A 64,704-nucleotide genomic window follows, 5' to 3' on the forward strand; every position below is an offset into this window, starting at 1 on the left:
AACCGATTACATGTATGATATGAAATGTGTCAAGGAAGGGAGTTTTGAATCTGGACATCTTCGTCGATACGGCAACATTGAGCTCAGTCCTTCCGCGGGAGTTCTAAATTACGGACAGGTAACGCAAATTATCTACCATCCGTAATCAATCGGGAATCGGACATCAATATTATAATTTTGAATGATTTTTTTTATATAATAAAAAATGTTTTTTTTGACACATTTATTACCAAACTTGTCACAAAATACTGGATTTTGTGACAAATTTGTAATAGAAAACATGATTTTGTGACAGGTTTAGTAATAGATGGAAAAAAACAATTTTGGTAGAAAACATCAAATTAGAGTAATATTCATGTCCAATTTCCGTGATTAATCCGGTTCAAATAAATGAGGATTTCACTAGAGAATTGTTGTGACAGGGATTGTTTGAAGGAATGAAAGCTTATAGGAAAAAAGAGGGAGGCCTAATTATGTTCCGTCCCGAAATGAATGCGAAACGAATGAAGATAGGGGCCGATAGAATGTGTATGCCCTCACCTTCTGTGTCTCAATTCGTCGATGCTGTGAAGCAAACCGTCCTCGCCAACAAGCGTTGGGTAATATCCGCTCATCGTTACTATTTTATTTGTTCACGAATCGATGAGAAGGTCTTGATCTCAAGACCAATCACGATGAGCACTTGCAAACAAGTTGCTCAAGAACATAAACTAGGGACATAAAGTTTTTTCCTGGTTCGATCAAATTTTCTACATCTAGATCGAGGAAGCATATTCTTTCGCTATCGCACGTGACAATTAGCATCGCACAAGTGTTTGCAAGAGAATGAAATTCCATTTACATTTTATCTTAATAATTCTCACTCTAATCTTATTGTCACTCTAATCTGATTAATCCTCACTCTAGTTCATATTACAACAATACAAGCGACATACTATAACCTAGCCGTTTGGCTTCAAAGAACCTAGTTCTTTAATAACTTGAATTACACGTCAACACTCCAATGCTTACTTCTTGATCAACTTTTTACATAAATTAATAGTGATTTAATGTAACTATTATTGATTTGTTTATAGGTTCCACCAGCGGGGAAAGGGTCTCTATACGTCAGGCCTCTATTGATCGGAAGCGGTCCCATATTGGGTTTAGCCCCGGCTCCTGAGTATACTTTTCTAGTCTATGCTTCTCCTGTAGGCAACTATTTCAAGGTGTGATTTTATATTTTATTTATATATTTTATTTTTTCAAAATAAATAAATATGAGACTGAAAGGGTAAGTATAATATCAGGAGGGTTTGGCACCATTGAAATTATTTGTGGAGTGCGAATTCGACCGAGCGTCTCCTGGTGGGGCCGGGGGAGTGAAGAGCATATCTAACTACGCCCCGGTTGGTTGCAATAAAATCTAACTTTTTCTTCTATTTTGTTTTTGGCGAAAATTTCTTGCAAATATTTATTTGAAAGAATTAATTGATGTTAATTAATCAGGTGTTAAAAGCGATGGGTAGAGCGAAGAGCAATGGATTTTCGGATGTGATATACTTGGACTCTGTGAACAAAAAATACATAGAGGAAGTATCTTCTTGTAATATCTTCATTGTCAAGGTACATTTATTCATATTAGAATTTTTACAAACGTTATTATTACTTTTGAACTCAACTTATTTTCCGATCAATCCCTTTCTTAATTTTTTTAGGGAAATTTAATTTCTACACCGCCTACAAACGGAACAATATTGGCAGGAGTTACTAGAGCAAGCATTATTGAGATTGCCCGAGACCATGGTTTTGAGGTGATCAATTTTATTCATATTTTGTTTTCGCGTCAATCTTTTTTTTATTAGTACTAAAACAGATCATTATCATAAATTTATAAATTACTCAAATATTATTTAGGTTGAGGAACGTAGTATTCCAGTGGATGAATTAATGGAAGCCGACGAAGTATTTTGCTCCGGAACAGCCGTTGTAGTGGCTCCCGTAGGGTCTGTTACGTATCAGCACAAAAGGTAATTTTTTTCATTGCTAATATATAATGTAAGCATCTTTAATGATCAATATGCCTTCTCTGATAATATATATTTGTGTGATGATCAGAGTTGAATTCAGGACGGGTTCTGATTCGGTGTGTCCGAAACTGTACTCGACTCTCGTGGGGATTCAAACCGGTGTTATTAAAGACACCAAGGGCTGGATTGTTGAGATTGACTGATCTAGTTCTAGTCGTGAATTATTATAATTTAATATTGGGAATTCAGAGTGTATATAAGGGAAAAAAATAAAAATTGTGATTGTTTCTTTTGTTTTGGTTTACGGCCTGGAAAACGACACCAATGTCTATAAACGACAATCGTGTTTCACTGTATTATCCAGATGAAAATAAACGGGCATAATAAAAAGTCACGTCGATGGCAAAATGTGGTATCTTGTTGTTGTCGTTTTCACAAGATTTAAACGACGTTATTTCTGTGTTTTTGTATGTCGTTTGCGGGAAACTTCCTGGGTAGGACGTGGCAAAATTTGGGGAAAGTGCCTTGTTAATCAAGGCATCTGGACATGCGGTTTGAGAAACACGTTAGATAATGCATTCATTACGTGTAATTTGATTTTGCATTCGTATCATAACAGAGCAAGAAAGGATTGAAAATTGACAGCAATACTTGCACCACCAAATGAAAAAGATTAGTGGAATTTACAAATGATCCAAAACGACGAGAACATTTACAATCATGTAATATTTTATAGTTTGGGGGACCGTTTCGAAAATTTATAAAACGATTTGGACCATATTGATAAATACATGTAATATCAACGTCCTTTCAATAGATTTGATGATCTCTGCCCCTGCACTCTTTCTCTCTGATTCACTTTCATCTCATAGAGCTTCTCTTTCTTCATTTCAATCAAATATTAAATATATATATGAACCGCCCAAAAAAAAAAAAAAAAACACAGAGCTAAAAAAGTGAATCAAAGAAAAGAATTAGTCGCTGATTATGGCATTGTCCGTTTCGAACACAGCCACTGAATCAGCAGCTAAGCTGCATGTAGAACAAATCAGGTCTCGAAAGTTCTCAATCGGCAAAAAGGAGTCAAACCCGTTGACCCAAGATCTCCATCACGCCGTCACTAGTCTCTCGGCGGAGCTCTACACCAAAGATATTCACTTTCTCATGGAACTCATTCAGGTTTCGTTTTCTTACAACTTCTTTTCAACTCTTTGAATTCTATCAGTGACTTGAGAGCTTGTTTGAAGTTGGGGGGTTTTTTTTTTTTTGGGTTGCGTAGAATGCTGAAGATAACGATTACGAAGAAAGTGTTGAACCGACTTTGGAGTTTGTGCTGACCAAGGAAGACATAACTGGGACTGGTTCTCCGGCAACGCTGTTGATATTTAACAATGAAGTTGGGTTTCTAAAGAACAACATGGAATCTATTTGCAGTGTTGGTCTTTCCACTAAGAAGGGCAAAAGAAAACAAGGATATATTGGTGAAAAAGGTGAGCTCATATTACTCTCTCTCTCTCTCTCTCTTTTAAATTACTTGTTTGAGAAAGTTGCATGCTTTTAATTCGGTCATTTTTACCTTTAAAGTTCAGTTTTTACATCTGCATGTCATGCTTTTTTCCCCATTCCCAATAGCCATTTTACGAATTGATGTTCAAGCTTTGTAGTAATCAATTTTTTGTGATAAGATGCTATTATTATTCTTTTCGAACTAGTTGAAAAAAAAAAAGTTTCAGAAGTCAAGTAAGATGTTTAGAAAGCTATTGCATTGAAATTTGTTTGCTTCTTAGAAGTTTGGTTTTACTCTTTCATGCCTTGTTTTTGTCACTATATAGATCTCGATCAATTAAATAAGCTTTTCTTTAGTTGAGATTAATGAGAACTTTCTGTCTCATAAATTTGTTCATTTTCATGTAATATCAAGCCGGAGCTAAAAGTTGGGTTATTTTGTAACTGAATATCCCGTCACTATATTGCAGGAATCGGATTCAAGAGTGTATTTCTTGTGAGTCCTCAACCTCACATATTTAGCAATGGATATCGAGTGCGATTCAACGAAGAACCAGACCCACATTGTGGCATTGGATACATTGTGCCTGAATGGGTCTGCGAAAAGCCCCATCTCTCAGATATACGCCGTTTATACGGACCTAACAAAGCGCTTCCAACAACAACTCTCATTCTTCCTTTGAAGCCCGAAAAGGTAGAAGCAGTGAAAGCCCAGTTGTCGGAGCTTCATCCCGAGATTCTCCTATTTTTGTCTCGGGTGAAACGGTTACACGTCAACGGGGACGGCTTTGATTCTCAAGAAAATGTGTCGATAATCTCGATATCCAACGAGACTAACCAGGTGAGCCTGAGCAGCGAAGGAGGGGATTATTCGCGTGTGGTTCAACTATCGGTTGAAGAAAGGAGTTCGGATATCGGTGAGGAGACTTGCGAGTACTTCATGTGGAGGCAGGCTTTTCCGGTGAAACCTGGGAACCGGGTCGGTGCTAGGGCTGACGTGGACGAGTGGGTCGTGACCCTCGCTTTCCCGTTCGGGAAGAGGCTGAAGAGAGGCACTTCTTCGGTCGGGATTTTTGCCTACTTGCCTACCGCGATGGTCACGAATTTCCCGTTTGTGATTCAAGCCGATTTCATACTCACTTCCTCTAGAGAGTCCATTTCGTTGAACAACCCGTGGAACTCGGGGATCATGGAATGTGTCCCTTCGGCGTTTGTGGATGCCTTCACAGATTGCCTGAAAAATGACTCTCTCTTTTCTACAGTGTCCCAAGTGTGCGATTTTTTGCCGGTTCAAGCTTCCCCGTACGCGAAGCTGAACGGTGTTATTAGAGACGGGATCAGAAAGCTGTTGAAAGCAGTCGAAATTGTGCCGTATGAGGTGTTTGATGGTGAGATTTATTTCATCAGGCCTTGCTGGGTTGTGAGAATCTTTCCAGAGTTCCGTGCCATTTTGTCTGAATTCAAGAAGAGTGGAGGTTCCTTGCTTGGATTAGAGACATTAGATGCGATTTCGTACCTCGACCATGATAATCACGGTTCGATTTTGGACTTTTTGGGTGTGAGGTCTTTGAAGAAGAGCCTTGGATGGTACGCACAATGCACACAAGCTTGTAATCTCGTCGATCTAACCCCTTCGCCGATTTACATCGATCTGCTATGTTTCCTCTATCAGAAAGGTCTCACTAAAGATTATTTTCTTGACATTCCGCTTCTCAAGTACACCAACCGGGAAGGAAACACTGAATTGTGCTCTATTTCTAAAATTTCGCAAGGAGAGCTTTCTGTTATGTTTGCTTTGAATGTGGATTTGCATTTGTGGCTCAGTGAGTGCAATGAACAGTTTGGTTGCCCTTCTAACATATATTTTCTGCCTCCCGACATACTAAAATCTCTTCTTGAGCATCGTAAGAGCTACGCTGCTCGCAATTGGCTAATGTTCTCTGCTGGAGTTAGAACATCGACAGCGTCCGATTACTTTCGGGATATTTTCCAATTTGTATCGCAAAAATCAGATCTCACAGTTCTATTTCTGCATTTTGTGTATCAAGCGCACAGCCAAAATTTCATCAATGATGGAGAGTGTTATGAACTCTGTGCCAAGATTCCGGTCGTTGATGGTTCCGGGAGCGTCAAAACTAGCAGAAGTGTAACTCTTGTCTCGAGTAATGGAAGCAACTGGGGCAAATTATTTGGGCCTAGCAATCCGTATCTGGATCAAGATTATGTTGATATCGGGGGTGTTTATGCAAACGGTGGTATTTTTCTTGGCGAAGATACCCCTGACAATGCCGTTCTAGAATTCATTCACAAGTATGGTAAAGCCATGGACTTGCCCGAGCTATCTCCCCCGAATGTGGAGCTACGAATTGCTTCTTCTCGGCTGTCAAAGGAGCAAACTTTTTTGCTGCTGGACTGGATTAGGTTTCTTCGAACCAAGGGCTCGATCATCCCCGAAAAGTTCATTGAAAGCATTAGAAACGGGAAGTGGATGAAGACTAGCACCGGGATAAGTTCTCCGAGTCAGTGCATTCTTCCAGATGAAACTGGGAAAGTTATTTATGATATGTGGAATCATTTTAAGAATGATATCTCTGTAATAGATCTGGGGTTCTATGGATATAGAATAAATATGTATCAAGATGAGCTGATATTCATTGGTGTGTCGATTGGGAAAGATGACGTGCATGAATTGATTACCACCCGGTTTCTCTCCACCGATGCTTCTCAGATCACCAAAGACTGGACATTCTCTCTCTTGGAGTTCATTCGTTTGTCCTGCGAGAGGAAGACAATCGATGAGCAATGGATGCAAGGCATGAAGACGAAGAAATGGTTGAAGACTCGACGAGGCTATAATTCTCCCATGGGTTCCGTTCTCTTATTGGGAAAAGTAAATCAGATTCCCTACGTGAAACTCACAAATCTTCCTATTGTTGATGAAGCGCATTATGGAATGAAATTAGGTTCTTTCTCATCTGAATTATGTCGGCTCGGAGTTGCAATGGATTTGGGTGAGTTGTATAAATTGCTTGAGGAAAAGGCCATGTTTAACACTGATTGCCATACATATGATTGTGGTTTATTGATACTACAATGCATCAGATATTTGGGGTCTACAGAGTCCAGTGGATTAATCGATAGGATCAAGGACCAAGCCTGGTTAAAAACAACTTGTGGATTTAGATGTGCCTCTGAAATTACCCTTCCTAATTCAACACTAGGATCTTTGGTGACAGTTTTAGGAATCCCTGCCATTGATGAGGTCTATTACTTGAATCTCATTACCAGGTATGTTACTGAACTCAAGGCAGTTGGAGTGGCTGTTGATACCGCGAGTATAACCGACATGATTTCTACCAAGTTTAAGTCTCTTTTGCTTTCATCTCAATTGTCTCCTGACGCTGTGCTTTCAATGCTCGGTTCCTTCAAAGAGCTGAGCAAAACTCTGCCCTTGGGTAGTGATGAACTGAGGTGGCTCTCATCTGAAAAATGGTTGAAAACGCGTCACGGTTTCAAAACTCCGACCGAGTCGATCCTTTCTGGTTCAAAGTGGGGAACAATCTCATGCTTCGTTGATCTTCCTCTCATCGATGATGGGTACTATGGCATCGGCTTGTACAAGTTGATGGATGAATTGAAAATGTTGGGTGTCATAACAGATTTCGGAAGTGGCGCCGAACTTGTTCTTAACGGTCTGAATAGCCCGATCGGAGTCGAATTCATCAGCGCCGAAGGCACAATGGTTTTGTTGGAGTGCATGAAGTCTGTGATTCAAAAATCTATTCCGGAAAAGTTTTTGAAGAATATTGCAAAAAGCAGGCTCTTGAAGACTACTAAGCAGAGTTACGATGTTCCCGAAAGATGTGCTCTTTTTGATGCTTCTTGGGAAACAGTTCTGAGTCGTACTGACCTGCCAAGCATCGACGTAAAGTTTTATAATCCTGACATATCTCAATACAAAGAAGAACTGAGAGCTATCGGAGTGAAGATTGAGCCGACGGAGGTCTGTACTCTTATATCGCAATTCCTATTTTCTCAAACGGAGACACCTTTGATCAAAAGGTTGTATAGCTTTCTTCATCGATTCAAGTGGAGACCAGATAAGCTAGACAAAAGTAATTTCCGGGTTTGGATTCCTGACAATAATGGTGGTGGTACTTCGGGAATCTGGGTGAATTCTGACAGATGTGTACTTCACGACTCAGACGATCTATTTGGCTCTCGCTTATTCTCGCTTTTCAGTTATTACGAACAAGAATCACTTCCACTTTTCTCTTCGGCTTTTGGAGTTCGAGAATCTCCATCCATGACGGAGTATTTGGAGCTGTGGAACGAATGGGGCTCAAGCACTACCCACCAAGTCAGTTCCATAGAATGCTACTATTTTTGGGAATTCGTATCGAAGTGTTGGAAGCCTGACACCGAGGAAACTCTGAAGCGTAGTCTAATCAGAGTTTCGGCCACGACAAGCATTGATGAGGGAATCCATTTGGTGAACAAGGAAGACGTTTTCATTCCCGATGACTTGCGCTTGAAGAAACTATTTTCGAACATTCCTGTTCCACTATTTGCGTGGTTCCCAACCCATGGAGGCTCGGGAAATACTCTGGCGCCAAAGTTGAAGGAGATTTACGAGGCTTTGGGCGTGAAAAGGATGTCTGATCTCGTCGATTGCAAGCCAAGGAGTGATTTCCTATCCTCCGCCGGCCATGAAATGAACGTCGTGCCGAGAACCGATCTGATAAAGAAGGGTCTCATCAAACTCATACTGAGTTTTCTTTCCGGTCCTCGATTCAACATGTCGGCAACAGAAAGGCGAAAAATTGTCGCTCCGCTCCTCAGCCTCGTAGTGTACCAGAGTGATACACCCATCGAATTCACGTACAGTCTTGCACGATCTCCAACTTCGAAACTCGAAGTTCAGACCAAGAAGATGGTGTTTTGGGACAAAATCTCCGGGCGGTTGTTTGTCGACAAGTCCGGGTACGAAGATCGGAAGACCGACGTAGAGTTTGGATCGTTTTTCGCACAGGAAATAGCGGATGGAATAGTTCCGGAGGGAATCAGAGGAGGTTCCGAAGTGAAGAGTCTTCGCAAAATCATACACCTGGGTTTCGCCTACGAGTTCAACGGCGTGGACCACTTGCTCGCGTGGGAAAATTTGGAGCTTTTGGCCGAAGATAACGATTTCATCGCCACTGCATTTTCTCCTTCTGGTCTCGGAAGGTCTCGTTTTCGTGTTTATTGTAAGCGTGGCAGTAATTCGCTGGTACTTACTCCTTCATCCCCGCTTAAGAAGCAGTGCAAACCAGAGCTCTGACCCTCTTTAGTTTCAGAGGTATGTCTTTATTTTTGTGCATTTGAAACTGGCTTTTCTTCTGAGTGACTTGAATTTATGTGTTTGTCTGTTCATCAGGGAAATATGGTTGAAGTGCAAAGTATAATATCAAGGCTAAAGAAAGGACGATCTTTTTTTTTTTTTGGGTCCTATACAAGGGATTAAAAGTTATGTAAGTGTATCAGAAATGCATAAGGATTGTCCCTTGCTTTTGAACATTTTCTTTTAACTAGTGGAATGCACTTGAATATTGCCTACTTATATTTACCTGATGCTTTGTAAATACTAAATACACACTAAAGCAAAGTTCTTTGTGCATTAGGGAAAGGGAAGTTTTGAAATGAAGCCTATATGGAGAAGGATGTGTTTGATATTATATGAATTTTGTAAAAATACCTATATCCACCTAAAAATCAAACATGGTAATAAAAATAAATTATAATTTTTTAAAACGGAAAAAAAACACCTTTAGCCTATGAGTCCTAAGAGTGGCCCTGATCAAACTAATCTTGGTGACTTTTTTTTAAGAGTAGGATAATAAGAGAAAGGAACAAACTCGCTACAGCAATGGTCGATAATTTTCTTAAAATAAATCGAAGTTTTTTGTGAGAAAGATGAACCTTAAATTTGCCACAATATATTCAAGCAAATCCCAGTGAAAATCCGGATTTTCACTGGGCGTGCTTGTAAGAGCATTATTCGGGCCTCGGGTAATCTTACCCGCAAGCATCATGAAAAAAATAACCAATAAAAAGAATTCAAAGATATCTTCTTCGGGAATGAAGTAACTCTGAACCATCGCGATGTTGGAATGACCAGATAAAAGCATTCATGGAAATCGAAAACTCAGATTTTCTCGAGTCTTCTATCTGAGGTGTGGCACTTATAATGGATGACTTCTCGACGAACATACAAATCGGAAGCTGAGGAAAACCACATCCTTGGGGAGCGAGGAGCTGAAGTGGCTCTCAGATGATAAATGGTTGAAAACACGTCATGGTTTCAGAACCCTGACCGAGTCAATTCTTTCCGGTTCAAAGTGGGGAACGATCACATACTTCGTTGATCTTCCTATTATCGATGATGGGTACTACGGCATCGGCTTGTACAAGTTGAGGGATGAATTGAATATGTTGGTTGCCACAACAGATTTCGAAAGCGGCGCCGAGCTTGTTCTTAAGGGTCTGAACAGCCCGATTGAACTCGAATTTATTCTTTAGTTTGCTAGAGTGCATGAAATCTGTTGTGTCAAAACCTGTCCCGAAGAACTTTTTGGAGAATGTTGCACACAGCAGGTTCTTTAAGGCTACTAACAATATTCACGCTGTTCCCGAAAGAATGTGTTCTTTTCAATGCTTCTTGGGAAACAATTCTGAGTCGGACTGATCTGCCAAGCATCGACGCGAAATTTTATAATCCCGATATATCTCAATACAAGGATGAGCTGAGATATCGGAGTGAAGAACGAGCCCATGTATCGCAGTTCCTATTTTCTCAAACGGACAGCATTGATCAAAAGGTTATATACCTTTCTTCACCGATTCAAGTGGAGGCCAGAGAAGCTAGACAAAAGTAGCTCCCGGGTTTGGATTACTGACGATAATGGCGGTGGTAGTACGGGAATATGGGTGAATTCTGACAAATGTGTTCTTCTTGACTCGGACGGTCTATTTGACTCTCGCTTATATTCTCTTAATTATTACAAACCAGAATCGCTTGCACTTTTCTCTTCGGCTTTTGGAGTTCGAGAATCTCCTTCCACGGGGGATTAGTTGGAGCTGTGGAACAGTTGGGGCTCAAGCCCAACCACTAGCCGCCAAGTCACTTCCTTAGAGTGCTACTCTTTCTGCGAATTCGTATCAAAGTGTTGGAAATCAGATACTGAGGAAACTCTGAAGCAAAGTCTAACCAAAGTTTCAGCTACAACAGGCTTTGACGAGAGAATCCATTTGGTGAACAAGGAAGAAGTTTTCATTCCCAATGACTTGCGCTTGAAGAAAATCTTTTCGAACGTTCCAGTCCTGTTGTTTGTATGGTTCCCAATGCACGGTGGCTCGGGAAGTACTCTGACGCCAAGGTTGAAGGAGATTTACGAGGCTCTGGGTGTGAAACAGATTTCCAAGCTCGGCGATTGCAAGCGAGGGAATGATTTCCTATCCGCCGTTGGATATGAAACGAACCTCATGCCGAGAAACGATGTGATAAAGAAGGGTCTGATCAAAATCATACTGAGTTTTCTATCGGGTCCTCGATTCTACATGTCGGCAACAGAGAGACGTGAAAAGGTGGTTCCGCTCCTCAGCCTCGAAGTGTACCAGAGCGACTCACCCATCGAATTCACGTACAGTATCGCACAATCTCCGACTTCGAGACTCGAAGTTCAGACCAAGAAGATGGTCTTTTGGGACAAGAACTCTGGGCGGTTGTTAGTCGATAAGACCGGGTACGAAGATCGGAAGACTAATGCGGAATTTGGGTCCGGCTTGGCACAGGAAATCACACTGGGAATGGTTCCGGAAGGAATCAGTGGAGGCTCGGAGGTGGAGAGCCTATGTAAAGATCATACACTTGGGTTTCGCATCGTTGACCACTTGCTTGTGACCCAAACTTGGAGTTTTTGGGCGAAGACAGCGATTTTCTCGCGGCTTCGTTTTCGCGTTCTGAGCCAAACGGCTTCTCGTTTATATTGGCAAGCGTGGAGGCAAGTCGCTGTAACTAACTCCTTCAAAGAAGCAGTACAAGTTAGAGCTCTGAGCATGGCTTCTTGTGATGATCTTTCTACTGTGTTTTGTTTTGGTTAGGAGGTATGCCTTTTTTTTTCCTGTTATTATTTAAAACTGGTTGTTCTTGGATTGTTTTTTTTTTTCGTAGTGTGTTGTTTGTGCATCAGGGAATACCAAGGGCTAGACTCGAGAAGAGACGATCTGATCTCCTTTTTATTCCTCTATTTTGGGCTTAATAGTGATGTATGTAAATGTATACATTAAACACTTTAACCAGTGGAATATCACCTACTTATATTTACGTGGTGTTTTGTAAAGACAGGCTAAACCAAAGTTCTTTGTGCATATGGTATCATCACCTACGTAAGTGTGTTTGTAATCTACAAATACAGTTTATCATATAGAGAGACTTGAATGCATATAATTTATTTTAAAGCATAATAAAAGAATATGACTGAAGATTGATATTATGGACTAAAAATGAAAAGAATATTAGGGTTACTTCGGCTAAAATATTAATTTTTTAGTTTTAAAACCCAAATCAACCGATTGAAAAGTAAAACCAAACCAAACTAACCAAAAAATAGTCAGATTGGTTTGAGTTGGTTTTTTCGGATTATAATTCTTGACAAATGACTTTATAACTCGAATGAAAATCATATTTGTATACTATATCTAATACGTTATATCAAATAAAATCAAAAATTTCTTATCTTTAAAAAATTTACATATTAAAAAAAAAATTACACATATTTTTAATTATCAAATTTTCATGTATTCTCAAATAATAAAGTATAATTAATACTGAGTATTTTTTTATTTAATTATAATATAATTAAAAATGATATTTTTTTAACAATAGTACATATAAAATATTTGCAATCTTAAAAAAATTAAAAGATTAACACCATCGAGTTGGTTTGGTTTAACCCAATCTCACGACTATTAAAATCAAACCAACCCGAAACAATTGCGGTTTGGGTTGGTTACAACCCAAACTTCATCGAGTTTAAATGGGGCGGTTTAAAAATGAGTGCGATTTGATTTGGATGATTGAGTTGTTTGATTTGGCGGTTTTCATGAACACCCCTAAAAAAAGTACTTACATAATCTAAAATGAAAAAAAAAAATACACAAATGATAGAGATTGGGGTGTTGCTAAAAGAACTAGAACCGTAAACAGTTGCGACTGTAAGAATTAAAAGCGAACGGTCAAATAGGCGTTTCAATCTTCTCAATTCAGTCTCCTCTGAATTTGCCCGTGGACTTGTAATCTTTTCTTCTTCGTAAAGAGGTTTTCGACTACTCGTCATCGGAGAAAATGGAAAAAAAACGAACTAAAAAGGCGCATAGAGATTTTTCCCGACACACGCTTTCAAATTCAATATTAACCTTTTTACCATATGTGATGTGTGAGTCTACTCTCGTCTCTAGAAGTAGAGAAGATGAATAGTATTTTAGTGATAGGAAATGAGAGAGAGAGAGAGAGAGAGAGAGAGAGTATAAACTCAAGAGGAGATAACTAACATTTGTCTTGAGAGAGATTTGGTATTTATGGTAGAGCCAAAAGCCTTGGGAACTCCGAGAGAGCTTGAATGGGCCACAATGACGGTGGAACCCGAGTCAAGGCGAACAGGCAGCCCTCCATCGCAAGGGCTGGCCCTTGGGTGGGGCGGGGTCAGCCCTTGTGGCTGACTATAGGACAACTTAGAGTTAAGAGATACATCAAAGTCTAATAAATGGTGTTTCAATTTTTTATCAATCAAAATACACAAGAAAACAAAAACGATGATGCTAAATTTGGTATCAAGAAAAATAACATTATGATTTTTTATTCTCTCAATTCCATTCGTTATTTTATTTCACATTAGAGTCATTTTTAAGGTTTTAGAAATAGCAAGTAATTTTTTAATTACCTTTATTATTACTAATACTAGGTTTCAAAGATTTTCCCTCGAATTTTCTTTTCTATTTTTATTTTTCCACATATTTTCACTTTTTTTCTTCGTATTTTTGAGGTTCTAAATGGAGCCTTGATCTCACGGAAAGCTCACGACGATGATCACACACACATAAATTGCACAAGAACATTAATTACGGGCACAAAGTTGTATCGGTTCATAGCTTTTCTTGTGGAGAAACACTTCAAGCCTAGCAAACTATTTAAATTTTTTATTAGTTGAAGATAAAAAAAAATGAGGCAAAATCATGATTTAAAAAACTGACATTATACGGCCTGTTTGGTAAGCATTTTGAAAACACTTTTTGACTTTTCAAACTATGAAAATAAAAAAAATGTGTTTGGTACCAATTTTGAAATAATGTAATCTAAAAACGATTGAAGTTGTTTTTTAAATATACAAAGGAAATAGAAAAAAAAAAAAAAAAGTTGTTTTGAGAATTTTTCACTCATTTTTTCCATTTTTCTCCGCCAAGTTTCGACATCTCTCCATAACTAGCAACGACAACATTTTTTTCAGTCGCCGCCGCGGAGAAGCCCTTGCGAGGCAGTCGCGGTCGATTTTGTTGTAATGAAGTCACTTGATTTCACATTGCAACAATTTTCAAGGTTTTAGAAATGGTAAGCTATTTTCCAATTATCTTTATTATTACCTACTAGTTTCTTAAAATTCTCTACATTTTCAATTTACCACCTATTTTACATTTATGATGCCGTCTCTGATTTCAACAAGTACACAATTAACTCCGCACTAGAGATGAGATTTTGGTTAAGTTAAATAGATTGCCTAAAAATAATTAACCTTTTTTTATGTACTATTTACTATTTTTTTAATAAAAATAAAATACCAAAGATAATTTTAAGAACGATTTTTTTTTCGGTTGCAAACAGATTATCCTTGGTTGATCATTTTTTATCCGTTAAAATTAACCTTCCGTCAACCTTTATTCTTATTGTATTTTTAAACTGCATTTTTTATCCGTTAAATGATCCCTCTTTAATAAGCACACAATCATCATGTAAACGAATAATGTGGTTGGTAGCCATCCGTAATTACTGAAGAATGGAGGACTATGCTTAAGAAAAACAAGAGCTGAAGGATTGCTTTGTAAATTCTGAAGCATTTAAGACAATAGTCAATCAAACGTCTCTTCAGTATATTTCATGCAGAACTCTTACACATCAAGTCACTCGTCACCGCCATTACAGCCTTTCCTCTTTCTTCTTCGCTCTCTCTGCATTTCTTCATTTCCCCCTAAACCTGAGTCTGAGCTCATCGTCGTTGCGCACAAGACAGATGTCGTTTCCCTCTCAGACCATCGCTGAATCAGAAGCTATGCTTCACATTGAACAAATCAGATCACAGAAGTTCTCCATAGGCAAAGAAGAATCAAACCCACTGACCCAGGATCTTCACCAAGCGGTCACTAGTCTATCGGCCGAGCTTTACACTAAAGATGTTCACTTTTTGATGGAACTCATACAGGTTAGGGTTTTTTTTTTTTTTAATCTGAATGTTTTAGACATTAGAGAGTACTTGAGCGTACTGGTTGTTTTGGGTTTCGTAGAATGCAGAAGATAACGAATATGAAGAAAGTGTTAAGCCAACTCTTGAATTTGTGCTAACAAAGAGAGACATTACTGGGATTGGTTCACCCGCTACTCTGTTTATATTCAACAATGAAATTGGTTTTTCCAAGAAGAATATGGACTCGCTTTGCAGTGTTGGTCGCTCCACCAAAAAGGGGAAAAGAAAGCTAGGGTTTATCGGCGAGAAAGGTGACCAAATTCTTGTGCTCGCTCCATTTTTTTTTTTTTTTTTTTTAAGGTTTAGGCTTTTTCTTTTTCTTCTTCTTCTTCTTCTCTTCGTTGACTAAGCGTCTTATACTTGTAAATTTTTTAGCTTAAATTCGGCGTATAGTCCCCTGATTATGTTTAAATATATATATATCTGTAGGTATTGGGTTCAAAAGTGTGTTCCTTGTGAGCGCTAAACCTCACATCTACAGCAATGGATACCAAATCAGATTCTGCGAAGAACCAGACCCGAAATGCGGAATCGGTTACATCGTGCCTGAATGGATCGCAGAAAAGCCTCGGCTAGCTGACATCCACGCCGTGTACGGTCTCGAAAAGACGTTGCCGACCACAGTGTTTGTACTCCCGCTGAAGCCCGAGAAGGTCGAAGCCGTAAAGTCCCAGTTGTCAGCTATGCACCCGGAGATTCTTCTCTTCCTGTCCAAGATCAAACGACTCTCCGTCCGCGTTGAAAATCTCGATTCTCCGGAGAAGAACAGCGTCTCGATCGTCTCAGTGTCGAGCGAGAGCGATCACGCGCGACTGAGCAATCTCGCGGCGGATTCGAAGATAGTTCAGCTCTCGGTTCGGGAGAGAGGCTGTGAAGCGGAAGAGACTTGCAAGTACTTTATGTGGCGACAAGAGTTTCCGGTGACAGCCGAGAGAAGAGTCGGCTCGAGAGCGGACGCGAATCAGTGGGCTGTTTCTCTCGCTTTTCCGTTCGGGAAGAGGCTCACGAGAGGCTCTTCGTCTGTGGGCGTCTTTGCTTTTCTTCCCACGGCGATGGTCACGAATTTCCCCTTTGTGATTCAGGCTGATTTTATTCTCGCCTCTTCTCGGGAGTTCATACTCTTGGACAATCCATGGAACTTGGGGATTCTCGAATGTGTCCCGAAAGCTTTTGTGAATGCTTTTCAGGCCTGTGTAGAAGGCGAGTCGTGGTTTTCTTCAATGGGTCAGATCTTCGAGTTTTTGCCTGCTCGAGAGTCGTCGTATCCTGGGCTGAACGTGGTACGCGAGAGCATAAGAAACCTGTTGCTAGAACGGAGAATAGTCCCTTATGACCTGTTTGACGGTGAAAGGCGTTTAGCTAATCCTCGTAACGTGATTCAGATTCTGCCTCGATTTCGTGCCATCTTGTCTCGTACTGAAGCGAACAGAGATCTCTCGAAAGGTTTGAGCCCGAGGGGCTTGAAAAAAGTCTTGCATTCGTCTTTGGACCTTGGAAAATACAATGGAGTTTTGGAATTTCTTGGCGTGACGGGTGATCTCAATTGGTATGCAAAATGCATGGTGCATTGTAATCTTGTTGCTCAAGCCTCGGCCGAGCTTTACGCAGAGCTACTGTATTTTGTTTCTGAGAATAGGGCAATTTTCAACTCCGAATATTTCCGAAACATACCGTTTCTCAGGTACACCAACAAGGGAGGACATATGGGACTGTGTTCTGTTTCCCAAGTTAAAAAAGGAGAGATTACACTTAAGTACGCTTCAGATCAAGAGCTTCATGTGTGGCTGGGTAAGTGCAATTTGGAATTCGGTTGCCCTAATAATGTATTTTTCTTGGCTGATGATACCCAGAAATCTCTCATGAGCCACGAGAAAAGTGCATCGATTTGCTCTTGGTTATCGAGCTCTACCATGATTTCACCAATCTCCGCAATTAACTACGCTTCCAATCTCTGCTCTGCAGTTCCGGAAAAGGAAATTGATCTGATTATTCGCCTGGCTCGTTTCCTCTATTTTAGCCATGATAAAGATTTCATCAGCAGCAACGAGCTTTATGATCTCTGTGCCAGGATTCCCGTCATTGACCGTTCTGGTCACGTCGTGAAACAAAGAGCTGTAACTCTCGTCCCTGCTTCCAAAAGCAAATGGGCTAAATTATTTGGGCGCGTGAATCCATATACGAAATGGCATTACGTTGATATCGGCGATATTTACTCCAAGGCCGGTTCATTCCTTGGAGAATCTGTGCCCGATAAAGCCGTGCTCGACTTCATTTGCAAGTATAGTAGCGCCAAGGACATACCCGAGATACAACCTCCGAGCGTGGAATTGCAGATAGCTTCGTCTCGGCTCTCAATGGAACAAGTTTTTCTTCTTCTCGACTGGATTCGTTTTCTCCGAACCGGGGGCTCGTACATTCCCGAGAAGTTCAAGGCAAGCATTCAGAACGGAAAGTGGATGAAGACTTCCAAAGGTTACAGCTCTCCGAAGCAGTCCATTCTTCCGGATATTTTCGGGACTGTCGTGTACGACATGGTGAAGCATGTTCTCGAGGATATCTCCGTTATTGATCAGAACTACTACGGTGGCCGAATCAATAATTACCAAGACGAGTTGAGATTTCTTGGGGTGGGATTTGAGTCCGATGACGTACAGAGATTGGTCATGGCTACGTTCACCACTCTTTCCGCTTCTGGAATCAGAAAAGATCAGGCGTTCTCTTTGCTTATGTTCATTGGCTTTTTGAAGCAGAAGAACGAGGTCAACGAGGATTGGCTGCGAGGTATGAAGAAGGGGAAGTGGATGAAGACCCATCACGGCTATTTATCTCCGGAGGAGTGCGTTTTTTTGGATTCTTCGACGGTGGATTCCGATTCATTTTGGAGGATCACCGGTCACTGTGTTGTGGACGAAGCTTTTTACGGGGCGAAACTAGGGGCTTTCTTGCCTGAGTTAGCATTGCTTGGAGTTAAAACAGATCTCCGAAGTTTGTATAAACTAGTCGCGGAAAAGGCTGATTTCGGTCCAAATCATCTTCCTGTGACCTGTGCTTATGGTATTACGGTGTTGAAATGCATTTCATATCTTGGGCCCACAGAAGCTTCCGGACTTATACAGAGGATCAAGGGTAAAAAATGGCTGAAAACGACCTCCGGGTTTAGATCCCCTTCGGAATCTACTATTCCCGACTCGGCATGGGTTTCTCTCACGAGAGCGTTGGAGATTCCTGTTGTCGATGAAGTCTCTTACGGAGATGAAACACGCCTTTTCAGGGAAGCTCTGAGAGCTGTTGGAGTTCATGTGGATGTTGACAGTGTAGTCTCAATGATTGCCAATAAGTTCAAGTCTATGTTGATCCATTCTGAATTGTCCCCTGAGAATGCACTGTTGGTGTTGGGCTGCTTCAGAGAGCTTAGACAAACTCTAGCGCCGGGATATTCCGAATTGCAGTGGCTCTTCACAGAAAAGTGGCTAAAAACCCGTCACGGCTACAAAGCGCCGAACGAGTCAATCCTATTCAGCCTGAAATGGGGGGCAGTATCGTCCTTCGTCGATCTTCCTCTAATCGATGACGCATTTTACGGCATAGCCATTTACAAGCTCAAGGACGAACTGAAAATTTTGGGAGTCTTAACGGATTTCGAAGAAGGTGCCGAGCTTGTCCTCAAAGGCTTCAAAGGACCAATAGATCCGGAACTCGTTGCCGCTAATGGAACGGTTGCATTATTAGATTGCATGAGATCTGCCATGTCCAAGTCATCACTCGAACAGTCTGTGCTCGACAATTTTCTCCACAGCATTGCAAAAAGTAAGTTCCTTAAGACGAGTCACGGGTACTTAGGTCCGGATGAATGTGTTCTTTTTGACAAGGCGTGGAAAAGAATTCTGAGGAGAACCGATGTGCCAAGTATTGAAGAGGAATTTTACAGAGCGGACTTGTCTCTATACGAGGATCAGTTAAGGGCTATTGGAGTGAAGATAGACCCCTTGGAGGTGTGCGCTTTCATTTATAAGATCCTTTATACTCGAAATGATGCGCCGTTGATAAAACGGCTTTACAAGTTTCTGAGTAAGTACGATTGGAAACCGGAGGTGCTCGATGAGCAAAACTCTCAGGTTTGGATATCGGACCAAGGCAGTGACACGGGAAGATGGGTTAGGTCGAAGTTCTGCGTAGTTCATGACACGGATAGTTTGTTCTTATTTCGTCTGCATACTCTCGAAAGTTACTATGCACCAGAGCTGTTACCGTTATTCTCTTCAGCTTTCGATGTGAGGAAATTCCCTTCTCTGGAGAAATATTTGCAGTTGTGGAGCGATTGGGGATTATGCGCAGACCGGGAAGTTTCTCCTTCTGACTGTCTCTCTGTTTGGCAAGGCATTCTGATGAACTTGACTCCGGACACGGAACAAACTCTCGGTCAGAATCTGACTAAAGTCCCGGCGATCTCGTGCGTGGGTGATCGAGTCCGTTTGGTGAACAAGGAAAACGCTTTTATCCCCGATGATCTGCGTTTGAAGAAGTGTTTCTCAAACTCCTCGGTTCCTTTGTTCGTCTGGTTTCCAAAGAACGGAACCACGTCGGCTTCAATGTCGCGGAGGCTACTTGAGATCTACGGCTCGTTGGGAGTGAAAAAGGCTTCCGAATCGGTCGTTTGCACTGTCTCGGCGGACCCGTCGGAGGATCCGGTGCAAAGAGAGGGGCTGATCAAAAAGGGGCTCATCAAAATCGTGTTGGCTTTTCTCTCGGGTCCTCGGCTCGAAATTCCGGAGAAAGAGAGACGAGAGAGCGCTGCGTCACTCCTCGAAGCCTCGGTGTACGAGAGCCGTCGACCCATCAGAGTCACGTATGCGATAGCGCCGACGACGTCGGGCGAGAAAGTCGAAGTCGAAACCGAGAAGATGGTTTTCTGGGACAAAAGCTCGGGGAATATCGTGATCGACGAATCGGGGTACTCCAGCCGTAAAAACAGCATCGAATTCGCGTCGTGTTTCTCCGAGGAAATCGCTGAAGGGTTGGTCCCGAAAGGGAGAGATCTTGCAGCGGAGAGTCTCAGCAGAATCATTCACATCGGGTTCGTGTACGAGTTCGACGAGGAAGCCGTGGAATTTTTGCTTGTCAGAGAGAATCTCGAGCTTCGCTCGGATGACGAGAAGTTTTTGAGCCACGCATTTTCACGTCCAACACAGCCTGGTGTTAAGCGCACGCGTGGCACTACGGAACTAACTCCTTCCACTCCATCGAAATTGTGCAAGAAGAAGCTCAAATCTCTGTCTTACTTCTGACCGGTCGGTATGTTTAGGACAAAAAAATAGTATCAATGAATCAACTTTCAACTATAACTACTACTATTATTAGTTTATCTGTTGTTTCTGGTAATAGATTGTTAAACTTTTGAGTAATTTGATTTTCTTTGTTGCGGTTGCTTCAGGGGTATATTTCCATATTCTTACAAGGAACGTCAAGTGCAAACTGATCCTTTTTTATTAACTGGTATAAGTCGGTAAAAAAAATTAATTTTTTTTGTATTTCATAATTGTGAAACTGTGGAGTAATTTGTTTTTCTATGTGGTGATTGTTTCAGGGGGAAAATATCCAAATTCTTGCAAGACACGTCAAGTGCAAACTGATCTTTTGTTTTGTTTTAACTGGGTATGACCAAATACCGATTAATCAACGGCTAGCTTTCCCTTTGAAGACTTTTGCTTTTTGGGTATAAACTATGAAGTAATTTGAATACATGCTTGTAAATACACATATAAAGCTAGGGCTCTTGTGTATGTCAGTACTCGATATTATAGAAGTAGAACTTCTCTGTTTTTATTATATGCTGCCAAAACTTGCAACTTTTGCTTTTTGCGCATGAAGTGATGTGAATACAAGCTTGTACTGTTGTCGATACACATATAAGCGGTTTATTTTAAATAATAGTAGAACTGCTGTTTTATTATATACACTGCAAAAAGTTGCAGCATATTTCCAGGTTCTGGGGTAAATATACCTCTAAATTATTCTTAAAACGACTCCAGGTAAAGTTGGAGATGAGAGCGCTAATTATGTTTAGATTTGACAAAACAATTGTTGAGTGTTGACTACGCCACTAACTACTTCTGGGTTCTCGCATTGGATAAAATCTAGAGCACAAAACAAATATGGTTTGTAAGTCTTGCGTTAGGGTCGTTTGGTTTAGTTTTCTAAACTCTTTTTCTGTTTTTAAATTCTGTTTTCTTATTCTAATTTTTAAATTTTAAAAACAGATTTAGAATTACGTTTCAGAATATTTTAAATGTTGTTTGGTTATGTTTTCTATTCAATTGTATAGAGATAAAATAAAAAACAACTTTTCATTGTTTTCTGTTTTCTAAACAAATTTCAAAGAAAACAGAAACATGATTATAAATCTATTTTCTGAATTTATAACCAAACAGTTTTTCTAAAACTGTTTTCTAGAATTTAAAATCAGAAAACAGAAAACAGAGATAGAAAACATAACCAAACGGGCCTATTTTCTACTTTTTAGTTTGTATCACAAGTGAGGATATTATTACATCATTCTTTCTCTACTCTCCTTCGGATAATCATTCTTTCATCTTTAGCCCTATGTTTAGCAGCGCTCACTGTGTTTTTTTTTTTTTTTTTTAAATAGCAAAACTGTCACCTCATATCTGAGTGGTAGTACTTCAAATGATATTTCTATTTTATTTTTGTTATAAAATATTAGGTAAGAAATCTGGAGGGATATTGCGTGGAGAAGAAGCTACATATTTGTCTACGAATAATTATAATAATGTTTTAATTTTTGGTGTACTATTAACTATAATGCCTCGAGAGAAGATGGTCCCATATGTAGGTATCTACAATTTGATGATAAAATCTCACAAATAATTAAGCAAATTTATTGTATCAACGTGGTTCTATTATGTATGGTATATATACCCAAGGTTTAAAATTTCGGGAAAGTGCATGAAAATTGCGGTATTTTTGAGAAGTTCGACACGTTTATGACCATATGTGCCTTTTGTTATTTTGTGTCGCGAGTATTGCGTTGAAATTGCGTGGAGATTTCTATGCCGTTGTGTCCATTAATGTCGTTTAACCCATGGTATAAAACACAAAAAATTGTGTCAATTTCGTCACAATTTCTATCACAATATATGAAAAATAGTAACTTGTTAGTGAATTTCATATTTGGGGTAGTTCATGAAATTATGATGTGTTTAGAACTTATTACGTGTGTTTTTTATGTGTGCTTGACTTTGATATTTTTCAACTTATTATGTGTGTTTATTATATGTGTTTGACTTTGAAATTTGAGCTTTTTATGATTGTTTATTATGTGTTTTTGTAATTGAAATTTATTATGTATGTTTAAAACTTTTGATATGTGTATATAACTTATTTATTATGTTTGAAAATATGTAACATTATTTTTGTCGTAATTTATGTGTTTTAGCGCAATTTACGTCGGCCACCGCATTTTCTATGGACGTAATATTTTTATTTATATTTTCACGCAATTTTCATCGGACACCGCAATTTTCGATCACAGCAATTTCTGATTTTCAGGATCACGGACACTTCAAACTTGGCCTTTGCCAAGGGTAGTCATGTGAGCATTGTATATATGTACATGTAAATGAGCGATAGAGAAATAAATAGTAATGTCTCCGCAGATAAACAGAAAAATGCAAGTAGATACAAAAATCATAAAGAGAGACAAACAAACTGATGAACCAAAGTCAGATGTAATTGGTTCACGTTGAAATTCAATTTAATCCAAACAAGTCAATAAGTGGACTGGTCTTCTTCTTCTTATTGTTATTGCTAGCTAGGTCACTCTTCAGGGTTTCAATAAATGCGATGGAGAACTAAAGACTAATTAACCAATTCTAATGGAATGATAAATTTTTGACCGTGGTACTTCACATGTGATATTAATATGTATATCTGTCATGCACTAATAAAAACACACACTAAAATGTCAAGATAATGACGCCAAGACGATGTGACCGTTTCACTAATATAGGCAAAATACGTTGCACGTCTAAGAAAGGAACGGTCCAATGAAGTGTCATTTTTTTTTTCTTATTTGTATTTACATTGCCAAATATGCTTTGGTTTGCTTGTTAAATCTGTTCATCCTCCACGAAATTATGTAATTCATGGCCTTTGCCTTTGTTTTTTTCATTGAAACTTTTCGAAGTGAGGCAACTTTAAGGTGTAGAACTGATTTTCCTTGATGAAGGAAATATTGCTTTGAAAATTTCCAAATTAAGTTAACTGAAGATAATATGTAAATTCCTTATTGTCTGGTCTTGGCAAATATATTGTGTTCATGACATTGTGTAGCCACTTATTCAAAGTTTTATGGTTAGCTCGGTCACACATTTTTTCTCACGCCAATGGGACTAAAACTATCTTTATTGATTCGTGTAAGATTTTTTCTCGATACACGCCAATATAGCTCAAACTCATTTCTTTGTTCTCGTTCTTCATCATCTATGTGTTTTATCACTTGATTGGGTAACCAAATTTATGTGTCACTTATTAGTTTACTATCTGCATTATCTACTTACTTTGTTGATTTTGCATATTGCTCAACTTATTGTTTTGCAGATTAGTTAAACAATCATCCCAATACACGTTTAGTTTTTCATGTTATAATTTCACGTTTAGTAATTGTCTAGATCACAATATATTACACAGGAAGCTACCAGCTTCCCTCAATTTTTTATTATTATATTTTTTACATGCATTTAATATTTTTAGTATGAAATGTGGACTATTATATAAACTAAAAATTATATAAAAGCCCCCCTCAAAAGAATACTTTAAGCCCCCTAATTAGAAGGAAAAGAATGTGTCTTTAGTTCAAATGTCATTTAATCAAATTTGACTTGAAGTGTTTTGATCAACAAAGCAAAAGCGGATATTATCCAACGAATTTAAATCAACAATAGATAATGAAATCTGTTTTAATTTTACCATCCTGACATTTGTGTCTTGTTTAAAGGGTAGAATTGTAACTTTTCATGAAACTCCGATGATGAAATTAAATTAGCTTGGTAAGACATATTAATTGTCCTCCAAGTTAAGACATTTAAACTTGTTTTTATAATATATATTTTTTTTAATATTTTGTACTATTTGGTAAATAAGTTATCTGCTTTTGAAAATATCAATTTTTTCTTATAACAAAATATAAATTCTCTTTTTTTAAAAGTAAAGTAATGCTAAATAGAACAATATCAATAAAAAGTTCGGCTCAAATAAAGTTAGAACTTCGATAAGGTCAATGTCACCACCTCACTATAAAATGGTCACAATAAATGTATTCTCAGCCTTTAATGAAAAAGTCTCAAGACGCAACTTTTGTATTCCAAAAGATCTCGGATATAACAATTCGTCTATTCTTCCTCAATCAGATTTAATATATATAGTTTATAATCGTGATATATAGATCATATAAGTTTGTTGATCTTAAATTGACTTGATCTCTAGAACATGTCCTATTAAAACACGATATTTCTCGACTCTTCTTAGTTCCTATCCTTAAAAGATACATAACAAGTTATGAGAGTTAAATTCACAAGAACAATATTAATCCTCAAGTCATTAGGACGAAAAGGATCTTTGGATGCGATTTTTGTTGCGTCCAATATCCCGTAGCTAAAAGTTTTGGATGCGACATTTTAGATGCGATAAGTCGCATCTAAACCAATACCGGATGACGAGAATTGATGGATTTGAATGCGACAAGTCGCATCGAATTAATAATAGAACACCTATTTTAGACACCTGACCCATACATACAGCCTTGACCCCATTGAAACGAGTCGCGTTTAGTGCAGTGAAGTCGCCTTGGCCCAGAATTACGGGGACGTCGAAGGCGACGGGGTCGTTGAAGGCATTGGTTAAAAAAAACCCTATAAATCAAGGTAAATGAGAGAGAGAGAGAGTAAAATGAACCGACAAAAACTGAAGAAGAGGATATCAAAACACAAATACAAAATCAATAAATAATCCAAACAATTTCAATTAAAAGTCAAAACAATTTCAAAATAGCAAAGTCTTTAAATTTAGTTAGTCGGAAAGAAAATTCCAAACAAAATTGTAAACTATAACCCCAACCTCATAGAACCGAGAGAGCGACGGCCAAGAAATGCGTCAAAACTGGAGAGCACCGCGACACGACACGGAGGAGACTCGAGCAAGGAGAGGTCATCATTGAGAGCGCGGTGGATGAGCGTTCTTCGTGAACGTTGTCAAGCGAAGAAGGGACTGTGTCACGAGGAATAAGAAGAATAGTATAAGAAAGAAAGAGAAAGGAATCGCAAAGAGGGCTGCACCGGGTGTTGCAAAAGTTTATGGCAATCGAGAATGAGAGGGGGGGAGATAGAGTGAAGAGAAAATGAGAGGTAGAGGGAGAATAAGAATGTAGAATAAAATATAAAAGAAGAAATTAAAACGATGTAAATGCCGTTGAAAATGTATGGACTAATTTCTTTTTCTTTTTAAAACGAAAATGGACGAAATAAAAAAGGGGGAAATAAAAGAGGGGAAAAAGTCTGGCTAAAAATTTCAATTTTTAGTTAAACTTTTTGATGCAACATGTCACATCTAAAGGTAAAAAAAATCAACTTTAAAATAACCGTTTTTTCAGGTAGCTCGGTGATTTTTTTAGATGAAACATGTCATATCCAAATGAATTTTAGATGTGACACGTCGCATCCAAAAGTTGTCCGCATCCAAAAGTCTTTTTTGTCTTACCGAGTACTTCTCGTCTCTTTTATCATATACGGTCATCTGAGTTTAAAATTTGGCTCTGCCATTAGTTGGTTTAATATGCATAAAAAAACATAAATTGTGTTTTAAAGGGCATCATTCCTAAATAGTTGGAGTTTTATATATTTTCAGAAAATAGTTTTTCTTTTCAAATATGTAAACATATTCTTCCTTATAAATTAAACTCAATAAACAATCTTTTTTTTAAATTATGTAAATATCAAGAAAAAGTTATTTTTTATCACTTGACAAAATAATTTTCGATAAAAATTTAAACACGTTATTCTTATGATTAATTTAAAAAAAAAATACTAGTATACGCAATTTGTAATAATAATAATAATAATAATAATAATAATAATACTTCCAGGTGTCCCTATTTAAGACGTCATTGGCAGCAAAATTTAGGCATATTTAATAACGTTTTTTTGTTTTGAAGTTGAATATAAACATAGTCACATGACATCAAATCATTGTATTAGATTTATTTAGTGGCACTTAAACTTTGAACGTCATAAATAGTTTTTTAGGCTCCGCTTTTGAAAGTAACGTGACACTCTCTCATTCGTTATTTGTTATAAAAAAATAAGTCCAAAAATAAAACATATACATTTAATGACGTTTTTTTTTGTAAACGCCATTAGAAAGGCAAAATGAAATCCCATTTTTCTAGTAGTGCAAGCAATATGAAAAATCAATCACATTTAGTTTATTTGAGAGCGTGAACATCTCGCCGTATAGGAGTTATTAGATTCGGAACAAGGAGCAAGTACTTGAATAGTATAGTTGTTAGTAATTACTCATATAGTACTGAAATTGAAACCACTATAGATTTGTCCTTTTTTATTATTTCTGGATCATATCTTAGAGAATTATTATTTAAACTTTATTTAAATCTTAATGAAATAAGAAAAATATTCCAGTTTTTTTTCATACTTAAAATAAAATCCTTGATGTAAATTAATTATTTATTTGTGGCCTTGCTACCTCAAATTTTTAATTAAACTTTAATTAAGAAATAAGCAATTTAAGAAATATATAGAATAATAAAGACATTAACAGAGAGAGAGAGGTACATGTGCTTCTTCTTTTGTTGGTCATTTGGTGACCAACCAAAAGGTAAGTCCCACTAACTTTCTGATGACATGGTTTTACTTTTATAAGCTATTTCCAATCTTTCTTCTACATCTCTTCTTGTCTATCTGAGCATCCCGTGCTATGGATTAAGATGGAATTTGACATATTGTACCTTTCTTTTTCAACGACTATACGATGAAAAGTTTGGTTTGCTTGATTTTATGATGAGTAATTTGGTTACTGTCTGTGTCTCGGCAACCAAATTCTTATAATAATTACGGTAAGACTCTTGCGGCTTGGAATTGTAAGCAGTGATATATTATTTTATTATCTATAAACAGGACGAAGCTAGGAATTTAGGTTAAGAGGGTTAATGTGCAAAAAATTAGTCAGGAGAGGCTAATTTATAAATTTTTAAAGTAAAAAATTTATTATTTTACAAAAAAATAGTCAAAAAGTGCAAATATTTTTTGAAGAGGGGCTAAAGCCTGGGAGTAGCTTCGTCCTTGTCTATTAACATAACAAAATGATATTTTATGATTTTTGATTACCGAACCACTTAAAATATACCAAGGCCTAAAGAGATCCAGGCTCGTTCCTTTTCTTTACAAATATATCAATTTGACTCTAACTTACTCTTGACCACCACTACTAGTAGCTTTTTTAGCGCGCATTGACAACATTATAGGTCTGCCATAAATGATTTTAAATTTTTAATACAGAGATAAACTTATATAACAAAATAATGTATAATGCGTTGTGAATTTTTTTTTAAATTTAATCATTAATATTTTAAGAAAAATATTTTATAGTCCTTATATATGTTTAACTTTGCATAATTTTTTTATTATAAACTGAGTTACACTTCTTGAAGTGTTTACAGTTATTATATTATCAACAACGATCAATAGATATATTATAAACCTAGAGTGAAGAAAAAATTGTAATTTTATAATGTTTGAGATTGTCATATATCCTGATTAACAAAATTAGTAAAAATATATTAATTTTAAGTTTACAAAAATGCGACTCTTTATCGTATTCGTAACAAATTAATAATTTTCTAAACACTTATGCTTAAAGGGCAGCTTCAGAAAGAAGGCAAAAAATTAAGTTAATATCTTAAGTTTCGTATTGTAGTATACCTGAGAAGAATATAAGAGGTAGATAAAACTTCTCAGCTATTGTATCGTCTTAATAATAGTTAATTAAACGACAATGTTTCTCGTCTTTAATTACATATAATTTTTTTGTAATCAATAATAAATTTATTTATATAATTTTATTTTTATATTCTAGACGAATCTTAATCCTATTTCTTATTTTTACGTCGTCCTTTCAATTAAATTGTACAAAGTCCTCACCTTTTAAACATATTTTTACTTTGAAACAATATATATATATATATATATATGAGACACTGTATATATTAACAAAAACGACGATCTCGTGGCATAATATTTAATTAAAGATATATATGACACACAAAAATGGGACTTGACAATCGATCAAGATGCATTGTACATATATAACATAAGATAATTTCTACCCGACTACGTGTTTATTGGTCTGTTTTACTTATTTTCCACAAAGTACAATAACAACTATAATGTACATATAATCATCAAAAAGGTACACTTCCAGGTTATTATATAAACTTGAATAATTATGACGTATACAATGTTGTAATAATTAATGTGTTCCACCAGATACCATGGACATTAGTACACTTAGGGATATCAATTGATAAAATCAGCAGCGATGAACATAATTATATAACTATACTCTTGACTGAAAGAGACAAGAAGAAAATCCTTTGGTCTCTATTCTGGCACAACTCATACTTTATTTCAACCTCTCTTTATATATATATATATAATATATATATCAATTCTATACATATATAAAGTCACCATCCCTACCACAACATTTAAAAACTCTATATATGGCTACTTTACTGGAAACTAATTTAATAATATAGTAATCTATTTCTCTCTCTCATAATTAACCCTGGTTTGAATAACGTTTAAAGAGATTAACCAGATAACCATCATAGCAAAAACCAATTATTTTGAGAGAGAGAGAGAGAGAGAGAGCCATGGGAAGAGCACCTTGTTGTGACAAAGCCAACGTGAAGAGAGGACCGTGGTCACCTGAAGAAGACACCAAGCTCAAATCTTACATCGAACAACACGGTACCGGCGGTAATTGGATTGCTTTACCTCAAAAGATTGGTAAGAAAAAGAAAAAGAAAAAGAAAAATCAATAACATATGTCCATACATATATACATATAAACTTCTCGCTTACGAGTTAATATTGTTTTAGTAGAGTATCAAACAATCAAACAAATTATGTGAATCGATCTTAAGTATCACACAAAGCTCCACTAGAACAAAAAAAATGCTATAAAGTATTTCATGATCTAATTAGGGCATGTGGTCTCATTTGTTCTTTTGTTCTTGAATTTAGGGCTTAAAAGGTGTGGCAAAAGCTGTAGACTTAGATGGTTAAACTATCTCCGGCCAAACATAAAGCACGGCGGGTTCTCCGACGAAGAGGACAATATCATCTGTAGCCTCTACATAAGCATCGGAAGCAGGTAATAATATAATTGTAAATATGCCCTAATTTATTATACATTAATATTGTGTATATATGTATATATAGGTGGTCTATAATCGCAGCACAATTGCCAGGAAGAACGGACAACGACATAAAGAACTACTGGAACACAAGGCTGAAGAAGAAGCTTCTCGGAAGTAATAATAATAACAAGCAGCGAAATAAGTACAGCCAATCACAGACGACGGCTAAGATCAGAGGGCCTGGATCCAGTGCGGTCGGTTCCATGGACCCGATCATAAACCACAACAACAGTCAAAGCCCTTATTGGCCGGAGCTTCCCACGTCAGCACTGACTACTACTCCGACGCCTAATTCAACTCACGAATCCATCAGGAAGTTGCTCATCAGACTAGGACACACCAACGACTACAATGCGAACGATCTCACTCGATCACTACCCCCACTCGATCACATTTACAACCGCCACGCGCTCGTACACTCCGGTACAGCGCCGGATTTTAGATCACTGGTGCAGTACAATAATAATAATGGGTCCCAGTCCCAGGTTTTGGCGGGACAGACAAAGAGTGAGCTTATCGATCACCATGAAATGATTAGCAGCGCGGCTATTTACGATATTAACCCTGCTGCTCAAGTCGTGGTGGATGGGTTGGAGTTTTTTTACGGCACTGCTTACAATGGTGATCATATCATTGGAGATCATCAGATGAGTAGTTCTTTGGTTAATTATGACACTACTGATCATAAATATGTTCCTGAAAATTGCTATCCAGGTTCGGAGAGAGAGATCTTGTCTTTACAACCACAGGAGTGTGTTTTCAGCGAATCGTGTTTCTCTAAGGCGTTGAGCAATGTATGATATATTCTGGTGTTAGGGATGAATATTGGAGAGGTAATTAAATATAAGGTTTCGTGAGAATGATTTAGGACTCGTGTGAAAGAGAAACCCTAATTATTATATGTAATAATATCCTGTTTCATTATGATCGATTTTATATACATGTTATTCTTTTTCTCTATTTTCTTTCGGGTTTTTATTTTTTTTTCCTAATATTAATATTTTCAATATGATTCTATGCCACTATCTGATATAGCTTTTATATACATTTTTTTTTTGGCTCAGAATTTTATATACATATAATGAAAACAGTAGTAGTTATATACATATAATGAGTAGTTATATATATATATATATATATATATATGTAAGCCTTAGTTTCGGGTGTTCCAATTCCACTTTTCAGATTTAGAGATTTTATTGAGAAAAATTAGAAAAAAGATGAATATGGGTATAGTTATATTCCATATAATGATATCCATGCTGATATGTACTGTTTGTAAACAGCTTCTGATTTCTGCTGGAAATTCTAGTACTCAAATAAATGTTTTCAATTATTCTTTTCTTACTTCTTAGAGATTTCTTTCTAAAAATATATATTATATATATAGACATGGATGTTTCAATTATTATTAACATACAACACGGAAAAGAAAACAAATTACGAAATTGCAGCGTCTCGTGGGTAATTAATAGCCAAAGCTAATTAAAGCAATCCATCTTTCTTGCTAAGAAGTACTAATCCAAAAACACATATATTTTCTATTTAAAAAAAAAAACACGTATATTTTGACTCGCATGCATATATACATAATTGAAGACTACTTCGTAGCCCCACTATATACGGCTCTACAGCGCTATCAATTACACAACATATACCAATATTATGCAATATATATTTAAGAAGGAATTATAGATATAATAAATATGACCTAATAATCATTGAGCATTTGCGTTCACACTACACTACTCATCTACATATATAATTACATAAAAATAGATAGTAGTAATAAATGAATAAGTTCAAATGGATTAACGCACTACAATTTTGACCAGCACAGTAAATTGAAAAAAATCCACATCTACGTCGACATTTCTGCGAAAACTTCCAATAGTTTGATACAATATAGGCTTTTTTTTTTCTCCCACACAAAAATAGCTGAAGTATGATGACGTAGGTGTTTTTTTTTCTATCAACTTATCATCAACTACTGACTCCTTTATTTCTCACATAATAGTTTGATTATAAGTTGTTCAAAAAAAAAAATCTCCAAAACCTTATCGTTTAATACTAATAATCATATTTCGAATGCAATTTAAACTTCAACCTATCTAAATATATTTCACACAAAAAAAACTTATCTAATAATCACTGGTAGTTTAAAAACTTTTTTTTTAAGGAAGATTATTAGCTAATGATACAAGAGTAAATATATATAAATATAAAGCTGGACAAATATAAAAATATTATATTATCACACAAACACACTCCATAATTAAATAAATATGAACATTAATGTGCTCGGCTGAATTCGATCATGCGTCTTATCCGTAGGAGGAGAAGTGATATTACCATTTGCCTCAAACAAACTTGGATAATAATCACCAGTAGTTATTCCAAATGGTTTGTGTATTGTAATTAATTAGCTTCTTGTTATTTTATGTGGAACAGCTGTAAATTTCTACATTATAGTTGAGTCAAGTGTTTTTTTTTTCTTCATGAAAACGATGTATCTATGATCACATGGTGTAGAAAGTGTATGTATTATTTATTTGATATTCTGAAGAAGAAAAAAAAGTTGATAGAAATAGAATAGAAGAGTGAATGTATAGTAGGGGTATAGTGTGGATATATATATATAAATATACTGAAAACTTCGTTTTATAAACTTGCCCTAAACTTTTTTCATCAGTTAGATCTTACCGATTCATAGTCTCTCACCAAACCAAAACAGTAAACTTAAATTAGCAGTTTTTATTTTTTTTTCAACATAACTTCATACTATTGGTAGACGTAAACTTAAATTAGTTTTTTTTTTTTTTTTTTTTTTTCTTTTTTGTGAGAGCTTTTAATTTGGCCCAAACTTTTTAAATAGTAATTTAAAGTTCCCATTTTAATTAAATATCCTCGCTGCATAGCAATCTATTTGTAATTATAATTTAATTGTTTTGTAACGTTTTTATTGCAACTTACATGACGAATACGTATATGTTTTATAGTTTGATAAGTAAGAAGTTATATATATATATATATATATATATATATATATATATATATATGTGTGTGTATGTATATATAAGAGATTAATTTAAGTTTGCTTCTTGTTTCTTAAGAAGCATTAAGCATTAAGCATCATCCCTTGTTTCTTAAGAAGCATTAAGCATCATCCCTGAGATTAATTTAAGTCGACTTTAAATGATTAACCTCGGTTGAGTACAGGTGTAATATTTTAAATTATCCAAATTTATTATTACCTTTTGTGTTGGATACAATGTTTGGTAAGAAATGGTCATGGTTCGTTAAAATTGGTTGGCATATATATATTTTGAATATGGTTAATTGTTTTTCTTATCAAGGGATATTTCCAAATCTTGGCCCCATAATCCATGACCAAAATTCACATTTACTGACAAAACAAATATGTATATGGGTTGACAGTTGACTTTTAATTGCATGGATTAGAAATCTGTGACTTTGGAGAAACGACTCTTCTATCGTCAATTATTAAGGTGGTTTAATTTGGTTCTTGTCGTCTGAAATTACTAAGAATATTTCTCATATTGAAAGAAATAGAGATAGCTTCCAATTCATTGATATCAATATGATCAATAACAATGGGATATAGATATAAGAACTTCATATATTTAGATTTAGTGTTCTAATTAATTTTGTGTTTGTATATATATATACATACACACACATACATACATATATATATATATATATATATTTATATATTATATGGATGTGTATATATCTACTTACTCCAGCATTTATTATGGTGACGCAGAGAGTTGATTTATTAGTTAAAGATTATAAGGACCAGGTGATAGAAAATAGTTTAAACTAATGATCCACTTTCTGTAAAGTACAAGGAATATCCCACAAGAAGAAGAAGAAAAACAGAAAAACCCCTCAAGAAACAACCAAGATCTTGAATTAAATTTGATTTCATCAAACATCGCAAATGAAACACATCCGTGATTGAGGCCTATTTTCTGAACTATAATTAGACCGTCCAATATATATGACAATAGCCAAACGACGACTTATTTCCTTACTTTTATATGTTGATATACTATCCAGTATTAGTATATAAATTCCACCTATCGTCTAATAAATAATCTTGTTTTTTTAAGATTTCTTTTTAATGAGACGTCAATGACACTCTCAGGCGCAATAAAATTCTTGCACTTTGTCCTCCTGACCATTTTAAAAGACCTGGCAAAACTGGCTTAATTACTATACATATATTAAGATACGTCTTAAAAGTGAAATCGCATATAGATTACATATGTATATGTTATTCACACTGTGGTTAATTAATTATGCAAAATAATGCCATTTTCTAGAGACGAACAGATAAGTTTTGTTGGTATTGTGTGGTGGCATTATTTTCAGTTCTGAATTTCGTTTGCCTGTAAAGTAGGATAACTGATAAGGGATAATATAAGTCCTGAATCTGATCGTTACTTTTTTTTTTTTTTTTTTTGCTTAATTAATTTTTTTAATTATTGTATTGTACTCGCTTACTTGTCTTATTAGTTTGGCTAATATGATTATTTCTATATTTTATATGAGCACATGTACACCATTATCGAATGATGACAAAATTATGAGAAGACAGTATCTTCTGTTAACAATATTATGTAAATCTTCTGAAATAGAGACCTTCGTGAAGCTAAGTTTTTACCATTTTTTGTGTTCTCCAATTATTTTATTATCATTATTATTCTCGGTCAAAGCGCTCCTCGCCTATAGTCTTCGTATTTATGCCATGACATATATAGTGACTCTCGCACCCTACAAATAAAGTTTTCTTTGGTAAAAAAAGAACGAGAAAAAAATGAGTAGATTAATTAAGTACGATAAAATAATATTATAATAAATTGATTGGTATAATTAAAAAAAAAATTATCATTCACCCGTTTATAGTTTAGTGTGAATAAATAAAATAATAGAATGATTAATATTTGTGTGTTAAAATTACTTTTGTACCCTTATACAATATATCTTATATAATACCAAATTGCTTTCCCGTATACTTATACAAAACACATAAAATTGAACCCAAAAAAAAAATCAATAAGCATAAAAGTGATAACTTTAGTTTAACAGCCATACAATAGAAATATAATAGTTCGACGAAACCTTAGCTAAATTTTGTAGCAATAAGTTGGTGAATAAAAACTATTCCCTAAAGCAAAAATAATTTGAAACTAATGTACAGTTCCAAAAAGAAAATTAGAAACAAATGTTCAAAACAATCAATAAAAAAAATATATGTTAAATTTTACTTGTGAATACAAGTTGTGAATGATGGAGACCATCATTCAAAGATAGATATAAAACTTTGGAATAGAAAGAGTCATGGACTTTGAGAACATATTACGAAATTGTCATTACTTTTAAAATTATTATTGTAAATAAATAAAACATACTCTCTTTTTCAACAATCCCTCAAAAATATAAGAAGATGGTTTTTTGGGGTCTCACGAATTCAAACCCCTCCTATTATCATTTTTATTCCTAACAATAAAAATAAAAAATTTGTCCACCCAAATCCATTCATCATAATCCATCCCTCATGAATTCACTACACCAAACAAAACCCAAGTATAAGCTCTCAAAATAACAATATATAAATGAACTCCTCTGCTAGTTGAAAGGGGGTCGAATACACAGGTCCAATCATAACAAGCAAAGAAACGAGTCGAAATTACCTGTAATGCTTAACTTTCAAACTTAATCTCTCAAATACCTCATTTATTATTTATAGTTCATAATATCAGTATTTTCCTTGTTGTTTACAGTTTTATTTTAGAGAAATTGCCTCAACTATCACCATTTGATAAGTTTTTTTTTTTAAAAAATTCACCAAAAGTTTAAGTTGACCAAAAATACTAGTAAGTCACTTGTACAAATACAATTTTACCCTTAACATGATATCAACAATTGAGATCTATCGTTGGCATATTGACATCTATTGTTGGCATCTGTGAGTTTTGGTGTTTGTTGACATAGATGTCAACAATCGACATCTATTGTTGACATTTATGTCAACAATTGACATAAATTGTTGAGGGTAAAACTGTAATTGTACAAGTGACTTAATAGTACTTTTGACCAAATTAAGTTTTTAGTAGAAAATTAGAAAAAACTTATCAAAATGATGGTAATTGAGGCAATTTCTCTTTATTTTATCCGTTTAAGATTTTTTTATTGCTTAAAGTTTCATTTAGAATAAGTGCAAAATCATTCAAAAAGTAAAAAAAAAAAAAAAAAAAAAAAAAGAGTATATGTAGAAGGTTTTAAAATAGGACTTTAAGAATTATCATATTCAAATTAAGATTTTGTGGAGTTTTCGAAGAAACCAAGCAGTGATAGTACAATGATTTCTTTTTATGGGCCCATATTGATTCAAATGTAGGGAAATTTTACATATATTGGTTTTTATGTTATTCCAAGAATATTGACTTTAAAAAATTTCCACAAAAATAAAGTTTTTAAATTGAACTCGGACAGTGGAAATTAGACACGATAGCGGGTTTCTGAAAGTCATCGCAAAATAGTGTGTATAATTTAAACCAAAAATAGCTCATGTGTCTATTGAAGTGTCAACTTTATCTTCATCTAATCGTTTTGACGTTTTATTAAATTATTTTGATGTTTTATAAATCCGTACTGCTATACTGATTGCTTGTATATTGAAAGTTTGAAACTATATAATGTAAACTAAAAATTGTATACTTAAAATTGTATAATCTGATTGTTTGTATATTGAAACTATATAATGTATACTTAAAACTGTCTAATCTGATTGCTTGTATACTGAAACTATATAATGTATACTAAAAATTGTATACCTAAAGATATTATCGTCCTAAATATTTGAAAAACAATACTTTCCAAAAAAAAAAAAAGTTTAGTTACGTAATTCTCTCTATTCTAAAATAAGCTGTAAATATTGAAAATAAAAATAAAAACCAAACGAAAAAACTGTAACATTAAGGAAAATGACCTTAGACTTGGTTAATTTTATGTGATTAAAAACATTTGGTCCTTATTTGTGGAATACATTTCGAAAAGTTGGTATCCAAGGTAATGTCTTCTCCAAATTCAGGATTAGTTTTTACATGGGCCTAGCAATGTAGTGGGCCCAATAAGTACGGCCGGGAAACCCAAAATCTCGCGCTTTGCAGTAGCTTGAATGAACTAGAACTCACCGAAGAAACAACAAAACAATCACAGATAGCAGTGAATTTGGTAGAACTTAAACCCTAAAATAAAACGATGAGAACACAGCGAAGAACTTGATAAGAGACATTAATGGCGGTTCAAGCTTCTATTCTACTGCCTAGTTTGTCTCCTCCGAAATTTCAGGTTCTTTTTCTCTTTCTATCTCAACTATCCTCTTCTATTCTCGGATTCATCTGCAATTTGAGCTTTTGATCCGCGAGTTCAGATTTTAAAGACCATTGGGAAATTTGGACTCTTGAATTTCGTATTTATTATTCATTGATTTGGAAACGAAGTTAGGCGATTAGACGCTTTTATTTCATTTTCATTTCTACGCTAAAACGATGAGAAATTTTGGAATAGTTGATTCGATTTCATATGTACGGTCATTTATGACATGCTCTGAAAGTTTTTCTTGTCTGATTGGCAATACGCGCAGGCGAAACTGTTTGGACAACAAAAATGTCAAAACGAAAGAAGTTTATCGCTAAGCATTCGTCTAAAGAGTGTACCAAAGTGTGCCGTGAAAGTATCGATGTCTCAGGCTGGTGAGCCAAATGGAGTCAATGCGATCAATATGCAATTCATCTCCGTGAAGGAAAAGTTTGAGAAATCCCTTCCTGAACCGGTTAAGGAAATCGACTGGAATAAGGCCTCGAATATTTTTCTCGCAAGGTTGATTTCCATTGGTCTGATGACTATGAAGTGGTCGGTCGTGGCACTATTTGCTCTCAGCTCGATATCGGATGTCGTGTTTTCGATTTCTCGGAATCAAGAGTTGATTATGCCTCTCGGTCTCTTTGTTGGTTGCTTGGGGGCTGATTTCTTCAAAGAAGTTTCTCAAGAACTGTTTCCGAGCTCACAAGTACGTCTTCTTTACAGCTTGCTTAATATGTTATTTACACGGTTCGAGTGACATGTTGACTTTCTTTACAGGGAAATGGATTGAACTGGAAACTTATCAGCATTGGCTGTTTCTTCGTCCTAGTCAAGTCCGTCGCAGCATGTTTTAGATTACAGAGTAAGGTTTTTCTTTTGCATGTCGCTAATGGTGGTCTGATGCAAGTTCTGTGGTTGTGGAGAGTTTTAACGGAAGACAGAGATCTAAGAAGCCAAGAGACTTCATCTTCTGCGGGAACAGCAAATTAATTTTGGCCATGTACATTTAGACATCATCAAAATTTTTAGTCTGATTTTTATGTCAAATTTTTGTTCTCGAATTACCATTTTTGTAAGGATGATTCAAATTAGACAATCATATGAAAATAAATGTCCATGTTTATTTATACTTCGCACAAGATTTCCGTATAATATTGTCCATTACCCACAGGGCTCAAAATACAATTGTTCTTGGGGTAAAGTGCTCATCAGTGAAATGGCAAAAGAAATAAGAGAACATGTATAAGAATAATAGTTTTTCTCCTGTACAAAGAATGGTCGCTTCTTACTTTACACGATTTCCTTACCCAAAAAAGAACAGGAAATGCAAACTGAAGCGAACGAATAAAAATCACCTCAAGTGCTTCAAAGAGTGTTCAACATGTTCAGTATTGTGCACTACACCATCTTCTTTTTCAACCTTCGGTTGGATAAATCTGGCATGGTCTCAAGCTTGTTTTAAAAAGAAAAATAAAGGTTCAAAATTTACTTCTGGCTAGACAGTTTTAATACATCCGTTTTCCTGACTTGGTTCGGTTCCTGCAACGGGAAGCGAAAACAGCCAAGTGATTACATCTCTGATTCCAGAAATAGGAAGTCTTTGAAGCGTTGGGTGAGTCAAACCTGGCTTTGCAATTTCGGGATCTTGACCGCTGCTGCTGCTACTTGTAGTACCATCCTCCTCAGAACGGCTCACACATCCTCCGGGTTTTATCAACTCTCGAGGGATTAGAGTAAACTGGCGATAGGCTGTTCGCAAATGCTGACGAGTTTCTTCCATCTTCCCCGATTGCTCATCTCGCTGATCCATGTCGATCAGAACCTGCAACAATGCAAGAACAAAAACCTCCAACATTATGTACTAAAAATGGAAATAAATCAATTTTTTTGGTCGGCACGAATGGGATTCGGAAATCGATACCTCTGCGGCGTGGTTCCTAAATATTGGATGAAATCTCTGCCTACAGTACTCATTGAATAGAATAGTGCAGATAACGAGCGGAATTGTGAAGCCTGAGGAGATTGGTGATTTTCTCAACCCGAAGACCCCAAGAGCTATTATTTGCATTAGCACCAAGGAAAATATTGTTGTGTTGTGGGCAATCGGCCAGTATTGACCTCCGCATTGGTATTTTGAGACGTAAACGTTCATAATCTAAACCAATGAAGTGCAGAGTTAATACCTTTTTTTTTATTATATACTTCCAGCCTAAAGTTTTATCTAATAACAGCAAGTATAAAGTAGATTACCTGGTTCCGGTAGACAAAGTAAGCCAACACAAAGTAAATGAGCAAGAATGGCAACATAAGAGGTACAAAGACGGAGCAAGTGAAGCCAAGTAATCCAAAGAGTAGGAGTCTCGGAATTTCTGTGTGGTAAGGAAAAGACAGAGCAGGCTCGGGTGACTCGCTCTTCATTCGGAGTATGACCTTCTTGATCAAATTGCAAAGGAGGGGAAAAAGTTGCATGACTTCGCACGCCAAACTTGCCCAACCCGACGTCAAAACATAAGTCAAGAAGAAGCTAGCCTGCCATTATATTAAAACGTGTTAAGGATTCCGTCCAAAAAAAACAAAAAATTCTTTTTATCAATTAAAAGGGACTGACCTGTTCTGGTACTGCCTTAGCGAGCTGTGCAGGTATATCTTTCACACTAGAAAAGATGTGAAATTGACGGATGATAGAACCAGTGAAGACATTAACGAAAAAGACATTCCAAATCGTGAAGTACAAGATTTTATAGCAAGCACTCTTTTTCCTGCCGCTTCGAGAGATAGAACCCTCCACCGCCGAAAATAGCATCATTACTGGAGGAACAGTGTATAATGCTAGTATCAAAATCACACTAGGAAGGTATCCCGTAGCCACCTGGCTTACAAGTTTTCTGCACCAAATAAAAATCCACATTAGCATCTAGTTTAATACGTTTATTCAATTAACAGTTTTCACCAGGAAATCTATAAGTTTTTATTCATATTGCGTCATTTTCCCATGTGACTGATCACTCTTTGTAGGATTCAATAAGAATTCCAAACAATTTTCTGGCTTGAAAGGTATAAATCGACAGCTTCACAAAAAAAAAAAAAAAAAAAAAAAAAAAAAAAAAAAAAACCTTAATGACCAATTATGAACAATCCCTGTCAAGGTTATTATGATCACAATGGAAACTGAAGGACCAAAGTGTTAAGCCGTTGTTACCATAAGATCTATACTCACTGCTTCAGTATTCCTTTTAGAAAAGGAAAGGTTTGTTGCAGCTGCTCTAGTTGAGTGAGTCCCTGAGCAAAGGTGACTGGAATAAGGAACACGAGCATGAAGGCAATGGCAGACAGAAGGGTTGCTATTCTACGGATCCACAGCTGTCCGTACGGTATCCACAGGTTTGACCAATAAACATCGTGTGGTTCTGGAGCCAGGTTTGTAACCCATAACATGGGGTTTGCTGATTGAAGAACCTGCGAGGCCACAATAGCAGCGTATCGAGTCTTGAAAAACACAAAAGCAGCAGCGCACTCCTGTTTGAGAATACAACAAAGAGGACATATGTTTAAGCTTTTAACCCAAGGAAGAGAACCTGCTCTCTTTTTTTTTAACAAAGATATTCTTTTAATAGAAAGTACTACTTGTTTTTTATTTTTTAGAAGAAACCAGTTATTTAATACCAAGAAGTTCAGAGTTACAAAGAAAGAGAACCAAGAGGGATATACTGTAGTCAGATAATAATAGCAGGACTAAGAAACAAAACTGCGAACAAAAATCTACTTATGTCCTGAATTTATTTGTACAAGATTTGGTATAACAGATAGATGCATTATTGTTCACTGAAGAAACTTAATTTTTTTTCTTATTTAAATATAGGGGTGTCTAATTCGTACCTTACAGCAGGTCATATGAACAGCTCACATGGATCAGATTGAGCTCAAAAGAATTCAACACAATAGTGGTGTATGCTCATTTATACAAAGAAAAGAGTTTTCTGCTACCTTTTTATTCTCGTCCAGATTAATCTCATTGTAAACTTCCTCCTGAGCTGTCCCCATTTCACAAGACAGGATCTTAAAAGAATTCGTATGTTCTGTACACGGAGCACACTGCATTAGAGCTGGAGCGCAATTTCTCTCGGTTGAAGCAGCCTTTATAACCATATACATCTTCTCAGCATCATTCTGCAAAGTTGACAAATTTGTAACCCTTAACAGCAATTCTAACCGTAAGAACCACATAATCAGAATATATATATATATATAGATATAAACTACAATTTAAGCATTTAAACAGACATCTTAAACTCATGGTTTTAAATTCCATAATTGTGTATGTGGGGTATCCAAAAACAGTCAGTAGCACACAACATTATATTCAAGTGTTGTGATACACCCATATATATATATATATTTGCACTCACTACTCATTCAAAGAGTTGTGCACAAGGGAATATTCAAAAAACCCATTGTAAGACATAAGCCGCTTGGGACAAGCACGTACCATCAATTTGTGTATAGTACCAGCTCGATGCACCATCTGGTGAAACAAATAACCTGGCTCATGATACTTAGTAAAGAATTTTTTCACTGTGTTGCTGTAGGAATCATCATCAGACCAAGGGATGGAGCGAACTAGTACGGTGAAATGACTCGGGTTTGGAGGAGACTCGGAGAGATGATCAAGTCTCATCTTGGAAATGCTGCGGTACTCCTAGAATAGCAAAAACCAAAATTTTGAGAAGAATATACAAATTTCCAATATATTCAACGGAAAAACTAAGTATCGTATTGGCGGAGGACAATGGGTTTATTATCCTTACAAAGTAAAGAAGGATACAAGTCGAGCAGGTTATGACGTAAAGTGTGAGACAATGTGTCCAGAGCCTGGGAAAAATTCACAGGAAACCATAATCAATTCAGTAACTGGATTGAGTCAATGACATATTGACATTTCAGATTATAATTGCAGAACATAGCTCGTACCACTTTGACCCTTCCGGAACGTTTAAGATGGTAAACACTTCTAAAGACTCCAATGGAATTTCTTGGTAATGCCTCTTTTGACCTTTATAATTCACCGGAAGCACCACGAAACACCCAAGGACTGCAGCGATTGCAAAAGCCCGAATACTGTTGAAACAAATGGTTTAAAAAAAAAAAAAAAATTAACAAAAATCTCGAAGTTCTTGACTCACTTGCATAAAAATCTCAAGCTCTAATACTTACCTGAAAACGACAATCCTGAGGAAAACCACGGCGTCCATACCACCGACAGCCAACAAATCGGCTTCCGAAGTCTGCCATGCTTTGAGTATCCAACTTGGGGAAGGGACAAATCTGTCAAAGCAGAATGGGTCGTTGCTTCTTGATCGCCCAGAGGCGACTCTGCGCCCAAAATACACGCCCACATTGCTCGGTTGTTTCCTTAGAATGGAATACAGAGACAGAAGCACGAGGCACACGCCTATGTTAATTCCAGCCGAGGTCAAAAGCGCTGAAATGTTCATCGCTGCCCGCTATATCACCACTTTTTAATGGGTTCCTTCATCCAATGTAAAACGCTGTGATGCGACGTTGTTGAAAAAAGTTGCAGAATTTGATTTCTGGTTGAGAAGATCAGCAGAAAATAATGCCTAAATGTCAGGTTTTTGCTTATGAATGTTCATGATTCACGGTTCAGTGTGCAACAGTGGTTACATATAAAAGAGGATCTATTAAAAAAAAAAAAAAAAAAAAAAAAGAGTACACTATATGAGCAACGGGTGAGAAAAACAATCAAAATGCTGAACTTGACATACGGTCAAGAATTCAAGATTACTTAGAACAATTATCGTTGAACAAAACGATTGATTCAAGAATTGAAAAACAATAACAATAAGTTCCACAAAAGAATGAAACTATATATTGAGTCGTCTTGTTTAAGCCCTAATTATTTCATTTCGTTCCCTTATCCCTTAACATTCGTCGCAATTAGCAAAATACAAACCGTTACCAGAATTAGCCGGACTAAATTTGGAAACGAAAACTTCAGTCTCACTGGGCAAAGAATTATAAAAGGAAGGAAAAAAGAAAAAACAAAAATGAAAAGCTAAAGACTTGCCTGGTTAGAATTCACGATTAATCTTCGAAAACTCGGGAAATCTCTTCTGATTTGATGACCGAAACCGATCGCTTAACTACGATTCAGACACGGACCAAAACGTGTACGCCATGAACACGGTTTGCTTCAAATTCACAGAACATCGTACGATCGATTGCGATGAACCCTTAGAATTTAATTCAATTAATTGATTAAGACAAAAGGAACGATTTCAAACCCTAAAAGATTCACAAATCTCACATTATTATTATTATTGGTGTAGGCCAGCAAAAGAAGAAATATTAGACGCCAAAAGGAATGACACATCTCCAATCGAAAGCACCGGAAACTTCGGAAGAAGCGGGAATGCCACGTGGCTGACATCCACAGGGGGATTTCAGATTTGCGCTTTTAAACTGCCATAACTGTTCACTCTTGTAATTCTCTTTCTTTTATTGGTGGAGTGAGAGTCGCACTCACGAGCGATCTGGATTTGTTCCGAGTATTCATCGGACGGCCAGGAATCACTTTGTAGGTTCATTCTATACTTCGGGGACCGTAGCGATGGCTTGTAGGTGAAGTAAAAGATGGTCGGCCCAAGCCCAACGTTTAATTACGTGGAATAACTTGGGCCTCACTGTAAGCCCATTAGAAATATCTATGGGCCTAAGATAATTGGATAAGACCCTTGATTCAGTTTCATTTTTTTTTCTTCTAAATGCGTGAAATACCTCAATACTTCAAAAGTTAACAAAATGTTGTAATAAAAAGAAAAAAAAATAAAGATTTCATCATCGAAACAATTAATATATATAAAAAAAAAATGCCTTTTATTCATTGGTGTGTCACAGTACAGATGGGATCAAAGGAATTTTTCCTAAAACCACCATCACTGGAAAAAAAAAAAAAAAAAAAGAAAAAAAAAGGACGGCAACTAAAAATAAATACAAAATAGAAGTGAAGTGAGAGTACGTAGTACTAGTAGAGCCCCCCCAAAAAAAAAACATCAATATAAGCACGTGCCTTCATTCCTAGACGTAACTTTACGTAAAAAACTTATATGTAGGAACAGAAACAACTATATATAATAATAATAATATTTTATTATCACTCGTCACCGAAGGCTCATCAACGGTCGTTTTCACGGCGACGATCGTTAAACGACGACGATAACTGAAACACCCACTTGGGAAGCGACCTGGTCCTAGAGTAGAGCTTCCCATTCCTCATCTGCTTCAACTTCTCGTCCCTCATAGACTCCGCGAAGGCCCTGATCCTCTGAATCGCGACGTAGAGAGTCTCCTCCGACATATTCGCGAAGCAAATCCTGAACCACCCGGGCTCAGAGCAATGGCAAGAAGACCCAGGAGAGACGTTAATCCCGACCTCGTACACGATCCTCTTCCAGAGCTCGAGCTCGGCCTCGAACGTGTCGGAGGTCAAAAGCCCACGCATGTCGACCCACGAGAACAGACACGCGTTGCCAGCGAGGCACTTTATCCCAACGCTCTTCAGACCAGACACCAAAACGTCCTTCCTCTTCCTCAGCCGCTTCCGATTCTCCCTCACGTATTTTCCGGCGAACTTCCGGTCGGAGAGCACGTGCGAGAGCGTGTGCTGGGTCTGAGCCGAGACGAGCCCGAAGCTGGACATCTTGGTGGCGGCGGAGACCACGTCAGCGTCGTTGGAGTAGACCATTCCGACGCGGAAACCGGGGAGGCCGAGGTCTTTGGAGAGAGAGTAGACTATGTGGACCCGGGCCCACACGTCGGAGCCGACGAGGCCTCGGTCGGAGAGAGCCTCGGCGACGCTGACGAACGAGGCGTCGTCGAAGGCGGTGCCAGAGTAGATCTCGTCGCTCACGAGGTGAACTTCTCGGTCGGACGCGAAGTCGATTAGGAGGTCAATCTCTTCGCGGTCTAGGGTTGTCCCGAGCGGGTTCGAAGGGTTCGTCACCAACACGCCTCTCACTCGAAGACCTTGCGACTCGGCGCTCTCGTAGGCTTGCTCAAGAGCCGACGATGTTATTCGGAACCCGTTGCTGCTCGAGCACTGGATCGGGACGATTTCGACCCCGGTCCTCCACTTTAGGTCTCGGTCAAACCTATAGACACATGAAAAAATAAATTTAATTAATTTATAAGCTAATTAACAACGTAAAAAAATTAAGGAAAAAAATTTATTTTAAAAAATTTTAATTTAAAAGTAAAAAAAAATTCAAGGTTAAAAAATTCAAGGCTAAAAAATTTTAATTTAAAAGTAAAAAAAAAAAGTGGGACAAATAGTCTAAATTCAGTTAAATTTTTTTATTTATTAATCGAATTTAATTACGTACCCCGGGTAGTATGGGGTGGGGATAAGGAAAGCGTCGCCGGGGTCGGCGAGGCAGAACATGAGTGACTCATTGGCGGAAGTTGAACCCGCGGTGAGGACAAGTTTGTTGGGATCGAATTTCACTTTGTGTCCTCTAATTTGTGACATGAATTCAGCTAGAACCTGTACAATGTAATGATAAATATATTAATAATTATTGGTCTCATTTCTAACCAAAGTATTATCAGCGGTTTAATTAATTAATTAGTTAATTACATTTTTGAAGGTGGGTAAGCCGTGGTAGTCTTGGAAGAGAGCGAGGTCTTTGAATAGAGATTCGGTATTTGAGTTGTCCTTCAACCCAAGAGCTTCCGGGTGATCAGAAAGCCATGATTCAAGTAGGTCAAAAGAGAGCTTCAAAATAATAAAAAAATAATAATAAATAAGTTAGCTAGAGAGACAGGATTATTATTATTGTATATTTTTAGATATACTATCATGTACTCATTATTATGAGATCAGATGAGAGACAGCGTGTAATTTGATACCATAAAAGATTTTGTACAAGATACAATATTTATATATTTATGTGGACAGCGACCAAACAACTTAAGACAGTAAGAATTGTCTTGCTCGTAATTATGTGATTTTTTTTTTTATATTTTACCATATGATATTATGTAAATATACTGTCGCCGGAGAAGTGATCGACATTTATTCAAATGACTGCTTATAAAAATATTTACGTAATTAAGTATAATAATAATTATATCAAAACTATTGTAGCTCACCTGATTTTCTGCTAATCCCATCTGAATGATTCCCTTTGGGTTTTGAGCTTGGTGGTAAGGGTTTTTCTCAAACTCTTCCCACCCCAAGAAATATGAAGAGTCTTGGCCGTGTGATTCGTTGACGATCTTCTTCGATAGCATTTTCATGGTTAAAGACTTGAAGTATGTAAATAAATAATTAGATATATGGCTAGCTAGCTAGATAGTGAATTTTGTTTCTGAACAAATCGGATATGGAACTATTTATATATACTGTTATAAAAAATGGAGAGAAAGAATAATTATTAGAGCTAGCTTAGAGTTCTTTTTTTTGTAGTTTGTTGGTATATTGGAAAAGAGAAGTGGTGAGGTATTTATAAAGAGGACAATTTGAGACATCTTGAAGGATGAACTGACGGTGGTAACACTTTGACTATCGAGAGATAGTGACTCAGTGGTTGGAGAAGTCCCTTTCTTTGCATTACTTAATCTTAGTTCAATTATTAGTATTTCACTTCTTTTTTTCTTTTTTTTTGTGCTGTCGCTGTCCGTTATTTGTTGTTTACGTACCCGTAAATCTTTGTGATTAATGGTGAGTGAAGATTTTATGAAATCGATTGATATTAATATCCAAACAATATTTATTTTTTCTTATCTAAAATATCGTAAAAGTACATAGATTGTACCATAGCATCCTAAAATTAAAAAAAAATTTAAAAAAAAAAAAAAAAAACATACACTCACACACAAACAAAAACCACCACCACCATAGCTTAGTATAAGGTATTATGGATGGATTGCCAGATTGACTATAATAGATTTATCTGTGGCGTAGTTTGCTGTGTGTAAATATGTATACTTTTTTTCTGCACCCATGTATAATGACTGAACTTTGAAATTTTGTAACACGTGGCCATTTTGTCAAATTTACGTTATTTTTTTGGGAAAATAACACATTTATACCCTGTGTTTTAGTGAAATGTCGAGTTTAACCCTCGGTTTTCAAAAATGTCGAGTTCATACCCTATGTTTAACTAAAATGACGAAATTATACCCTCTGTTTAACTAAAATGACGAAATTATACCCTGAAATGAATAACAACGTCACAAATCTCCATTTCATTGATATTAACTCTTATATAAGAAAAACTAAATCAAATCTAAATCAGTGCCCTAACTTCCAAATTCTCAATTTTGAAATAAAAATAGCTTTAAATTGAAATTAAATAATAAAACTCATACTTCCTAATAAATGACTTCATTCCGTGTTCGAATTGTAACTCTAAATCCTGGATTCTCTGTTCGAATATGCGATTTTGATGACTATCAATTATCGATGTTTACCCATTTACCTGTTTCTGTGTTCTTCACGATTAAGATATTGTTGTTTATTTTTTAGTTTTTAAATAAATTACATATATGGCGCGAATGAATAAAGATAATTGGTGTTTATATATAAATATTATAGTCAACGTCAATGAAAAGTCAATAAAAAGAATATTCATGATACTGTTGTCTATTTCAGGGTTTAATTTCGTCATTTTAGTTAAACAGAGGGTATAATTTCATCATTTTAGTTAAACAGAGGGTATGAACTCGACATTTTTGAAAATCGAGGGTTAAACTCGACATTTCACTAAAACACAGGGTATAAATGTGTTATTTTCCCTTTTTTTTTTTAAACTTCCATTAGTCAAGCCCCTACCTATTTGATCTTTTTTTTTTAAATGGTGAAATGATATGTTTGCGTGAATAAATTATCACAAAATCAATAATATTCAGGTTCAACAAAATTAATCTATGCGTCGCACGCTTGAAATATGTTCGGAAATTGAATTATTAGGTTTTTTTTGTGCATGAACTAATTATTTTACACCAAAAATAAAGTCAAGTAGGTTGCACACATAAAATATAAACTCACGAAAATTTGGTGAAAAACCTAATTATTATATAAAAGTTCATGGGCTACGGTGTCAAAAAACATACATAAGGGCAAATATGTCAAACATGTAAGCTTGTAGACACGAGTAAAACTCAGGGCATCTACTCCATTTTGTTGATGACCCGTAACCAAAATTCTATTATGGGTCCAACCACACTAGTACAATTGATAGCATCAGGTACGACAAAAGTCGCACCTAAAAGCACAAATGTCGCACCTGAAAGTATCATCAGGTGCGATTTTAGATGCGACTTTTCTGAAAGTCCGCACCTGATCATGATTTTAGGTGCGACTTGTCGCACCTGAAAGTCATCACTATCAGGTGCGACATTTTAGGTGCGACTTCTCGCACCAAACGTCGCACCTAAATATCCTCCAAAATAAGATATTAAAGCCGGAATTATAGTATCAGATGCGACTACCAACAGCCAACAACCTCTGCAAGATCACGTAGCAATCGTGCAACTTCAAACCTGTGAGCTTTCCATCAGCAGTCACATTTTTCTTCAAATTCCCAGCGACCCCATCTGGGAATTTGACAGATTGGAGGAACTCGGTAAATCGCTGCCTCTGATCAAGGGTTAAGGTGTACGATGCTCGCGGTTTGTACCACGAATCCCCTTGTTTTTTCAAGTGGAGAGCGGTCTTGATGCCCAAGTCCATCAAATCAAACCTCGCCTTATCTGTGTCGTAGTTCTTCTTTTCTAAGCTGAGCAAGGTTCCGAGAAGATTCTCGCACACGTTCTTCTCTATGTGCATGAAGTCCATGTTATGCTTCAATTCCAAATCTGACCAGTACGACAACTCGTAAAAGATGTTTTTCTTGGCCCAATTTAGTTCGCACTCGGCTCGCTTTCGTTTTCTGCCCACGGAGCCAGCATGTTTGCCAGTTGTCGTGCAAGACATACTAGCCAACTGAGTGAGTATGTCTTGCGGAGTCAACTTCTCTGGTTTACTGTGTTTTTCGTGGCGATCCTTGTAGTGATCGGTGCTTTTTCTCAATCGGTGACGCGTACGCAAGAATCGACGATGGTCGTAGTAGACGATCCTGTTTCTGACTTTCAAAGAAGGCGTGTCAAGGTTGCACGTCGGGCAAGCGAGATACCCTTGGCCACTCCATCCCGATAAATAGGATCGAGCTGGAAAATCGTTAATCGTCCAGAGTAGCGCGGTACGCAATCGAAACACTTCATCGTTGGCGCCATCTCGAACGCGGAATCCGGTCTCCCACAGTTCTTTCAGCTCTTCGACAATTGGCTGCAAAAACACGTCCATGTTCTTTCCTGGTGAGTGAGGCCCCAGGATCAAAAGCATCAGCATCAAGTACTCTTTCTTCATGCACAACCAAGGCGGCAAGTTGTACGCAGTTAGTACCACAGGCCACATGCTGTACGATAAACTCATTTCTCCGAACGGATTGAATCCATCCGCAGCTAGTCCAAGCCGCACGTTTCGAGGCTCTGCAGCAAAGCCTAGGTATCTCTCGTCCAGGTTTTTCCACGTCGTACCAGATGTCGTAGAACACCAACTTCCCTGACGCGATCTCTTTCGTGCCATTGCATCAGAAGCGACGTGTGTCGAGACGCGTACAACCGCTTCAATCGATCTTTCAGGGGAAAATATCGCAAAATCTTTTGCGGTATCATTTTCCCAGTTGGCTTCCATCTGCTCTCGTTGCATACTGGGCACACGTCGACTTCCGCGAGATCTTTTCGAAATAGGACACAGTCGTTAATACACACATCGATCATCTCGTATCCCATGCCAAAACGCTTCAGCTTCGCCTTTGCCTCGTAATGCTTCTCCGGAATTCGATTACCAGCTGGATGAGACTTCTTCAAGAGCTGCAAGAGTTCTGTGAACGACTTGTTCGTCCAATAGTTCGTGACTTTGAGGTGCATCAACGAAACCAAGAAGGACAAAGAAGAAAACTCTTTGCATCCAGGGTACAATTCTGCTTCCAACTCGGCGAAGAGGTCTTCCACTTGCTCCTCTGCACGCACCTCGCTCTGGGTCGGCTCCGTAGCATCGTCGAAATCCTCGTGATCCCTGATATCCTCCACAGCACCGTGCAATCCTCCTATTCCTCTCTGATCTGTTCCTCCGATGGAATCTTCTTCATGAGGAAGGACGACACGCTCAAGCTCGCCGTGATGATGCCATTTTGTGTAGCCTGGGGTAAACCCCTTGTTCAGCAAATGATTCCTGACAACCCCGATGTCGTGTCATCTCACGTTGTTGCAAGGTTTGCAAGGACACCGATATTTGGATTTTTCGTTAGGGAATCTTTTTGAAGCGCGAATAAACTCGTTAACACCGGTTTTGTACTGCAATGTCACCCGATTATTCTCCGTGATCCAATCTCTACTTGGATTGGACATTTCGCTGAATGAGAGCGAGAAATGAAAGTTTGGAAGAGTTATTGATAAAGGACGAAGGAGAACAAAATGAAAGAGAGATTATGAATTCTATGTTATTTTGAGCTCGGATTGAATAAGTTGGGAGTTTTTAAACTAATTAATTCGAAACTCTACCGAAATTTTGGCAGAGTTTCCCCTATTATACTGACAAACCAAAAACATGCAAAATTATTTAAAAACATACACAAACCATCTAGAACTATCCTATAAATTAGCTCAGCCCTAAACCGAACCTCCGTAGTTTGATCACAACATTTATAAATGAAAAATCGAAATAAACAAAATATCACAAACTATCAAAACATGTCACAAACTATCAAAGCATGTCACAAAACTATTTTTCTTATTTAAATTACAATTTCATTACATGTTAAATCAACTACACAAACTTATCACAAATTAATTAACTAATTATAAACTAAGCAACATAAATGTAATTATTAAACTAATTACAATTTGTAGGTAATAATTTACTTACAATTAATCTAAATTAATTAAAAGCAAAAAATTTAAAAATGTCACAAACTATATATCAAAACATGTCAAAAAACAATTAAAACTTAATTTTAACCTAATATAAACTCATTATTAAACATGTGAAATTATCATATTAATACTAACTAATTTACAATCAATTTAAACTTTTAACCTAAACTAATAGAATTATTAAACTTAACCAAATTACTAAACATGTTAAATTAATTATCAAATTAATACTGATTAAGTTACACATTATTATTAACTTACATATTTCACATTAATTAACTAACCTAACATATTAGCTAACATATTATATATACACTAACCTAACTAACTAATATATACACTAATATATATTTATCAACCTAACTAACCTAGCTAACTAACTAATATATGATTATAAAAAAAAACTAATATATACACTAACCTAGGACGGCCGGCCGGGGACTCGGGGACAGCGGCTCGGAGGCTGGGACTCGGGGACAACGACTCGGTGGCTGGGACTCGGAGGCAGCGGGGCCGAGGCTGATCAGCGCACGGCGAGGTCCGGAGGCACGAGACGACGGCTGTGAGTTTAAACCGAGTGAGAGAGAGCGAGGCAGAGAGGGAGCGAGGCAGAGAGGGAGTGAGAGAGAGACATACCGAGTGAGAGAGAGAGAGAGGCAGTGGTGACTCGGAGGCAGCGGGGCCGGGGCTGAGCGCACGGCGAGCTCCGGAGGCACGAGACGACGGCTGTGAGTTTAAACCGAGTGAGAGAGAGCGAGGCAGAGAGGGAGCGAGGCAGAGAGGGAGTGAGAGAGAGAAATACCGAGTGAGAGAGAGAGGCAGTGGTGACTCGGAGGCAGCGGGGCCGGGGCTGAGCGCACGGCGAGGTCCGGAGGCACGAGACGACGGCTGTGAGTTTAAACCGAGTGAGAGAGAGCGAGGCAGAGAGGGAGTGAGAGAGAGAAATACCGAGTGAGAGAGAGAGGCAGTGGTGACTGGCGAGGTCCGGTGGCCGGATGAGGCGGAGGTCCGGTGGCCGGGTACGAGGCGGAGGACCAGAGACGCACGGAGGACCGAATGTGTACGAGGCTGTGAGGCGGGTACGGGTACGTGGCGCGGTGGTCGGCGAAGGAAGAGGCCGAGAAGAGAGGGACGGAGGAGAGCTGGGTGGACGGAGGAGAGGGTGGTCGGAGAAGGGAAGTTAACAGAGAGAGAGAGTGAAAAAATTGGGTTTGAGCGGCTAGAGAAGAAAGGATCGCGACCTGGGTTTTTAAACAAACCCTAATCATCAGGTGCGACTTAATCGCACCTGATAACTCTTCAGGTGCGACTAGTCGCACCAGATTATACTTCAGGTGCGACTAGTCGCACCGGATTATAATTAAAAATAATAATAATAATTTCATTCGCCACGTCAGATTAATGAAATAAAAGAGGGGGATATGAGGCCCGCCTAAAAATTTAAAACTATCTGATGCGACATAGTCGCACCTGAAAGTTTCAACATATTTTCAGGTGCGACTAGTCGCATCGGATTGTCAAAATTAAAAGACAATTTGAGTGAATTTTCTCGGCTTCTGATTGATTATCCGATGCGACTAGTCGCATCTAAAAGTTATTTAGATGCGACTTTTAGATGCGACTAGTCGCATCTGATAGTCTTGCGCATCAGAAAATCAATTTTGTAGTAGTGCCAGAACAAAGAATTCATTTATGTGCATGTAGCACTTTCCCATTTATGTGCGTATAGACGCGAGTCGCGTATGTAAAGTTACAGCCAAATGGCGGGAAACAAGTTAGACGTGATAAGCTGCATTTAAATAGTTTCGCGCCACTTCGCGAGAGAAATTTTCGTGTTGAAATTCGGATACTGACGCAAGTTATGGCATCCGATTGCCGTGTCTATAAACATACGAAAATCGTTTTTGTTTAATGTATACCTTTAAACACGAAATAGACGCGACTTTAGCGTCTTCAGACGTGACTTTTGTCGCGTCTAAAGCCCTGTTTTACTATAGTGAAATAGACTGTATTTTAGACTTTTAGTCTCGTCTTTGTTTGAGAACATAACTTCCGTTCCAGTTTGGTCCGAAATATATTCCAATCACTTTCGGAACAGAATACACTGTTTCAGCTAGTCATTTAATTCCAACAAGAATATAATATCGTGTTCAATCCGTTTTTTTAGGAATGAAATTTCTTGTTATGTATGTTTGCCTAAGTTGGAACACAAGTGCAAATAAGCCATATTTTATATCAAGTTTAAATAGTAAGAAATTACAAATTGTTCAAGTATCAAGTCTCAATAATTTTTTTAGATTTGAGTGATAAATTTATTTTATATAGCGTCATAATTTTAATGATAGTACCAATTATTTTTTATGCAACTTTGACTATTTTACTAAAATTAAAATTTTAAATTATGTTACTAGTTAATTAATTTTAAATCACCTTTATATAAGGGGCAATTAGATAATTAGCCCAATAGTCGACCATCTTTTTAAAATATACCCCAAATTTCATTTTATTAAGAAAATAATCCACCTGGTCGAAATTAATTAAATTAATTGTTTAGTTAATTTAATTAAATGAACATTTAATTTAATTAACTTCGGCTTACTGAACTATTTTCTTAATAAAATAAAACTCAAACTAGATCCTTAAAATGAAATAGAGGATTGATTATTTGGAACAAATACTTGTTTATATATAATTCAAAAAATGCGGATAAATATGAGTTAATACAATCTCGCATATGCAACTATATTTTCAACGAAATAGTTATTGGATAGGGGACTACCGGCCGGACTGGACTTTGACATGTTTCACTTATCTTATCTTTAGCTTAATTGATCTATATGCTAATTAGTAATTTGTTACCTTAATGTAACATCTTTCATCTTTGTCACAGAAAAAAAAAAAAAAAAAAAAAAAAAACTGAGCATATGGACGGGAAAATATAATAATTAAACTAGCACACGATCGCTGTCACGTGGTATTTCTCCTACGTTGCGATGCATGGCTGTCTACAGCTATACCAATATCTCTATATTTATAAGCTTGGAATTTAATAGTGTGTATTATAAAATTATAATATATAGTTGACACTGAGAAAAAACACCGACAATAATGTATGATGACACCAAAAATTGCTTTTTTAGTCCTGAAAGAGAATCTCGTGTCTCAGTTTGATCATTTATCCGTCATGCTTATTAGAATAAATAGACCTTCTATAAAGAAAACAATCTTTTATTTCGACTTTCTTTTACACAGCTCCCCTATAATTGTTTTCATTAATATCGTTCCATTTGTACACATATGTATAGTAAAAATCACACATATTACCTGAATTAAGAAATTTTATAGTAATTTCTATTAAATCTGTTTCTTTTTAGCCAAATGTCTTATTTTGCCATCTTTTAATTGAGTTATCCACTTAGACATATTAAATACTAAGTTACTATCTGTCACCTTTTTTTTATAACATTTTTCGCAACCTGCCTCGTTCTTCTTTGGATTTTCTTTGCATTCCATTTTCAAGTATTTAAATGTAAAATAAATAAAAAAAATGTGGAAAAATAATTTCATCATAGGTGCTATTTTTTTAGCCCTCGACAAAACTGTGTGACCACGATTTTTAAACACTCATTTCGTTCGTATAATAAATTGCATGAGGTGCGTGATACCTGTTTCATCGTCCAATTTTATGGTTTCATTGCGGTTCAATTCTAATTGCGAGAAACTAATTTATTGGTAACGACTTCCACCCCAGGGCTCCAAATGAAGATAAATTTATATAAGTATTTGAAGACGTAAAAGATTATATATACTAAATTTTAATATTTTTAAGCAGAATAATGATGGATAAATTAATTAAAAAAATGTACAAAAACTAAAATTAAAAATATTTAATTTTGTTTAAGGTATATTCGTATATAAAGGTTTAAGGTATATTCATACCTGGTTTGCCCATAATGATTAATAATTTAACCATAGTTCATCTCTATCTATTTTTAAATTTACTTTTTCTTTTATCAAGTTAATCATGATTCATATCGTATGCAATGCTAACTAGCGTATACGTCGTGCACGAGGAAGCAAATAATATATGTTATATGAGGAAATGAAGAGTTTTGAATAGCACTTTTATTTTCTCCACTAAGTTCACTATAACACTTTATAAACTTGACTAAATTTTCAAAACAATAAAGTTTTTAATTATATGGTCGGAAGAATCAGTATGTATATCCACCTCACTAGGACATGATTAGACATTTTTTTTTACCATTATAGATTTGTCGTTGTAACTTTATTTTTATGGACTTTTGATTGCAATGTTTATGGCGTCACTTATTTTTAGTAACAATAACTTTTTACGATTAAAAAATTATTTCAAAACATACGGATATGGATTTTTCTGCTAAGAATTATTATTAGTTTGTATATATGAACAAAATATGTATAATATTTTTGTATTGATTAAAAATTAATGTTTGTATAATATTATAAATTGAGTATGTTTTTTTATAGAAATAAATTGACCAGTATGTTAAATTTCTTATTTTCTGTGTGCTTTATACATCTTATGATTTATATGATATGCGAACTATAGTTAATGGTTCATTAACTATAACATAAACACGAGTGATATATACAAAGTTTTTCAAGAATTGTTGTACATTTCACGAGTTTTAAAATAATTTTAGATTGAGTGAAGAGACAGATGAAAAACGAAATGGATAATGAAAACAAAGATAGTTTTTTGTAAACTGAGAAATTTTTTTTGAAAACTAATAATTAACTGTTAGTAATTTAAAAGTTGTCAATATTTTTATTTTATCTAAAAAAATTAAATTAAAAATGGTCATTTGCTACTCAATTATACTACGTAGCCTTAGAATATAGAGAAAATGAAGTAAGCTCAAACCAAACAATGTAAGCTGCGGAAATATTTCACATATCTATGACATTAATAAAAAGTCATATAGTAAAAAGTAACAAAATACGCGTGAAAACTTCTTAAATAAAAATAAATAAATAAATTACACGAAAACAAGATTTTGATAATAACGTAAGTACAAAATAAAAAGTAATATATAAATTTTTATGTTATCATAAGATATAAAACAATAGGAGATATATATATATATATATATATATATATATATGTATTAATAAGAATAATATTTTATCCTAATTATTTTTTTAAAACACATCGATTTTCGTATTTTAAACATACTTTGTATAGGAAAAATTATTGGGTAGTATGGTACAAATAATCAAATACCTCTCTCAAAATAAGCAATTGATTTATTTATTAAAAAAAATAACCAAGCAAAGCTTTGAATTTCTAGGTTCTTCAAGCTAAATAATCAATTCAAACTTATAAATTTATAAAATAATTAAAATTTATCTAAAATTAGTGAGATAGTCAAAATTATAATAATATGCTAATAATAATAGTCAATAATGTTTTTGACCCGATCAATAAAACTATATGGATAAATACTTTGAATAAATTGTCAGAATTCCATACTTTGTAAAAAAAAATAAAATAATAACCAGCATCAAACTTTAGATTTGCTAAAGCAATAAAAAAAAATTGACTATTTATGAAAAACTTTCAATTTTATTAATTTGAACTATTTTAGTAATCGATTAGTTTCAATTGCATATTTTATATATTTTATAATAATATGCTAATAATAATAGTCAATAATATTTTTGACCCGATCAATAAAACTATAAGGATAGATACTTTGAATAAATTGTCAAAATTCCATAGATTGTAAAAAAAAAAAAAAAAAAAAAAAAAAAAACAGCATCAAATTTTAGATTTGCTAAAGCAATAATTTTTTTTTTACTATTTATGAAAAACTTTCAATTTTATTAATTTGAACTATTTTAGTAATTGATTAGTTTCAACAGCATATTTTATATATCTTTTCTTACGGTTTGTGTAAGGCTCCGATTCGTCAAAAAGTGGCAGCAATTTTCAAACAAGAGGCGTGTTTGACTCGATCGAAGAAATACCATTGATATATAACCAAAACCTCATAAAGCTGTTCATAAATGCTCAAGTAAATACACGTCGTCACAAACTATAATAGCATAATAAAACGAAAAAATAAAAAATAAAAAATTGGTGATATGGTTTTGTACACCCAATATGTTGGTCCGTGCCTCATTGGATCTCCTAGATTTGTCCTGTTGGAGACCCGGGTGAATTGAGCAACCTTAGAAAGCTTCACTAATACTAAAAAAAATATTAGAAGTAAAATATAAGCATAAAAGTGAGCTTATTTTTTATCCCACTTTCTATATATAAGCCGGCCAGTTCCAAACTTCAAAGCATGTCGGCAAATAAGGTTTCTCTTTGTCTCCTCTCATATAAGTGGGTGAGACAATTTTTATTCCGAACCAGCGTTGTGTCTCATATAGCGTCCAAATAAACTATGCCTTCAAAGATATACATAGCTTCACATATCTGTATATAACTATCTATACACTTTTTTTTAGATATATAATTTAACTCTTCTCTTTCGGATAGTTACAAAACTGAGGTACAGGCTTTCACAAAAAGTAATAACAAATTAGCATTATTGTTCAAATATTTGACAAAATAACTATTACAAACTATTTTTTAATATTTCATTCTTTAATTAGTATTTTTTTTCTTCTGCAAATAAAGTTGTCTAATTTTTATTTCATTCTTCACGTTATCATAGATACACAATCAATAAATAAATATATCGAACATTATAGTATATTTTTTTAAAATGTAAACCTCATACAAGTTAAAATTTTAATTTAATCACAAGTTGATTAATTACTACAGGTTAAATACACATTCTCATTTTCTTATAAGGTGAAAAAAAATGTAATGTACACTCATCTTCATCTTCTTCTTATTCGGGAAAAAAATAGATGGGGCAGTTGAGAATATTATGGCAAACGGGTCTTTAGGATCCTCATTCCAAAGAACTCGTTGAATGAGTCTTCGTCTTATTAGTGCTTACCGAGCTAAGCCAAAACTGGATTCACTCGCAAAGTTTTTGTGACATGCTATGTAAAAAAAGACCTAACTTGCCATGTTTCGTGCGACGGACTAAGCCATAAATGGTTCAGATCGCTTTGCTTATTCATGATGAGCTAAGCAAAAAAAAAAAAAAAAGGCTTAGCTCATCATGCCTTTGCTTGTGATGAGATGAGCTGAGCCGAAAAATGGTTTAGCTCGCCCCAAAATCTCGTGGGTCATTCTCACCAGGCCTTAAGGTCACCTTTCAAGCGTCGATTCAGTGCTTAATTTAGTCCCAAATAGTTCTTCTTGACGAAGGACGAAGTCCAACACCAGCATATATATTACCATTTTACTAGTTTTCTAACACAATAGCCATCAATACAACGTTACCACTCTTATGTTCAGGTTTCAATTTCGCAAATAATTAATAATTAATTTTGAAATTATATTTTATATGTTATTCCCAATCCCTCGTTGTATTTCTAGATTTTATTTTATGTTCTTCGCGATCATCATGTCTTTTATATTTTCATGTATAACTTTTTATACCATAAAAAAATATTTACATTATATCTTATGTATTTGCTGATTTATGTATGATTTAAAAAAAAATAATATACCCCGGATAATTTTTGTTCCATCGTCTTATTCCATAATTGTTATTTAATGTTCTTTTCTCAGGTGATTCACTTTTTCATGTTCTTTTATATTTAAAACCATTTATTTTTATGCTATGTAATAAATTTGTATACGTATAGTTATTTTGGTTTCTCTTGGGTATTGAACTAAACTTTAGTTCTTTAGTAATTCTAATGACTATTTAATAACCTTTTGTTATTATTTTCTTCAATAATATATAAACATTGATACAACTAAAATATAGAGAGTTGGCATCCATTTAAACTCCTACGTTAAAATTTTAGTCGAATTATCTAAAAAATTAAGAACATAGTTCAAATTAAAGTATGACGCATGCACTATGAAGTTATGGGTATTAATTAATCTATTTTTAAATTGTTTGAATATTTAACTATAATTTTAATTGAAGATAGTCATTTAGTTATTTCATATATTAGTTTTTCTCCCTTTTTTTCCCTTTTGAAATATTGTTCTTTTATTTATTTTTATTGATTAATAATACGTAGCCTTTTACTCCTCCTCCTCAAAGAATCTCTTATCCGTCTGTGCTTCAATATATCAAAATATTCTGGAAAAGACAAAATATTAGATCAGAAAAGACACTTTAATTTAGCTATAGCAATAGTCCAAGTATTTCTTTTAGTTTCCAGGAACCAACCCAAGCACGCTTGCCAACTCAGCCAATAGTCAACTCGAATAAGTGTCCAAATAATATTTTAATTAGTTTGGGTATTCATACCATAATTGATCAACTACATTGTTTTTTATTTCTTTGACGTGGCAATTTTATGCAATATTGTCCAATTGAAATTAAATAAGTTGTGCGTCCGTCCATGTAACATATGATGATGTAATCACGCAGTTAATTAACACATCCACCAAAATACTGCGAACAATGCCATATTTGTTTTTCCTTCAACGTCCAAATATAACGGCTATAATATCACGTTACGCATACTATATATAATGCATGTATATTGTTTATTGAGGATTATCCAAATTGATTTTATAAATTATCTGCAATTATTTCATTATTTCCTCCTGAACATCGTACAGTTTGCTCTTACACGTAAACACTATAAAATAATGTGGTACTATCATCATCAAGCAAGGAAGTTGGTGCAGTGTACATATTCTAATTAATATAGTTTTATTTAGGAATAATGGTTTGATTAATTAATTAATTGATGTATATGTTTCAGTCAATTTATATTCTTGTTCCGTTGCTTTCTTGACAGTACTGAATATCTCCCCGGCGTCATTTCCCGCGTTCGGGATCAGTGATGTACAGCAAGAAATACTTATTTTATTTTCCAACTATTTTTTGCATTTAATATTACTGTTTATATATATATTATATCAAGCGCAGTACACTGAATATTCATACGAAAGCGCAGTCAGTAGGCTCAGCACACCATTAGTACAACATTCATTGCTAACTATATTTTATGGCCATAAATACACACACGGACACATACACACCTCAACATTGTAATTTTGTTTGTCCGTGTTAATTCAATGATGAGATTTAGACGGTGTACATGTCTGGAGAAACCCCACCAGAAAAGAAAAAAGGAAAAAAAAAAAGTACAAATCTATGGCCTGATAATTGCTATTACTATAGAGAAATTTGATATTTTATCTGTCAAAAAATGTGAAACTGGAATTTGTAAGAGAAAAATGTAAAAAAAAATTGAGAAGTGGTGGACAAAATTATCTTCTAATAAGCTAATTTGAAAAAGTATGTGTAATTATTTTTGTCTACGGAGAACATTCAAGACAAATTTTTATCAAGTTTAACCACAAGTTTCAAGTTAATTTTTGTTGTGCTTGATTTCATTTATGGTTATTACATTTTTTTTAAATTAATTGATATAACCATTTTAGAGATTCTAGTTTTTTCAACAATTTTTTTCATCCTTAACGTTGCGGTCATGTTGAGGCACAGTAATTTTTCTCGCCTTTTTAAACATAATTTTGTCCGAAAAAAAAATATAGTACTTTTCAATTTAAAACTTTTCACGCATATGTTGTAACAAATTTCTTGTAGTATATTGATCAAGCTGAAGCTGATGTGATATTTTTAAATCCAAGCCTAGAAGACAGTGCTCATATGATCTCGATCATATCCATATTTTTATTATGCACCAAACCCTTATTAAATTTACTGGACTAAGTCAAACATATTTATTAATTGAGTAAAATAAGGGCAGCGAAAATAAATATGAACAATCTGTAGAGATTCCATGTAGGGGATAGAGAAAGGGAATAAGATAGCAGAAATTAATAAAATGAAGCGTGGAGGCACACGTGTAAGACTGTCTGTAATGAATACAGCTCAATTGTTGATCTGATCTTTGATTTTTTCGTACATCAGATACTCCAATTTATGTATATGATTTGATTATATGTGGTTTTAAGAGAGAGTCATGTGATTGATGGAGAGTCTTAACCTGATCATAGTTTATAATATATGATATGATATGATGAGAGGAATTATTTTGGTAGCGGTAAGTGGTAACCATCATGATGAGCTGCCACAAAATGAACCAACAAAACGCGGTTTTGCGTCCTCATTTAATGGCGCTTATTACCCTTGCTAGCTAATATATACACGATCTTAACGTCATTCATTATACCTGCTTTATTTTCTTTCTAAAAAGTACGCGGACATGTATTCATGAACATATATATACATTTATATATATATATATATATAGAGAGAGAGAGAGAGAGAGATATCATGCATTGTTTTGACTTTTTCGTCGTTGGGGTCAACTCGGTCCTTGCTTTACAAAGCAACATGGGCATTCTAGCAAATGTGCTAGTCCTTTCTATGTGTTGTACTTGTACGTGTGAAATTAATAGTAGTGCATCAATATATATATATATATATATATATATATATATATATATATATTAGTTTACTGGTTTTAAATAATTTGTCTACCATAGATAATTATATACCACTGTATATATAAGTATAACTACACTCGATACAATACGTGTCACATGTGAAAGAATAGAGATCATTTTTCTTTATGTGTTAATAAATATCATCATATTGCAATGTGTATAATAAGAATGGAACCCAAACTAATCAAGAGATTTGTTATGCCATAATTTTTACGAGGTAAAAATGACATCCGAAAATAAAAAAACGACAAATCAAGCCAATGCACAAGGTCCAAGCACATGAATAGATCAGCGCTTAAAGTCAAACCCCGAGTCAAACTCTCAACAGATTTTGCGAAACGACTCTCACAAAACGCCTCTCAACCAAGCCCACAAATGAGACTCTTCAATGAAGTTCTCAAGCTCATCTCATTGACAAAATATTCATGTCAAAGTCACGAAAAAAAATATATGAGACAATCTCACAAATAAGGGCTCAAGAAGCCCCAAAAAAAGGCACAAAATTTCAACTAAGCCTCTTTGCCACCAACCCCCTCCTTGTCGCCAACCTCCATATGACTGCTAATCCTCTTAGCCGCCAAGTCGTTGCCGCCAACTCAAACTTCTTGACGTCAACTATCATTTATGGCCGCCATGTAAACTTTATCGCTAACTCAAGATGGCCGTCAACTCACCCTTGCCGCCTAGTGTTGTTGCCGCCAACTTCACTCTACCTTATCGTCAACCACTTTGAACGCCAACTTTCACCTTGACGTCAATCAAAAGTGCCTCCAACTCGGGCTGCTGCGCTAACCCCAAACCACGCCACCAAGACACCATGCCCCAACCTCCAAATGGTGACCAAGGTCATCCTTGCCGCCAACCCTACCATATGAGGGCGCCAACTCCATGACTTGCTGCCAACTCCAAGTGCACGATCAAGACTAAACAAGGTTTGCCTTCAACTTATTTTGACCACTGAATAAGACTTTCATTTAACTCATTTTAGCCACCAAATGAGGTTTTCCTTCAACTCATTTTTTTCACCAAATGAGTCTTGCCGTCAACCCATTTTGGCCATATATTAACAATTTTAATAATATTGTTATCAATTTTTGTGAATTTATGCATAAAAATTCAATCAAATATTGATTATTATGACATAAAATTTTAACATTGTCAAAACATAATGATTGATAAACGTATAATATAATGTACGACTTTGAATTATGGTCAATTTGAAAAGGTAAATATATGAATACAATTTTTTTATTAAAACTCGAGAGAGATATATACTACATGTACCCTAATTAATATATTTAATATTTATGATAAATAACCTCCCACTTTATGCAATTATGATTTATTTTAAAAAATAGTCATATTATAAGAACGTTGTGAGTTACATAATGAGTGTTAACTTTGGATTGTGTATTTTGTAAACTAAACGATCGAGTACTTCTTATTTCTAAAAACAGAAGCACGATACATATAATTAAACTCGTTCATTATTATTCTTAAAAAAAGTATATTAATTAAGAAAAAGAATGTTTTAAGTAACACCCTTTTTAATAATATAAATAATTAGTAAGAACTAGCTAGGCGCATGATATGAATTATGAAATATCCGAATATATAATTATATACCTGGAATTAACATTGGTTCTCTACTTATCATGCTCATATCCAAGTGAGCGCACGCACAGAGAGACAGCCCAAATGTTTCATAAATCATAACTCTACCCAGCTGTGGCAGATCACAACATTGTCATTTGTCATGCTGATAGTATATAATTAGATCATTTTTATAAACAATAGTAGACTATATATGTTGTCACAAATATTATGGCAATATATACAAGAAATAAAAATGAGGATATAATAATTGGTGCAAAATGTCACGTGGGTTTGTAGCTATAAGGCTTAGTAGGTCATGTGAGGCCTGAAAAGGCTAAGAGACACCTTTAGGAAACTATCATCAGAATAAAAGGATCAAATAGGTCCATCTCTTTTATATATAAACATATTGTGCCAAACCCACATATGTCAATGGCGACCAAAGCTAGACACAATGCTTCATTGTCCATATCATGGAGAAATATCTATTCTCAACTATCAAACATATATTGGCAAATAATAGATGCGTCTAGCTAGGTGCTACCACATCAAGTCTTTCATGGTAGCTTCTTGAAGATGACGGGATATATTAGCTTCATATATATATATATATATATATATATATATATATATATATATATATATATATATATTAAGACTCATTCATGGTATTGCACGATACTTTTTACAAAAAATTGACTACGTAAGACACCTAAATTATAGGAATTGTAAATTAGCCAACATTTGGTAAATAATTTGTAAATAGCCAAGTTGCATATGTGGCAGCCTATTAACTGCCTTTTTTATATGTTTGGCTGAGTTAAATAAGTCTTTTATTAATCTGTTAATAAGTTAATTTGGCTATTTACAAGAAATTAACCAAAGATAGGTTATATCCCAATTGACTATAACCGTGTGGCTATATAACTTAATAACCCTACTTTTTAAGCTTTGAATATCGACCATAGTTTCTTTTAAATTTAATCTCTCAAATAAGTCATTACTTTATTATTTCATAAATATCCTTTTTTATAGGTTTTTTTTTCTTTATGATTTTATTTGACTTTTTTTCTTTTGCGTTTATAGTTTCATTTAAAAAAAAAAACATTATAAACTAACCAATTTCAAACTTGTTTTTAATGAACTAATCAACATTTCATTTATTTTAGTAAATTACTCCTTTATTGTCATTTATCAATATTAACGCATAAAAATGTTAAAGACAATCATCTAAAATACTATCTGATTAATGAGATCATGTCATTATATATAATTAGATTTTAAACATATTTAAACCATTGGATAGATTGCAAATTCGAAGTTTCAAGTGGTTTATTATGTGAGATTTTTCTAAAAAAAAAGAGAAAAATCGTTAAAAAAAAAAAAGAGAAGTATTTGCTTGTAGAAGGTATGAAAACTCAACGTATTCAGAAAATTAGCATAATCTTTGTAATTCTCATATGTTCGCCTATTTATAAGTGAAATTTGTTGTAACTAATCAAGTTTGTCATTCTTATTGGGGGAATAATCAAAGTTTCATTTTATTAAGCAAATAGCTCATATTTTCGGCTCAGACCATAATGCCCT

General features: G+C 35.6%; 7 protein-coding genes across 8 annotated transcripts in view; 5 read left to right on the forward strand and 2 right to left on the reverse strand.

The window, feature by feature from the left end:
- The window catches only part of LOC149391915 (branched-chain amino acid aminotransferase 1, mitochondrial-like), a 4,093-nt gene extending 1,669 nt beyond the window's left edge, over positions 1-2,424 (forward strand). For both annotated transcript variants that reach the window (XM_089619411.1, XM_089619412.1), the window contains exons 3-10: positions 1-118; positions 423-599; positions 1,077-1,208; positions 1,290-1,388; positions 1,489-1,605; positions 1,698-1,793; positions 1,897-2,009; positions 2,098-2,424. The exon at positions 1-118 is cut by the window's left edge and continues 54 nt beyond it. In XM_089619411.1, coding sequence (XP_089475537.1) covers positions 1-118; positions 423-599; positions 1,077-1,208; positions 1,290-1,388; positions 1,489-1,605; positions 1,698-1,793; positions 1,897-2,009; positions 2,098-2,212 — 967 coding nt within the window. In that variant the 3' untranslated portion in view covers positions 2,213-2,424. The remainder of the gene's footprint in view (positions 119-422; positions 600-1,076; positions 1,209-1,289; positions 1,389-1,488; positions 1,606-1,697; positions 1,794-1,896; positions 2,010-2,097) is intronic.
- A 141-nt stretch (positions 2,425-2,565) lies between these two features.
- LOC149391916 (uncharacterized) lies at positions 2,566-9,142 on the forward strand. Its single transcript, XM_089619410.1, has 4 exons — positions 2,566-3,188; positions 3,289-3,499; positions 3,986-8,853; positions 8,932-9,142. The coding sequence occupies exons 1-3, from the start codon at positions 2,997-2,999 to the stop codon at positions 8,833-8,835; spliced, it is 5,253 nt and encodes a 1,750-aa protein (XP_089475536.1). The 5' UTR covers positions 2,566-2,996; the 3' UTR covers positions 8,836-8,853; positions 8,932-9,142.
- Positions 9,143-14,863: 5,721 nt separating this feature from the next.
- On the forward strand, positions 14,864-20,552 carry LOC149391917 (uncharacterized). Its single transcript, XM_089621247.1, has 4 exons — positions 14,864-15,022; positions 15,105-15,315; positions 15,494-20,356; positions 20,496-20,552. The coding sequence occupies exons 1-3, from the start codon at positions 14,873-14,875 to the stop codon at positions 20,347-20,349; spliced, it is 5,217 nt and encodes a 1,738-aa protein (XP_089477373.1). The 5' UTR covers positions 14,864-14,872; the 3' UTR covers positions 20,350-20,356; positions 20,496-20,552.
- An 8,354-nt stretch (positions 20,553-28,906) lies between these two features.
- LOC149391918 (transcription factor MYB36-like) lies at positions 28,907-30,603 on the forward strand. Its single transcript, XM_089619451.1, has 3 exons — positions 28,907-29,160; positions 29,398-29,527; positions 29,596-30,603. The coding sequence occupies exons 1-3, from the start codon at positions 29,025-29,027 to the stop codon at positions 30,371-30,373; spliced, it is 1,044 nt and encodes a 347-aa protein (XP_089475577.1). The 5' UTR covers positions 28,907-29,024; the 3' UTR covers positions 30,374-30,603.
- Positions 30,604-36,770: 6,167 nt separating this feature from the next.
- On the forward strand, positions 36,771-38,098 carry LOC149391919 (uncharacterized). Its single transcript, XM_089620158.1, has 3 exons — positions 36,771-36,956; positions 37,252-37,677; positions 37,749-38,098. Exons 1-3 carry the CDS (start codon positions 36,903-36,905, stop codon positions 37,959-37,961), a joined length of 693 nt encoding a protein of 230 aa, XP_089476284.1. The 5' UTR covers positions 36,771-36,902; the 3' UTR covers positions 37,962-38,098.
- Positions 38,099-38,188: 90 nt separating this feature from the next.
- LOC149391920 (hyperosmolality-gated Ca2+ permeable channel 2.1-like) lies at positions 38,189-43,438 on the reverse strand. The gene is made up of 12 exons (XM_089620157.1): positions 43,057-43,438; positions 42,183-42,559; positions 41,940-42,086; positions 41,777-41,840; positions 41,458-41,667; positions 40,956-41,138; positions 40,189-40,487; positions 39,580-39,856; positions 39,222-39,500; positions 38,893-39,126; positions 38,595-38,793; positions 38,189-38,510 (listed from the first exon to the last, which is right to left on the reverse strand). The coding sequence occupies exons 2-12, from the start codon at positions 42,461-42,463 to the stop codon at positions 38,467-38,469; spliced, it is 2,217 nt and encodes a 738-aa protein (XP_089476283.1). The 5' UTR covers positions 42,464-42,559; positions 43,057-43,438; the 3' UTR covers positions 38,189-38,466.
- Positions 43,439-44,027: 589 nt separating this feature from the next.
- Positions 44,028-46,460, reverse strand: LOC149391921 (1-aminocyclopropane-1-carboxylate synthase 3-like). Its single transcript, XM_089619105.1, has 4 exons — positions 46,140-46,460; positions 45,625-45,762; positions 45,371-45,531; positions 44,028-45,139 (listed from the first exon to the last, which is right to left on the reverse strand). Exons 1-4 carry the CDS (start codon positions 46,284-46,286, stop codon positions 44,164-44,166), a joined length of 1,422 nt encoding a protein of 473 aa, XP_089475231.1. The 5' UTR covers positions 46,287-46,460; the 3' UTR covers positions 44,028-44,163.
- Between the last annotated feature and the right edge of the window lie 18,244 nt (positions 46,461-64,704).

This window comes from Urtica dioica, chromosome 7 (genome assembly GCF_054948205.1).
Source record: "Urtica dioica subsp. dioica isolate 48M chromosome 7, U.dioica_male_clone48M_v1_H2, whole genome shotgun sequence".
NCBI lineage: Eukaryota > Viridiplantae > Streptophyta > Magnoliopsida > Rosales > Urticaceae > Urtica > Urtica dioica.

Excerpts from the sequence above, each read along its gene's own strand:
- LOC149391921 (XM_089619105.1), bottom strand. The coding sequence starts at position 46,286 with ATGAAAATGCTATCGAAGAAGATCGTCAACGAATCACACGGCCAAGAC. Across the intron at positions 45,763-46,139 it reads TGGGATTAGCAGAAAATCAG|CTCTCTTTTGACCTACTTGA; the intron begins GTGAGCTACAAT and ends ATTATTTTGAAG. Across the intron at positions 45,140-45,370 it reads CCCACCCCATACTACCCGGG|GTTTGACCGAGACCTAAAGT; the intron begins GTACGTAATTAA and ends ATGTGTCTATAG.
- LOC149391920 (XM_089620157.1), bottom strand. The coding sequence starts at position 42,463 with ATGAACATTTCAGCGCTTTTGACCTCGGCTGGAATTAACATAGGCGTG. Across the intron at positions 41,668-41,776 it reads CTTGTATCCTTCTTTACTTT|GAGTACCGCAGCATTTCCAA; the intron begins GTAAGGATAATA and ends TTGCTATTCTAG. Across the intron at positions 38,511-38,594 it reads TCCCGAAATTGCAAAGCCAG|GAACCGAACCAAGTCAGGAA; the intron begins GTTTGACTCACC and ends TTCCCGTTGCAG.
- LOC149391918 (XM_089619451.1), top strand. The coding sequence starts at position 29,025 with ATGGGAAGAGCACCTTGTTGTGACAAAGCCAACGTGAAGAGAGGACCG. Across the intron at positions 29,161-29,397 it reads TGCTTTACCTCAAAAGATTG|GGCTTAAAAGGTGTGGCAAA; the intron begins GTAAGAAAAAGA and ends TCTTGAATTTAG. Across the intron at positions 29,528-29,595 it reads TACATAAGCATCGGAAGCAG|GTGGTCTATAATCGCAGCAC; the intron begins GTAATAATATAA and ends ATGTATATATAG.
- LOC149391916 (XM_089619410.1), top strand. The coding sequence starts at position 2,997 with ATGGCATTGTCCGTTTCGAACACAGCCACTGAATCAGCAGCTAAGCTG. Across the intron at positions 3,189-3,288 it reads TTCTCATGGAACTCATTCAG|AATGCTGAAGATAACGATTA; the intron begins GTTTCGTTTTCT and ends TGGGTTGCGTAG. Across the intron at positions 3,500-3,985 it reads AGGATATATTGGTGAAAAAG|GAATCGGATTCAAGAGTGTA; the intron begins GTGAGCTCATAT and ends ACTATATTGCAG.
- LOC149391919 (XM_089620158.1), top strand. The coding sequence starts at position 36,903 with ATGGCGGTTCAAGCTTCTATTCTACTGCCTAGTTTGTCTCCTCCGAAA. Across the intron at positions 36,957-37,251 it reads TGTCTCCTCCGAAATTTCAG|GCGAAACTGTTTGGACAACA; the intron begins GTTCTTTTTCTC and ends CAATACGCGCAG. Across the intron at positions 37,678-37,748 it reads AACTGTTTCCGAGCTCACAA|GGAAATGGATTGAACTGGAA; the intron begins GTACGTCTTCTT and ends CTTTCTTTACAG.
- LOC149391917 (XM_089621247.1), top strand. The coding sequence starts at position 14,873 with ATGCTTCACATTGAACAAATCAGATCACAGAAGTTCTCCATAGGCAAA. Across the intron at positions 15,023-15,104 it reads TTTTGATGGAACTCATACAG|AATGCAGAAGATAACGAATA; the intron begins GTTAGGGTTTTT and ends TGGGTTTCGTAG. Across the intron at positions 15,316-15,493 it reads AGGGTTTATCGGCGAGAAAG|GTATTGGGTTCAAAAGTGTG; the intron begins GTGACCAAATTC and ends ATATATCTGTAG.